A 72,089-nucleotide genomic window follows, 5' to 3' on the forward strand; every position below is an offset into this window, starting at 1 on the left:
CCCACCCTCAATCAGCCCCTCCACCCCAATCGGGGGTGGGTCCGGCTAGCCAACCACCCATGGCCCCTCCCCACAGCCAGCCCTGCCCCTGATTGGTCCCCATCAGGGCGGGCCAGCCAGACCCCACCCGTGCATGAAATTGTGCACCAGGCCTCTAGTTTTGTAATAAGAAAGGAAAGAGTCAAAGACAAAAAAAGAAAACATGTGACTAAACAAAATTTCAAAAAGATCTTGACATTTTGTTATTTTTTTGTTGTCTTCAGTATGATGTATTATTCGATTCAATATTTTAGTTCAGTGAGCTACGGCAAGTGATTGAATACATTTTGCAAAGTTTAACATGATAAATGCTTAAGAAACACTAGTGATTAGATTATTATGGCTTTCAATCATAGAAAGTTTCATATTACCTACTTCACCAAGTCACTGTGATTTTATGATGACTCAAACATGAGTAACGACAAAAGAAAACAGTGCTGATTGATGGTGACAGTACTATGAAACTCATTTGAGATTCCAAAGACTTCAAATTGAGAGTTCTACTCAAAATTCAGCCATCACACTCAATGGACTCTGTGAACCCATGAAATTATAATAAAATGCATACACACATTTAGATGAAACTGGTCCTGAATTACACATAAAGATCAATGAGTTATATAACTTTAATTCATCAAATAGAGACACCATTGCTCCTGAAGCGTGTCACTCTTCTGCTACTAAAATTACAATACAAAGGTAAATTACAATACAAAGGTAAAATATAGCATGTGCTTTTTCAGAATGATTCCTAGCTCTGGCTGTTTTGCTCAGTGGTTAGAGCATCAATCTGCAGCTGGAAGGGTTTCTGGTTTGATTCTGGCTCAAGGGCATATATCTTGGTTGCAGGTTCAATCCCTGGCCCTGGTCAGGGCTCGTGGGGGAGGCTTCCAATTTATGTGTCTCTTTCACATTGATGTTTCTCTCTCTCTCTTTCCCCCTCCCTTCCACTCTCTAAAAATCAATGGAAAAAATATCTTTGGGTGAGGATTAAAACAACAATAAAAAAAGAGAGAATTATTCCTAAATGTTAATTTTCTAGAGAAATAGAACCTTATAAAATAAAAATAAGTAAATTATATTCCATGATTTATATTGAAAAACAAGTTCCTGTGAATTTACTTAAAATTAACTTATTGGAAACAGTAAATCTCTTTAAAATAAAAAATTTAAATGGATTGCCTATTTATATTAAGATTGAGCAAAATATTACTAAATTTTTCCTGAAAAAAATCTTATGAAAACTGTAAAGATAAAACAAAATATCTAATCATTAGGTTTATACACATATAGAACTATAATAATAAATATAGTTTTAAAGCACAGAAATCATTTTGAGGAACTCAGGAACATAGAAGAGATTTTTCACTAGAATTCTGGTCTCCAAAGAATGACCTTGTGCAAGCCATTTAAGTCAAAAGAAAATCCTTGAGTAGCAGCAAAACCACAAATCATAATAATAAATACAATAAAGCATTTTCATAAAAATGTACAAACCTGATAATCTCTGCTGATAGGTTGGAAAATAATTACTTGCTTCCCTAAAGAAAGGCGGCTGTAAATTACTCAGGGGTTACTACAGCACTGATGAAAACATTTCCTTATTTTTGTATTTCTAGTTTAAATAATCCTATATAATAAAGAGGGAATATGCTAATTGACTGTCACACCCTCACAAGATGGCAGCACCCACAGCCACACAATGGTGGCACCCAGTCCCCACAGCCCCACTGTGCACCTGCTGCTGGAGTCCCCAGTCCTCTCAGCCTCACCGGCAGTGAATTTTCATGCGACCATTACCTTTTTAAAAAATCCTTACCCAAGGATATGATTATATCTTTTAGATCTTGTGTTCTCGGGGAGCAGGCCTAAGCCAGAAGGTGGGCATCCCCCAAGAGTCTCAGACTGTGAGAGGGCACAGGCTGGGCTGAGGGCCCCCCCCCATGTGCATGAATTTTCATGCACCGGGCCTCTAGTTTTCTATAAATGTTTTCGACAATCTGATTATTTTTCTGTAATTATGGATAGTCTTGTTATCCTTTAGTGTTCATATCCATATTTATTTTCTTTAAGAATATTCTTTATTCCAAAGTTCACTTTCCCTTCTTATTTGTTTAAATATCTTGGGAAGCCTTATAAGCTTGGATAAAATGTCCTATTTTAGAATAGTGAAAGAATTGATTGCTAGGGTTATAGAAACTTACTAGTAAACACATGCTCAAAACATACATTTTCTCCTCCTCCTCCTCCTCCTCCTCCTCCTCCTCCTCCTCCTCCTCCTCCTCCTCCAACTCGTCATCATCATCATCATCATCATCATCATTCTTCTTCCTCTTCTTCAACTGTGTCTATCATCTATCTATCTATCTATCTATCTATCTATCTATCTATCTATCATCTATCTATCTATCATCTATCTATCATCATTATCAAGCAACTATTAACCAGGCTGTTGCCAGTAATACTTCAATGCATAAGTACTATTCACCTAGAAGAGTTCATTGCTTAATTCTCATAAAGCATTATTTTTTATTTACCTGCCATATTCCAAATGATCTGGTAGACATTTTTCACATTTTCATTACCTCTCTTGTTGTTCAAATTATACAAGCCAATCAATCATCATTTCTATGGACATTATTTTCTGCTTTGTTTGTGATTTTTAACAAATATATCTTTATTAATTTTTGAGAGAGGGGAAGGGAAAGAGAGAGTGAGAGAGAGAAACATCAATGACAGAAACATTGATCAGCTGTCTCCTGCATGACACTAGTGGGGATCGATGCCCTGACCAGGAATCTAACCAGCAACTTTTTAGTGCATGGTATGATGCTTAACCAGCTGAGCCACATCAGACAGGGCATCTTTGTCATTATTTTCTGCAATGCTACTTGGTACTTTAGTCTGTGATTGCTTGTGATAATAATAAAAACCAATATTTGCTTAAAATTTACTCTATGCTCACAATGATTTATATATAATTTAGCATTTAATTTTTCAGTGCTGCTGTGAGGTAGATAATAGTTATTCTAATTTTATAGATAAGTCTGGTAAAACTCAAAGAGGGTGAGTTTTACCTATATTGCCTCTATTTTCTTATGTTCTTTTGGTACTGCTACTCAAATCATTTTATATTGAAAAAAAATTCTGTTGAAGAATTACAAGAAGCTATAATGTTATAGAAGCTGATTATGGCTCTATTAATTATTAATTAGGTGAATCTGAACAAGTAATAACTCTGTCTGGAATTCACTTCATATATTTGTACAGTGGGGATAATGACACATAATGAAATGTTTGATTTCAGAACTCATAATAAATATGCATGTAAAGCTTGGCAGATTCTAAAGCATCAATAATGTTAGGTACTGAGATTGTGATTGAGTTTGTTTATTTTCTAAAAAGTTAACAATTTGCAGGCAGATTGAGTCTGGTCACAATTATTAATTATTCCCTCACTATCCAAGTATTAGATTGTTCAGCTGTTAAGTATGTATGATAATATCACCTGTATGAGTATGATCATTTTGAGGGTTAATTTAGATAATGCATATACTAGAGTCCAGACATATAATGCTTATTTAATAACCATTATTTTCATTTTTGTTATTAGTTTGCTATTGTATTTCATCTTTTAGTACAGAAATTTACAACAATTTTTCTGACTCCTTTAATCCTGGAACTCCTATATGATTATATACATACAGTTATTATTTTCTACTCCCCTAACTTGCATAGAAACATATAGATTTTCTTCCTATTTGATCTGCCAGAATTTGGACCCACTGATTGGCTTTCTCATCTCAACTTTGCTTAGCCCACCTATATTATACTAGAGGCCTGGTGCACAAATTTGTGCACGGGTGGGGTCCCTCTGGGTGGCCTGCAGGGATCAGGCTGAAACCCACAGTCCAACGCTGCCTGCAGCTCTTACCTGCTGCTCCCGTTCATCCCGGCCCCACTGTGCCTGCCACGGGCTCGCGCCCGATCAGTCCCAATCCAGAAAGGCTCGCGCTGCCACAGCAGTGCTCACCAGCCATAAGCCCTGCCTGTGGCACCTTTCCAAGGCGAGTGGCCTGTGGTATCAGGCTGAAACCAGCTCTCCAACATCCCCTGAGGGGTCCCGGATTGTGAGAGGCGCAGGCCATGCTGAGGAACTCCACCGGTGCACGATCATGCCAGGGAGGGACAATGGGAGGGCTCCAGGGCATGTCTGGCCCATCTCACTCAGTCCTGATTGGCCAGACCCCAGCAGCAAGCTAACCTACCAGTCGGAGTATCTGCCCCACTTCATAGCGACTGGTTGACCAGTTGACTGTCTGCCCCCTGGTGGTCAGTGCACATCATAGCAAGCAGTTGAGCAGCCTTAGCATATCATTAACATATTACGCTTTGATTGGTTGTTTGGTTGTTCTGCCGCTTGGTCTATTTGCATATTACCCTTTTATTGTATAGGATACTTGTTTTACTTCCTCATACTCAAACTAGAGGCCCGGTGCACGAAATTTATGCATGGAGAGGGGTGTGTCCCTCAGCCCAGCTTGCACCCTCTCCAATCTGGGACCCCTTGAGGGATGTCCAACTGCCCATTTAGACCTGATTCTACCAGGATCAGGCCTAAATGGGCAGTCGGACATCCCTCTCACAATTCAGGACTGCTGGCTCCAAACTGCTCACCTGCCTGCCTTCCTGATTGCCCTTAACTGCTTCTGCCTGCCAGCCTGGTCACCCCCTAACCACTTCCCTGCCAGCCTGATTGATGCCTAACTGCTCCCCTGACAGTCTGATTGCCCCTAACTGCCCTCCCCTGCAGGCCTGGGTCCCTCCCAACTGCCCTTCCCTGCAGGCCTGGTTACCCACAACTTCCCTCCTCTGCTGGTGGGGTCACCCCTAACTGCCCTCCCCTGCAGGCTTAATCGCCCACAACTGCTCTCCCTTGCAGGCCTGGTCCCTCCCAACTGCCCTCCACTGGCCATCTTGTGGTGGCCATCTTGTGTCCACATGGGGGCAGCCATCTTGTGTCCACATGGGGACAGCTATCTTGTGTGTTGGAGTGACAGTCAATTTGCATATTACTCTTTTATTAGATAGGATAGAGGCCTGGTGTACAGGTGGGGGCTGGCTGGTTTGCCCTGAAGGGTGTCCCGGATCAGGGTGGGGGTTCCCTTGGAGCGTGGGGCGGCCTGGGTGAGGGGCCTGTGGTGGTTTCCAGGCCAGCCATGCCCCCTGGCGACCCAAGTGGAGGCCCTGGTATCTGGGATTTATTTATCTTCTATAATTGAAACTTTGTAGCCTTGAGCGAAGGCCAGGGCCAGCCAGAGCAGGCAGGAAGCTTGGCTTCCTCCATTGCCAGGGAAACCCAAGCCTCCTGCTTGCTCTATGGCTGCAGCCATCTTGGTTGGGTTAATTTGCATGTTTCTCTTTTATTAGTGTAGATGGGGTTCTTTTATTCGCTCCTCACCATCTAACTTATCAAGCCCCGCTAGGTTACAGATAACACAATTCAAGAATTGAAAGAAACCCCAAGAAGTGCCTCATTTTATATATGGGTTAACTGAACACTAAACAAAATACATGTCTTACAAAAACTCATACAATCAAAGTATTTTTTAAAATATATTTTTATTGATTTCCAAGAGGAAGGGAAAGGGAGAGAGATATAGAAACATCAATTATGAGAGAGAATCATTGATTGGCTGCCTCCTGCATGCCCCACAATGGGGATGGAGCCTGCAACCTGGGCATGTGCCCTTGACTGGAATCGAACCCAGGACACTTCAGTCCACAAGCCAACACTCTATCCACTGAGCCAAACCTACTAGGGCTAATCAATGTTTTTTTTATCTAGATAAAGTTATTGACAGCTCCTTTAGTAAAAAAAGATAATCTACACCATTGAATGTGTTTTAATATTTACATTAATAGAACATATTACTGAAAATGAATAAACAGTAAAAAAATGAAAAATATGTAAACTTTTTGGACAACTATTATTTGACTATTATATGCTGTATTGAGAAATTTACTGGTAAACTGCAATAAAAAAAATAATCCAGTAAACAAATTACTTTTGGGGCGGGGAGGGGTAACAAAATAAAGAACTTTACTTTTATAGTACATTTCAGATATGTCCTGATTTTAATATCGGTACTGTAATATGATTTTACTGTGTTCTATCATACCAAAGGGTTTTCAAAGGAAATAATGTGTAAAGAAATGACATTTTACTTCAGAGTGATAATTATCAGCTATATTCCATAACAGACAGAACACTACAAAGTAATAACAGCACCTATTATGATTCAAAAAAACTTCTATAGGAAGTTATTCATATTTCCAGATGATTGTACTGATGACAACAATAAAATAATAGCACTTAGTAATAATAGCATGTTTTATTTTTTATTTTCTCTTGAAAAATCCTAAGGTTATATATTTGAAAGTTTCTATTTGTGCAATCATGGAAGGCAAGTAAAATATCATTATTAACAATAAAAATAAATTGAATCCTCTTAACAGCAAGACAGTATGATTTTCAAAATAAGATGCTTTCTTTAAACATTTAGTCATAAATTTGCAATATGCTCTAGGAGAAAAACAAAATTGATGACAACAAAAACAGAAATTAGGACTCTAGCATATCAAAGATTCCCAAATTAAGAGAATCTCTTTCATGGTTCATTCTTCATTAATTCATTTAACACCAGGAGTTAAATAATAGTGAATATTCTTATGATTATCATTTATTAATTGTTCAAAGGATAAATAATTTTTTCTGAGGGTAAAAATACACAATGAATCAAAATATATTTTTAAAGCTAGAGGATATGGAAGACTCAAAATGAAAATGCGATTTCCTAAAAATGATCTAAAAGAAGTAGAAATTTTGAGAGAAAAATATTAGAGAGTATTTAGAAAGTTAATTAAAGATGTAGAGTTAACAATGTCATTAAAGTCAAATGTAAAGATATCTACATTCTAAGTAACAAAGTAAGTCTATATTATTTAAATTGTCCTAGAAAATAAATGCAATTATTTTCCAATCAATATATGCAATAAGCATAAATTTAATGTTGAAATCTGATCAATACAGTTGACCCTTGGACAATGAAGGGATCAGGGTTGCTAACTCTCTGTACAGTCGAAAATCTGCATATATGAGTCCCCAAACTTAACTAGTAATAGCCTACTGTTGACGGGAAGCCTTACTGGTAACAAAAGCAGTTGATTAATTCATATTTTATACGTTATATGTATTATATACTGTATTCTTATAATAAAAATAGAGAAAATATTATAAGAAAATCATAATAAAGAGAAAGAACATTTACAGTATTTATTGAAAAAAAAAAGTCTATATATAAGTATACCTGTGCATTTCAAGCCCAAGTTGTGCAGGGTCTACTGTAATACAAATAAAATTATAGAATAACTAGAGGTCCAGTGCATGAATTTGTGCACCAGTGGGGTCCCTCGGCCTGGCCTGTGGGATTGGGCCGAAACTGGCTCTCCGACATCCCCCGAGGGGTTTGGGATTGCAAGAGGGCAACAGGCCAGGCTAAGGGACCCCACCAGTACACTATCAGGGCCAGGGAGAGATGCAGGAGGTTGGCCAGCTGTGGAGGGGCTTCAGGAGGGCTCCAGGGCATATTCAGCCCGTCTCATTCAGTCCCAGCTAGCCAGACCCCAGCAGCAAGCTAACCTACTGGTCAGAGTATAAGCCCCCTGGTGGTCAGTGCACATCATAGCAAGCAGTTGATTGGCCTTAACATGTCATTAGCATATTACGCTTTGATTGGTTGAACGGATTACTGGACAACTGGGCACTTAGCATATTAAACTTTTATTATATAGGATTTTACTGTGATTGTTGTATTAATATTGTAAAAGCGAATTTAAGCATAAACTAAGAGAACACAGCAATGAATCAAATAAAAATACTTTACTACAAAAAATTTTCTAAGCATATGTGAATGATGTGTTTCTCTCACATCGATGTTTGTCTCTTTCTCTTTGTCTTCCCCTCTCTCTTCCATTCTCCCTAAAAATAAGTGGAAAAATATCCTTGGGTGAGGATCCACAAAAAAAAAAAAATCAATTAATATTAACAAAATAAAGGGGGAAAATGTCTCATATCACTAGATGCTAAAATATTTATGTAAGTCAACAACTATCCCTTATCTAAACTCTGTATAAAATAGAATAAAGCCATATATTTTGATAATGTCAGTTTTCAAATCTCAACAGCAACTATTTTACAAAAGTGGGAAATATAAATAATAAATTTGATTAACACCAGAACGTGAGAGGCCAAACTTCTCTCAGAATTATTATTTGACATTGTTTTGAAAGTTATAGTAGAAGAAGACAAGAAAATAAGAATTTGTTTTTTTAGAATAAGAAATTTTATACTCCCAGGAAAACCAAGATCCAGGAAAAAAAATAGATTTATAGCTAATCATCCTATATAATAAAAGGCTAATATGCAAATTGATTGAACAGCAGAACGACCAGTCACTGTGATGTGCACTGACCACCAGGGGGCAGACGCTCAATGCAGGAGTTGCCCCCTGGTGGTCAGTGCACTCCCACAGGGGGAGGGCTGCTTAGCCAGAAGCCAGGCTCATGGCTGGCAAGCACAGCGGTGGTGGCAGGAGCCTCTTTTGCCTCCGCGGCAGCGCTAAGGATGTCTGACTGACAACTTAGGCCCACTCCCTATGTTGTCAGTCAGAGTGGGCCTAAGCTGTCAGTTGGACATCCCCCAAGGGCTCCTGGAGTGCAAGAGGGTGCAGGCTGGGCTAAGGGACCCCCGTCCCGCCAAGTGCACTGATCTCATGCACCGGACCTCTAGTTATATATATAATAGCAACAAAACCTTTGAAAATATTTAGAAATAAATTAAGCAATAAAGTCCAGGAACTACTTAGTGAAATTACAAAATTCTATTAAAATTGATAAAAACAGCATTTAAATGTAATGACAGAAGAACATGTTTAAGACTATTGTCATGAAGAAGTCAGATGTAAAACATGTATATTATGATATATTGAGTGTGTAGACAATTGTCATGAAAATACCATGTGATTTTATATGACTTAGGTTATGTTTGAATTTAAAGAAAATAAAAATATTAAGGTTTATATAAAATAACAAATGGCCTAGAATTTTAAAAGATGAGCAATGATGGTAATTTGCCTTATCAGTTTTGAGTGACTTATAATAACCATTTGGTCAAGTCAACAAAATATTAATACAAGAATGCCCAAAATCTTTTTGGGAAAGTGTTCAGATCCTCTGTCCATTTTTTTGATTGGGTTGTTTGTTTTGTGTTGAGTTTCATGAGTTCTTTATATATTTTGGAAATTAAACCTTTGTGGAAATTACTGTCTGCAAATATCATCATCGTGTATCTAGTTGGCTACCTCTTTGTTTTATTGTCAGTTTCTTTTGCTGTGCAGAGCTTTTTAGTTTGATATAGTCCCACTCATTTATTTTTGCCTTTACTTCCCTTGCCTTTGGGGTCAAGATCATAAAATGTTCTCTACTACCAAGGTCCATAAGTTTGGTACCTATGTTTTCTTCTATAGAACTTATTGTTTCTGGTCCTATATTTAGCTGTTTGATCCATTTTAAGTCAACTTTTGTACATGGGACAAACTGTAATCCAGTTTCATTCTTTTGAATGTGGCTTTCCAATTTTCCCAGCACCATTTATTGAAGAGTCTATCTTTACTCCACTGTGTGTTTCTGGCTCCTTTGTTGAAAATTATCTCCCCTATAAATGCAATTTTATATCTGGGCTCTCTCTTCTGTCCCACTCATCTGTGTGTCTATTTCTCTGCCAATCCCACGCTCTTTTGATTATTGTAGTTCTGTAGTATAATTTTAAGTGTGATACCTCCAGCTTTGTTCTTTTTTTCTCAGAATTGCTGTGGTTATCTAGGGTCTTTTGTGATTCCAAACAAATCTGATGATTTCTTGTTCTATTTCTTTAAAACCTGACATTGGGATTTTGATGGGAATTGCATTAAATTTGTATATTCCTTGGTATAAAATATAGCCATTTTAACTATGTCAATTCTTCCAATCCATGAACATATGATATTTTCCCATTTTGTTGTGTCTTTTGCAATCTATCTTAATGATGCTTTATAATTTTTAGCATATAGGTCTTTCATGTTCTTTGTCAATTTTATTCCTAGGTATTGTGTTGTTGCAATTGCAAAAGGAAATGTGTGTGTGTGTGTGTGTGTTTCATTTCTTTTACTGAAGTTTCATTGTTAATATACAGGAGGTAGTACAGCCAATAGATATATGAAAAGATGTTCAACCACCCTAGCAATTAGAGAAATGCAAATCAAAACAATGAGATGCCACCTTACATCTGTTAGAATGGCTATTACCAACAAGACATGTAATAACAAGCATTGGGGATGTTATGGAGGAAATGGGACTCTCATTCACTGCTGGTGGGAATGTAGACTGGTACTACCACTGTGGAAAGCAGTCTGGCAATTCCTCAAAAAATTAAGAATAGAGCTACTATATGACCCAGCACTCCCTCTCCTAGGAATATACCCTCCCCAAAAATCAAAATCATGTATTCACAAAGATATATTTACTCCTATGTTTATTGCAGCATTATTCATGGTGGCCAAGACATGGAAACAACCAAAGTGTCTGACAGAGATCTGGATAAAGAAGTTGTGGTACATGTATATAATGGAGTAGTACTGAGCTGTGAAAAAGGATGAAATCGCACCATTTGTAACAACATGGATGGACCTTGAGAATACTATGCTAAGTGAAATGAGTGAGTCAGAGAAACCTAAGAACCATATGATTTCACACATATGTGGGCTATAAAACTGAAACTCATCGACAGACGGAAAAAGTAGAGGGTAAAGGGGCCTAATATACGGTGACAGCAGAACATTTGACTTTGGATGTGCTCTATGCAGATAACATAGAAACTCAAACCTGAAACATATATGATCACATTAACCAATGTCACCCCAATAAGTGTAATTTTAAAAAAAGAATACACAAAAACATGATGAAAACAACATCTGAGAGCAACTCCAAAACTGATTTTATCCTAACTGGAACTACAATATATTTGTTTTGTTTTTATTTTATGGCCTCACTTCCCCCTATGCCTTCACTTCCTTTTTTTGAGGTGGATAGTCTATTCCATTCTTTATATTCATTCCTTGCATACATTTTCTTTTTTATTTATTTATTTATTTATTTATTTATTTATTTATTTATTTATTTAAATATATTTTATTGATTTTTTACAGAGAGAAAGGAAGAGGGATAGATAGTCAGAAACATCGATGAGAGAGAAACATCGATCAGTTGCCTCCTGCACACCTCCTACTGGGGATGTGCCCGCAACCAAGTCACATGCCCTTGACCGGAATCGAACCTGGGACCCTCCAGTCCGCAGGCCGACGCTCTATCCACTGAGCAAAACCGGTTTTGGCTCCTTGCATACATTTTCAACTTCTTGTTCTTCTTTCATATTTGCTAATAATCCCTAGATATTTCACTAGATAATCACAGCTTTCCAATCCACAAGTAAAGCATGATTTCTCTAACTCTAAATTCATTATCATTAACCTCAAAGGAATCCTTTTGCAGTCAGTGTACATTTCCTTAATCCAGGGTGTCTCAACCTTGGTAATTTGGTCAGATATTTCTTTGTTGGGGGAGGAGGGCTGGCCTTTGCTTTAGAGGCTGTTTAGCAGCATCCCTGATGTCTACCAACTAGATGTCAGTTAGGGAATTACTTTATAGAAATTATATCAAACTATGTAAATATGTAAGTTGTATGTCACCCTTTCCATGAACTATCCAGGACAGGGCATATGAATAAGGTAGAAAAAAATCTTTCTACCATAGTCTCTCTGAATTGGTACACTTCAGACCACACGTCTCTTGTATGAGTTTTCTACCAGCTAAAATAACAGTGTAATTACATACTAAAATGAATAAAATCGGGGCTAGAAATGAAATAAATTGTCCCTAGAACTACTGTTATATTTGTTATTATAAATTTTACTCAGACACAAACTCTGAGGCTCACAGAATAAGTGATATGCCCAAGACCAAATAATTTTCAAAAAGTGAAGGCAAGATTTGACTACCTGTTTTTTCTGCTACATTACTCCACTTAAAGATCCCCTCCCAGCATCTTTTAACTCTTAGTATAGTAAGCCCTGTTTCAGACATACTAGGCTACATTATGCTGCAATGTGACACAGCTCTAAATTTAGTGACTTACAAAGAAGGTAATTCTCATCCTCTCGACTTGTCTACAGTGATCTGGCTATCAGTTTACTCTTCACTGTGTTTTTCCAGGACCCGGGTCGATGGAGCAGCTCTCTTAAGAGCATTTTCTTATCGCCAAGGCAGAGCAGAAAGAAAACATATCAACCATGAACTGGCTCTTCAGGTTTCTGTTCAGAAGTGACAAATGTCACATTTCACTGCCAGAGCAAGGTATCTAGTGATGCCTGAGATGAATGATTGGTATGTATTATCATCTCACAGAAAGTGGTGCTGAATATTTTAATATTTTGAACAGCATAGTCTGCCAGGGAATCACTACAGAAATTACATCCTCAGAAAATATGCACTGGAAGAAACCATACAATAATAGAGAGTGATTGAATCCATGAATATCACAGAGTGAAACTGAAGAAGACTTTCGGGATGATAATTACAGACTGTAATCAGAAGGAGCAAGTCTGATAGTTTGGGGACAATTCTGTGACTAGGAAACGGGAACAATGTTAAAATGCTAAGAACTTCCCGGACAGGCTTTAAAAATGTGAAGTAAATAACAAAATAAAATAATTTAATGATGTAAATAAATGGTTGACAGTAGGAGAAAGATTGCAAAGCAATATAATGGTCATACTGTAAAGGTCTGTAGACCTGACATTTAAGAGAGAACACAAAGAAACAGCTGTTATCCATTAACAAATGCATCAAAACGATCGATATTTACCCTTAAGGCCTGTCCTTTCTATATCTGAAAATGAAACCTTCCCTACTCCCCTGCAGTTTAGACACAAAGGAAAGTCACTGAACTCAAGTTTCCCTGAATGTTTCCCTTTTCCAAATGCGGTTTTCTATTGCTAATCATTCAGAGTGCCTGCCAGACCACTTGGACTCTGAATCCGAGGGACAACACAGATGTCTGTGTGCCATAGAGAAGCTTTCAGGTAAAATAACGTCTCAAGCAAAAAAAGTAGAATTGACATCTAACATGCTGATAAAAATAGCAGGCTTTTTATTCATCAAATAAATACAATTTGAAGCAAGCAGCCTTTTAAAAATATGTATCTATTTTTTCTTGAATGGGTCACCACATATCATGACAGAAAATTGTACACCTCCTTTCGAGATGATTTTGTACTTTGTCCCTTCCGTATACCAAAGATGTATCTTTCTAAATTTAGAAGGCCTCGTATATTTTACAAAGGATGTGTCATATTGTGTGTTTTCGTCTTCCCCTTTATGATCCTTGAAAACCCTGTTGTTATTGTTTCAATTGCAATTAACAGAACTTAGCAGCAAGCAAAAAAATCACATTTGCACATCACTGTTGATTACATTAAAAAGACAGCATATTCATTTCACCCCTGTTAGCACATGTGTAGAGTTCCTATGCACCAGGTGGGCATAATTAGATTGGATTGTGTTTTGGCTGACAAATTATTTCCTATCCACTGCATAATGTCTCTGCAGCATCCTCACAGAAATAAATAGTAATATTATTGAGAAGGTTCTGGAAAATATTTGATAGGCAACTATGGTTTGGTTTATACAAATATAGCTTTAAAACTCCAACATTCTAGGGCCATGTAATTAAGGAGAGCAAAAATTGTCTTGATGTGAAAATTTTCTAAAAACAGCCATTAAAATAAAATAAAAAGATAAATTTAATCTTGATAATTGATTTAGTGAATTGTTCTCTTTCATTGGAAGGTTTGCAAATCATTTCAACAGCAGAGCAGTTAGTAACAGAGCTGATATAAATAATAATTGATTTTATATTAACGCAGCCAACTGGCCCATTTATTTTATTTGTAATGCAAGCAAGAATCATTTGTTTCAATAATTCCTCATACAAGTAAGAAGATGAGAAGACATAGAAAGGAATTCTTACTTTTTAAAAAATAAAAAAGCAAACACCAATACCTCTGAAAGTCAATAGAAATAAAATTTGAAAATATAAGTGAATCGTTACTGTTTATACAAGTAGAGAATAAGATAAAATGCAGCATATATTTCACAGTCAATATTTGAGCATTTTGAGAGACATAAATGGAAATGGTTTTCATAGACAGCTGGTAACAAGTGGCTCTCGATAACCACTGTTGAAACTTAAATTTCAATGAAACTTTGAACTGGTTATAAAAGTCCCCCTGTGCAGAAATGTTGACATGTTTCATAAATGTAAATATCATGTTATAATTCTATCAATCATGTTGAAAAATCAATATTTTCTTTTTTTGTTGTTGCTTTTGCTTGTGATCTTTTTTATTGTTTAAAGTATTACAAATAGTAGTACATATGTCTCCTTTTTCCCCCATTGACCTCCCCTGGCCTTCCCCACCCCCTGGCACATGTCCCCCCCCCCCCCCCCCCCGTCCCCAGTGTCTGTATCCATTGGTTATGTTTATATGCATGCATACAAATCCTTTGGTTGATCTCTTAACCCCTTCCAACCCTCCCCTGCCTTCCTGCTAAAGTTTGATAGTCTGTTCGATGCTTCTTTGTCTATATTTTTGTTCATCAGTTTATGATGTTTTTTTTTTAATATATTTTATTGATTTTTTACAGAGAGGAAGAGAGAGGGATAGAGAGTTAGAAACATCGATGAGAGAGAGACATCGATCAGCTGCCTCCTGCACGCCCCCTACTGGGGATGTGCCCGCAACCCAGGTACATGCCCTTGACCGGAATCGAACCTGGGACCCTTCAGTCCGCAGGCCGACGCTCTATCCACTGAGCCAAACCGGTTAGGGCTATGATGTTTTTTATATTTCACAAATGAGTGAGATCATGTGGTATTTATCTTTCTCTGACTGGCTTATTTCACTTAGCATAATGCTCTCCAAATCAATATTTTCTTGGTTATACTTTTTGTGCCATTTAAAAGTACAAATATGCATTGCACCTAGTTTTATGTGAGATAAATGAATTTATGGACCATACTAATAGCAGATTAAATAAAGTAAAAATGCAATATTATCAGTTAGAAAGTTACTATGTATATTACTAAAGTGCCCAGATAAGAAGTATTTCAGATAGATATATTTTATAATCAGTCACCAAGTTAATAAATATGTTTAATGATATTAATCATAATTTTTAAGAAAATAAAGACATTGTGGAAAAATAACATAATTAAAAAGCAAGCATGAGAGGTTATTCCAGAAATAATGAAAAGTAATCTTAAAAAGTAATTATTATGGCAAGTTACTGGAAAAACTGATTTATAAGTCTAAATCAAATAATTTTTAGAGTGCTGAAGACATTTTAATAATCATGGATTTTGTAATAATAACTTATATATTACATTGTTTCTAAAGCTATCAAATAATTTTATAATTATAGAAAGATCAATGAAAATGGATACTGGTCTTCATTTGAGTTTCCTCCAAATAAGCCCTAAGAAAATGGCTTTTGAGAAAGTAATTTAATTGGTCGATGATGCCAACAAGCAAAAGTGAGGAATTAGACATGTGAGACAAGACCGGAGAGAAGTTAACAAAGGCTGTATTGATGTGGGAGTTATTGCTATGGGTGAATGACCTCAATTCTGCTGAGATGGGCTGAGAACGAGCATTGTAATCTCATACTTGAAGACGCTAGTGATACTAACTTTCCTCTGTCTCCCACCATCCTCCTCCACTGGTCCAGGATGTCACTCCACTGAGGTGAGCTAAGCTCCACTGGAGACAAAGCTGCTGCTGCAGCTAAACTCCCAGAGGCTAAAGGACTGTGGTTGTGTGTATGTGTGGCGGGTGTGGGGATTGAGCAGGGGGGAGGGGTAGACATCCACACATCTGCTACCATATCTGTAGAAGGGATTCATAAGAACAATTTGAAGTTTTTTGTTATTATATATAATTTAGTGTTGTTCATGAAAAATCAAAAGGGAGAAAACTGGTTTCCTGTATTTCATGAAAGTATATTTTAGTACATACAGTATATAACAAAATTAACTACTATTTAGTACATGTTAACTAAATTTTTACACAATTTTAATCTAGCATTAAATACATCTAATTTGTTTCAAAAGCTTATGAAATTGACTTCCCTACTATTTCTCAGTATTTTTTTTCCTCTCAATTCGGACCTCATCATTTTTCAATTAGAATATGATGGTCCCTCTTTTGCATGTTTCCCTGCATCCAGTCTTCCTTTTTGTAATATCATTGTCCTTCATGCTCTCAGGCACTTAAAAAACGTTAACTAGAAGAATGCAGCACTCCACTTTTAGCAAGCTATGGTTCTTCAGTGCTTTCAAGATGGCGTCAAATAGGTAACCCTTTCTTATCTGATCCATACCTACTTTTTCTATGTATTCCCTTATCACTTTCTTTTCACATTTCTAATTCTAGCAATAAGAAATTAGTAACTACTGAACCTTAATTTGTTTTGCCTTCAGGCTCTATAAAATGACTACATCTCTGCCCATTCCTATGAAGTCTTCTCATGTAATAATGTTAATTTTTTTGTGTGTGACAGTATCTTTGTTGTTGTTGTTAAGAGAAAATGAAGAGTAATAAGAACTCATTAACATGAAAAGCAGCATGGGTAAATGGGGTTCTTTCTGTCTCAGTTTTGGTTGAGGGATGAAGACATCCACAAGTATGATAAGTGGACAAGCCTTGGGAACAGACTGTTGAAAAGCCTCAGCCACCGGGCAGACATAAACAGGTTGAGATTGTGAGACTGGCAGATGATTATTGAGAAATATTTATTTGGAGAGATCTGCTGGTCTTCTATAAATCTCATACTCCTTTCAAATAGGAGGGTTTCTGGATTCCTTCACCTCACTTCCAGCCAAATGAGAACAGCATTAATGTACCATTTAGGAAGTCAAGTTGGAGGGTCACAATGAGTAGGTGTCTGATTCCAACCCAGGACATTGAGAAAATAAGAGATGACCTGCTAGTGGACTGGGAGGAAGGCAGAGAAGAGCTGTTGCAAAGTTTTCTGATTGCATTTTGGCAAAGGATATGCAGGGAGTAGTCCCAGCCTGAGAGAATTACGAACCCCAATAAAAAGATTATCTAAGGTGGGTCAGAATTTGATGGGGAGTGATAGAGATCAATGAATCACTCATACGTAGTGAAATGCAGCTAAGAAATCTTCAGCAACTGACAGCTCTTAGACATTAAACTATTGTCAGAAGAGATATTTAAATACTTCTGGGTATGAGATTACAGAAGGATGTGGAAATAATGCTTGCTAAAAGTAATTTTTATGCTTCTCTTATATCTCCTTTCTTTCCAAAGACCAATCCCAATGTAGTCAGAAAGCATACCTCACAAGCTGACAGAGGAGACCAGGTGGAAATGAAAGGCTAACCACATCCCTGTCCATGACCACAGATGGCCCACTAGGGACAGGCTAACACTGTGGCATGGAAGTGGACATTCTAATCCTACCTAATAAAAGAGTAATATGCAAATTAACCACCACTCCACTACACCCACAAGCCACACCAACAAGCCATGCCCACAAGCCAATCAGGAGCGAGTATGCAAATTAACCCAACCAAGATGGCTGCAGCCACAGAGAGAGCAGGAGGGAGGCTTTGGTTTCCCTGGCAATGGAGGAAGCCAAGCTTTCTGCACACCCTGGCCAACCCAGGTCTCTGCTTAAGGCTACAAAATTTCAATAATAGAAGATAAATAAATCCCAACAGAAATGGCAGCTGCCAAGGAGCGAGCAGAAGGCTTGGCTCCGCTCCAGGCTACAAAGTTTCAATTGTAGAAGATAATAAATCCCAGATACCAGGGCCTCAGCTTGGGTCACTGGGGGGTGTGGCTGGCTGCAAACTACCACAGGCCCCTCACCTAGGCTGCCCCACACCCCAAGGGAACCCCCACCCTGATCCGGGACACCCTTCAGGGCAAACCAGCTGGCCCCCACCCATGCACCAGGCCTCTATCCTATCTAATAAAAGAGTAATATGCAGATTGACCATCACTCTAACACACAAGATAGCTGCCCCCATGTGGTTAAAGATCCTGCTCCCATGTGAACACAAGATGGCTGTGACAAGATGGCCAGCAAGGGAGGGCAGTTTGGAGGGACCAGGCTGGCAGAGGAGGGAAGTTGGGGGCAAACAGGCTGGCAGGGGAGCAGTTAGACATCAATCAGGCTGGTAGGGGAGTGGTTAGGGGGTGATCAGGCTGGCAGGCAGAAGCGGTTAGGAGCAATCAGGAAGGCATGCAGGTAAGCAGTTGGGAGCCAGCAGTCCTGGATTGTGAGAGGGATGTCCGACTGCCCGTTTAGACCCGATCCCCAAGCGCTGACTTCTGGGTGGTCTGTTTTTGGTCGCAGGCTCGGCCCCTTCCCAAGCCCCAGGCTTTAGACTTGGGAAGCACTCCCCCCCTCCCCTCTCCCCACCCTCCCCTCCCGATCACAGGCTTGGCCCCTCTGATGGCCGGCTGGGAGTGACCTGGGTGCCAAGGAGGTTCCTGGGACCCAGGTATGTATGCAAATTAACTTCCATCTTTGCTAGGTTAATTTGCATACTCACTCTGATTGGCTGTGGGTGTAGCGGAGGTACGGTCAATTTACATTTTTCTCTATTATTAAGTAAGATAGATGTGAGTTGCCAGTTCAGATTTTCTGATTTTGAATCCTGCTCCTTGTTTTGTCAAATGTGTGGGTATTAGGAACTTATGAACTTTATAAGCCTCAATTTCACTATATCTTAAGTGGAGATAAGCTAGCACCTATTCCATTATGAGATCTGGATGATTGAATTACTCAGTATAGTAATTGCCCAGTACAGTAAGTTCTCAATGTTGCTATCATTATCAATGGTCTACTTGTTTTATAAACTAAAGTTACAGCCTTTATTTTACACATTTCTTTGAACTCCTACAATTTTTTTCATCTCCTCCAAATCAGCAATTTGCAATATTATATATCCATAAATGTTCAATGTCAAAAAATTACAGCAGCAGCGAAATGAGTAAAGTGGTGATTTCCTAGATATCTTAGAAGTCCAATGATATAAATGAGCACACTATTTTCATACTTGTCATTTGTTTCAGGACTCTGTCCTTGTTGATCATCTGTACAAGGATGTGGCTAATACCCAATACTTCAATTTCAACTTTCTTAAAGAAAAATGCACGTGAAAAACACCTATACAAAGCTAGAGAGTTAAGGATGTAATAATGTGACTGTCTGATCAATTCCTTCAATGTTGCTGAAACTAGGCCTCATTCTTAGGTTTTATTCCCAGTGGATATCTATGGAGTCTTGACAAAAGACCTGATATGCAAGGCACACCAAACATGCATATGTGCACTGGACTCTACTATTTTCTCCAATGTGGGGTGGTAAATAAGGTCATAAAGCTTTGTCTCTGGTATGAGCTTTGTAAGTAGGGAATGAGTGGGTCATGAGATGTCTTCTGTTTTCTGTTCTCAGAATTTATGTTTTAAGGCCTAAGTGTAAATATTATAGGGATTAATGTAATAAAAGTAATGTAAGTTGCAGAGTTTAAAATCTGAATTGCGAAAAACTAGAAGCTAGAGGAGGATAAAATGGCAGCAGAATAGACGGACGTGTCCCAAGCCTTGTCATGGAGCAGATAGAATGAGCAGCTGAAACGAATAACATCCACCTCGAATCGGTGAAGGAGACTCAGGTAGTGAGACAACTTGCAGCCAGGAAGGGCAGAGGACCCCTGGAGAAAGGTAAAATCAAGGATCTGGGCAGGAGAGATCTTCCAGACCTCTGAGCCCAGAGGGTCAGAGGAAAACCACATGGCACCAAGCCACGTCCCTTGGGACAGGCACAGTGTCTGTGGAAAGGAGGTCCTCAGGACTGCTGGTGGCAGGGGATTCTGGATCTGGGTCCATAGTCACGAAAGACTGAGCCCAGAGGGAGTAGCCTGAAGGGCTGCTCAGACCGCGCAGTGCTGGCAGGAGAGAGCTCACAGAGGCGCAGTCTTTCCCCTCTCTGTGGCCTGTGCTTTTCTTCACTGAACCTAGTTCATAGGACCTTTCAGATACAGACACTCACCCGTGGCTGAGGTGCAGGAGAAGGTGCGGACTTGTGGAGTCTGGGGAGAGTCTGGGGAGAGGAGAGGGTTCAGGAGAAGTGGCAAAGAGTCTGGAACTGAGTCATACCTGAGCCCAGGACCTGGGCAGCCATTTTCTCCTGAAGAGATAGCCCCTCCCTTCAGTCTCCAGGCTACCAATACAGCCACATCCAGAATACAGCCTGAATGGTACAAAGGACTGAAAAATCTGAATAGTCCCTGAGAGTCCACAGGGACTGGCTTAAAGAGAAGCCTTCAGTCCCAGCAACAGGAAACTGAGAAACCGCAGACAGTACAAAAGACTGGGATCTTAAGCCAGCCAAAGAAACAACACTTCACTTTTTCATTTTCATTTTACTTTATTATTATTTTGTTATCTCTTTTTCTTCTTCTTTTTTCTTTCTTTTCCTTTTTTGTTTGTTGCTTTATTTTCTATTTCTTTTCACATTATTTTTCCATTTTATTTTATTTGCTATTTTTTATTTTTTATACTACTTTTTAAATCAATTTTTTTGTAAATTTATTATTATTATTATTTACTTCTTGTTCTCTTTCTTCTTATCCACTCATCCCCTTTCTATTTCCTCTATACTGAAGTGAGGTCCTCCCCATATTCATCCAATTCTTAACCGTATTTTCTGTATATAACCTCAGCCTCTACAGATTCTGCCTACACCCTCTTTGCTGGGTGTTTGCATTTTTTGGTTTATCTGTTTGTTCTGAGGTGTTTTCTCCATATATATATATACATATATATATATATATATATGTATTAGGGGTCCAGTGCACAAAATCCATGCACTGGGGAGGGGTCCCTCAGCCCAGCCTGCTCCCTCTCACATACTGGTAGCCCTCAGGGGATGGTACACTGATGGCTTAGGCCTGCTCCCCATTGGGAGTGGACCTAAGCCGCAGTCTGGCCTCCCTTTGCGGGAGGCGATCGGGCTGATCAGGGGAAGGCACCAGCCCCATCACCCCGCTGCTGCAGCCACTGCCAGTCACCACAGCGGTCAAGGTATTTTCATCAACATGGACTCCAATCCCTTCACCATGAAAAAATGACAACTTTTTTTAAGCATTTTCAGGATGTCTTTCATAAGATCTGACATTTCTTTCTTTATTTTTCTTTTTATCCTCAACTGAGGATGTTTCCATTGATTTTTTCCCCTTCCCTCTGATCCCAGGCTCAGCCCTTGCTCAAGCCTAAAGCCTCCACCCCAGGCTTTAGGCTTGGGAAGGCGTTCGCCCCCAGCACCTCCGATCGCAGGCTCAGCCCCCTCCCAAGCCTAAAGCCTCCATCCTATGGCTGGATGGGAGTGACCTGGTTGCCAAGTAGGTTCCCGGGACCCAGGTATGTATGAAAATGAACTTCCATATTTGTTGGGTTAATTTGCATACTCACTCTGATTGGCTGTGGGCATAGTTAGCATAGGTACAGTCAATTTACATGTTTCTCTATTATTAGGTAAGATATATATATATATATACTAGAGGCCCATTGCAGGAAGATTCCTGCAAGAATAGGGCCTCCTCAGGCCTATTCCTTCAAGAATAGGGCTTTCTCCAGCCTGAGTGAAGCAGAGAAGGGAACGAAGCTCGCTGCTCCCTTCTTAGCTGCTTCGCTCCCTCCCGTCTCCACTGCCTCGCTCCCTCCCTTTTCTGCTGCCTCGCTCCCGTCTCCACAGCTTCGCTCCCTTCTGCAGCGCTTGGCTTCCTTCCACGCTGTCTTCAGTCTTTGCTTGGCACCTGCGTATGCAAATTAACCCCCATCTTAGTTGGGTTAATTTGCATACTCGCTCCTGATTGGCTGGTGGGCATAGTGGAGAGATGGTCAATTTGCATGTTTCTCTTTTTTTAGTGTAGACATACTGAGTGGCCAGATTATTATGATCTCTGAATGCATAATAATCTGGCCACTCAGTGTGTGTGTGTGTGTGTGTATCTATTAGAGGCCCTGTGCATGATTTTCTGCATGGGTGGGGTCTGGCCAGCCTGGCCGGGGGAGGGGACATGGGCAGTTGGCCGGCCTGCCTGCTGTTTGAACTCCTGGTCGAGGGGACAAATTGCATATTAGCCTTTTATTATGTAGGACTAGAGGCCTGGTGCACGAAAATTGTGCACGCAGGTGTGTGTCCCTCAGCCCAGCCTGCACCCACTCCAATCTGGGACCCCTCAAGGGATGTCCAACTGCCTGTTTAAGCCCAATCCCAGTAGGATAAGGCCTAAATGGGCAGTCGGACATCCCTCTCACAATCCAGGACTGCTGGTTCCCAAATGCTCACCTGCCTGCCTTCCTGATTGCCCCTAACCACTTCTGCCTGCCAGCCTGATCACCCCCTAACCACTCCCCTGGCAGCCTGATTGATGCCTAACTGCTCCCCTGCCAGCCTGATTGCCCCTAACTGCCCTCCTCTGCAGGCCTGGTCCCCACAAAATGCTCTCCCCTGCAGGCCTGGGTCCCCCCCAACTGCCCTTCTCTGCAGGCCCTGTCGCCCCCAACTTCCCTCCTCTGCCGGCGTGGTCACCCCTAACTGCCCACCCCTGCAGGCTTGATCGCCCCCAACTGCCCTACCTTTCGGGCCTGGTCCCTCCCAACTGCCCTACCCTGCTGGCCATCTTGTGGAAGCCATCTTGTGTCCACATGGGGGCAGCCATCTTGTGTGTTGGAGTGATGGTCAATTTGCATATTACTCTTTTATTAGATAGGATAGAGGCCTGGTGCATGGGTGGGGGCCAGCTGGTTTGCCCTGAAGGGTGTCCCGGATCAGGTTGCAGGTTCCCTTGGGGCGTGGGGCGGCCTGGGCGTGGGGCCTGTGGTGGTTTGCAGGCCAGCCACGCCCCCCGGTGACCCATGGCCGGCCAGGAGGCTTGGCTTCCTCCATCGCCGGGGGCAACCCAAGCTGCCTGCTCTCTCCAGCTCTGTGGCTGCTGCCATTTTTGTTGGGATTTATTTATCTCCTATAATTGAAACTTTGTAGCCTTGAGCAGAGGCCAGGGCCAGCCAGAGCAGGTAGGAAGCTTGGCTTCCTCCATTGCTGGGGAACACCAAGCCTCCTGCTCACTCCATGGCAGCAGCCATCTTGGTTGGGTTAATTTGCATACTCACTCCTGATTGGCTGGTGGGCATGGCTGGTGGGCATAGTGGAGGTACGGTCAATTTGCATGTTTCTCTTTTATTTGTGTAGATATACACTGAGTGGCCAGATTATTATACATTCAGAGATCATAATAATCTGGCCACGCAGTGTATATTCTCCTTTTTCTTCCTTTTTTTTTTCTCTCTTATCTTTTTTCTCTCTTCAATATCATTTGTGCTCTCTTTTCTCTCCCCTAATTCTCTTTTCTCAGGTGGTCACTTATATTGGGGTTATCAGTGTCATGAGTACATTCGTGTATTGTTCCCTTTGTGTCGTGTATTGTTGAAGTGAATTTTATCCTGTTTGGCCAATGTGCTAGAGATCAAGCCACAGAACCAGACACGTGGGGAGGAAACTCCCTCCACGAATGGGTCAATAACACCCCAGACCCAACTACAGAGGCAGGAAGAAGGTAGCAGTGAGGGAGTGATCTTGAGTGAGGGAGCAAAAGAGGAGTGTGTTGTTGGGTGGGGTGTGTGTTTGTGTGTGTGTGTGTGTGTGTGTGTGTGTGTGTGTGTATGTGAGTGAGTGAGGCACAGTTAGATCCTACAGGACCTTCAGGGGTAGGCTAACCAGGCTCGCCTAACTAGGCAGACTCTGCTACTGTTCAAACAGTACTGGGAGGCCAGCTCTTCCTCAGAGGCCTTGCATTTTTGAAGGGGAGAGCTGCTGTTACTGGGATCCCAGCCTCACCTCCATGTATGGTGCCCTCAGATAACACCTAGGACTCTACAGCCACCAGGGCCTGCTACCTTGGCTGTGGTCCCATGGTCACCAAGTCTCCAGCCACCCAGGGTGCAGGCTCCTGTGAGTTCCAAAGCATTCTTCCTTCTGACCGGCCCAATGCTTTAGCCCAGGGCACTAAGACCGTGCAAGCAGCAGACACATGATCAGTCCGTGCGCCTGTCCAAGGGGGAGCAGCCCCATGAGCAACCCACCCCAGGCCAAAGAGTAGCAGCCCACGTGGCCTGCCCCTGTCAAAGGAGCAGCAGCTGTGTGAGTGGCCCTCTCCCCTGTTTGAGTAGCAGCAACTACGCAAGCAGCCGGCCCCCACCCGAGAAGCAGCAGCCGCACGAGCAGCCCACCCACGACTGAGGAGCAGCAGCTGCACGCAGCCCGCACCCTGCACCCATCCAAGGAGCAGAAGCTGTGTGAGCAACCTGCCCCCATCCAAGGAGCAGTAGCTGTGTGAGCAGCCCACCCCAATCCGAGGAGCAGCAGCTCCAGAGCAGCCTGCCCACGTCCAAGGAGCAGCAGCCATGTGAGCAGCAGCCTGCCCCCTTCCGAGGAGCAGCAGCCGTGTGCAGCCCGCCCTCATCCAAGGAGCAACAGCCTCATGATCAGCCCACCCCCATCTGAGGAGCAGCAGCTGTGCAAGCAGCCTCCCCCCATCAGCCAAAGGAGCCACCACTGCTGCGAACAACACCCACCAGAGGAGCAGCGGCCAACTGAGAAGCAGCTGCTGCAGTGACTGCCTGAGTTGCAACTGCCATCCTAGGAGCCACTGCCACCCAAGGAGCAGCCCCTGCATGACTCGACATCTAGATCCATCATTGAGATAAATAATGGGTAGAGAAAGAAACCTCCAAAGGAAAGAAAAAGAGGAATCGCTAGAAAATCAGCTAAGTGGAACAGAGGCATGCAATATGCCAAAGAGAATTCAGAATAAGGGTCATACAGTTCATAAACTGGATGGATAAAAAAAATCAACAACTTATGTAAGAATTAAGAAGAAATGAAGAATGATATAGCTGCAATAAAATACACCATGGAAAGTTTCAATGGTAGAGTACGAGAAGTGGAGGACTGAATTAGCGAATTAGAAGACAAGGAAGCAAAACACACCCAAACTGAACTGCAATTGGAGAAAAAAAATTAAAAGACAGGAGGAGAGCCGAAGGGAGTTATGGGACCACATGAAACGAAGCAACATATGAATAATAGGGGTTCCAGAACAACAGGAAGAGGAACAAGGGTTAGAAAACCTATTTCAAGAAATAATGTCAGAAAACTTCCCAGATGTGGGGAAGAAAAAAGTCACATAAACACAGAGAGTCCCAAAGAAGATGAACCCAAAAAGACCCACACCAAGACACATCATAATTACAACAGCAAATGTTCAGGACAAAGAGAGAATCTTAAAGGCTGCAAGAGAGAGACAGAAAGTTACATACAAGGGATCTCCCATTAGATTATCAAATGATTTCTCAAAAGAAACATATCAGGCCAGAAAAGAATGGAAGGAAATTTACAAAGTGATGCAAAGCAAGGGACTGAATCCAAGAGTACTCTATCCAGCAAGGCTATCATTTAAAATTGAAGGGAAATAAGGAGCTTCACAGACAAAAAAAAGGCTAAGGGAGTTTATCACTACCAAGCCAGAAATACAAGAAAAGCTAAAGGGAATACTATAAAAAGAAGAAATAAAAAGGTAAGAAGGAACACAGGCACAAAAAAATAAAAATGGCTACAAACAAGTACCTATCAATAATAACTTTAAACATAAATGGACTAAATGCTCCAATCAAAAGACATTGAGTGGCTGAATGGATAAAAAAAAAAATGACCCATATATATGCTGTCTACAAGAGACCCACCTCAGAATACGGGACACACACAGACTGAAAGTGAAGGGATGGAAAAATATCTTTCAGGCAAATGGAAATGAAATAAAAGCTGGGGTAGCAATACTTATATCAGACAAAATAGACCTCAAAGTGAAGGCCATAACAAGAGATAAGGAAGGCCACTTCATAATACAAGAGGCTATAACCCTGAAAAACATATATGCACCCAATGCAGGAGCACCCAAATACATATAAAAAACTCCTGGAAGATATTAAGGGAGAGATTGACAACCATACAATCGTAGTAGGGGACTTTAATATACCACTGACATCACTGGATAAATCCTCTAAACAAAAAACCAGCAAAGAAACAGAAATTCTAAATGACTCACTAGAGCAGATGGACTTAATTGACATCTTCACCCCACAGCCATGGAATATATGTTCTTCTCAAGTGCACATGGGACAGTTTCAAAAATAGACTATATATTAGGTCACAGGCAAAGTATCCCCAAATACAAGAAGATTGAAATCATATCAAGCATCTTCTCAGACCACAATGGCATAATATTAGAAAGAAACTACAATAAAAATAATACAAAAAATTCAAACACTTGGAAGCTGAATAGCATGCTGTTAAACAATGATTGGGTTACCAATGAGATCAAAGAAGAAATTAAAAACATCCTGGAAACTAATGACAATAAAAATACAACAATCCAAAATCTATGAGGCACAATGAAAGCATTCCTGAGAGGTAAGTTTATAGCTCTACAGGCCTACCTCAAAAAAACAAGAAATAATGGTAGTAAATCATCTAACTCTGCAACTTAAAGAATTAGAAAGAGAGCAACAAGAAAAACCCACAGTGAGCAGAAGGAAGGAGATAATAAAGATCAGAACAGAGATGAATGACATAGAGACCAAAAAAAAAAAAAAAAATACAAAAGAACAAAGAAAGCAAGAGCTGGTTCTTCGAAAGGATAAACAAGATTGATGAACCTCTAGCCAGGCTCACCAAGAAGCAAAGAGAGAGGACCCAAATAAACAAAATCAGAAATGAAAGAGGTGAAATAACAATAGACCCCACCGAAATACAAAGGATTATTAAAAAATACTATGAACAACTCTATTCCAACAAAATAGACAACATAGAGGAAATGGACATATTCATAGAAAAATACAACCTTCCAAAACTCAATCAGGAAAAATCTAAAAATCTCAATAGGCCTATAACTATGGAAGAAATTAAAGCAGTCATCAAAAAACTTCCAGCAAACAAAAGCACAGGGCCAGACAGCTTCACAGGGGAGTTTTACCAAACATTCAAGGAAGAACTAAAACCTATCCTCCTCAGACTATTCCTGAAAATTCAAGAGGAAGGAACACTTCCAAGCTCCTTCTATGAAGCCAGCATCACCCTAATACCAAAACCAGATAAAGACAACACAATGAAAGAGAATTACAGGCCAGTATCCCTCATGAACATAGATGCCAAAATCCTCAACAAAATTCTAGGAAATAGGATCCAGCAGTACATCAGAAAGATCATACACCATGACCAAGTAGGATTGATCCCGGGGATGCAAGGATAGTACAATATCCGCAAATCAATAAACGTGATACATCACATAAATAAATTGAGAGAGAAAAATCACATAGTCATATCAATTGATGCAGAAAAAGCATTTGACAAAATCCAACACCCTTTCTTGATAAAAAAAACTCTCAGCAAGAATGAAAATAGAAGGATCATACCTCAACATAATAAAAGCCATATATAACAAACCCACAGCTAACATCACACTCAATGGGCAAAAACTAAAACCATTTCCCCTAAGAACAGGAACAAGACAGGGATGCCCGCTCTCACCACTCCTGTTCAACATAGTACTGGAAGTATGAGCCATTGCGATCAGACAAAAGAAAAAATAAAAGGCATCTGAATTGGAAAAGAAGTAAAACTGTCCTTATTCACAGATGACAGGATACTGTACATAGAAAACCCTAAAGACTCCATCAAAAATTATTAGTCTTAATAAACGAATTTGGCAATGTAGCAGGATACAAAATTAATGCCAAGAAATCTATGGCATTTCTATAACACCAATTGTGAACTTACAGAAAGAGAGACTAAAAAAGCAATACTATTTACCATCGCACCAAAAAAAAAATAAGATAACTAGGAATAAACTTAACTAAGGAGGTAAAAGACCTATATGTGGAAAACTACAGGACACTGAAAAAAGAGATAGAGGCCAAAAGTGTTCAGGGTGGTGGATTACATGAGTCCCCAGATATTCAGCATAGTTGATTACAGTGTTGGGCTCAGGTGTTCAGTGGGGCGGATAACATGGGAGGCCTTTAATCAAATAGGGGATTAAATACCTTCTTGGCCTCCTGCTTCTTCAGGAAAGCAGGGGCCTGAGCCACCTGCTTCCTCTTAGCCTTCTTTCCCTTTGGCATCTTGGGTGGTGGGAAGGAAAGGGGATTGTGCAAAATATGTATGCAACCTCCTAGATTTGGTTTTTAAATAATCCGATGAAATTGTTTTTGTGCTTCAAATTGTTTTGTATTAGCTGACTTTAAACTGTATGGGACTCACACTTATCTCTTAGCCTAGCAGCAGTCTCTAATTCACTTTTGTGCCTGTTAGATGTGCAGAATGCATCATTTCTGGCAGTGGACATAAGCATCTGGCTGTAAGGCTATTGAATCTGATAAATCAAAGGTGCACTTAACTTTTTGGGAATGTCTTTAGATGGAAAGCATATGAATAAGTAGCTATTAACTTTAATGGCGAGATAGAATCATCTCATTGCTTTAAAGTATATATGAATGCATATATTACATATATTAATGCATATATTACATAAATATGTAGATACATTTTGTTAATCTAAAGTAAAAAAGCATGTTATTTAAGTAAATAATATATATTTTAATACTACTAAATGCTTAGTTTTATAATAATATAAATTTCTCAAAAGTCTCATTGCACAAATATGGTCCAAGAAGACAGTTATTTCTCAGCGTTTGCAATTCTATGGATACTAGAGAATAAACAAAATGTTTCCTATGTGACTGCAAGAGGCAGTGAATAAAAACAAGTAAATAAGATCACTTCTTGGTATTTAAAAGAATCAGAAATGTGAGGATTTTTAAATTACTAAGTACAACATATATTAAATAAACATATAATGTTATTTATGTTAACGTTAGGATATTGGTGCCTTCAGTGAATGAGATTCTAATAGGTCTTAAATTGATAATTTGAAGTTTTCTTTAAGGATAATATGTGCTGTTAAAAATTATTGTGTATCATGAATAGTTTTATATGAAAAACGGTTTAAGTTGAAATAGCTTTTTATAAAATAATTATTATGTAATTAGCATTTTAGCCACTGTTAGAATTATTAGGAAGTAACATACAGATAAATATATGAAAACAGTATAATCAAAATTTATTCATGAGAAATACTATACTTTTAAACTAGGTTAACTAGAGGAATACTATATTATTAAGCTAGATTGTATTTTGAAAAAAAAGTTTTCTCTAATATGATTTATGTGCTTGCAAGTGGTTTTTATATATTTTTATTTATTTCAGAGAGGAAGGAAGAGGGAAAAAGAGATAGAAACATCAATGATGAGAGAGAATCATTGATCGGCTGCCTCCTGCACACCCCACACTAGGGATCAAGCCCGCATGTGCAGTTGACCAGAATCAAACCCGGGACCCTTCAGCCCACAGGCTGACGCTCTATCCACTAAGCCAAACCGGCTAGGGCCAAGTGGTTTTTGACTTTCAGAAAATAATATATTTTTAAGTGTTAATTGTAATTCATTATTTTTCTGAGTAAAATTATAATAATATTCAATAATGTCATAATCTAATTTATAATGGCCAGTAACTTTTTACCTATATTCATTAAAATTTACTTTGAAATGTACACTTTCTTGTCAAACTTTGGGAATGTCCACATATGGGGATAGCATATTTTTGTTAAAGTATAACTTGCCACTCTTCTTATACTTCAAAAATTAAGTTAAAATATCCCTACATGAAAGATATAATTCCTTAAGACTATTACATTAAAATTGCTATTCTGGAGGAAATCTATTTTTCACCACTCAATTAAATAAGAAAAATACTTGCTACATATCTTCAACGTTTGATAATATGAAAAAAGAAATTATGAAATTGAGGGCATTGACCTTTGAGCTTCACTAATCTTCTCATAGAGCAGAAAATATAAAGAGCATATTCTCTGCTGCACATGGATGTGTAGGTAACAGATTATGTCTGAGATTCTGGGTTTGGGTTGAGTATTTAAAATTGTTTTTGGCTCTCTAAAAGAAATCATCATTGACAAACTTTGTTTTTATTTATTTTTTTATTTATTTTTTAAATTTTCTTTATTGATTAAGGTATCACATATTTGTCCTCATCCCCCCATTCCCATCCCAACCCTTCCCCACGCATGCCCCCACCCCCCTGTTGTCCATGACCACTGGTTAGGCTTATATGCATGCATACAAGTCCTTTGGTTGATCTCTCCCCCTTACCCCCACCCTCCCCTACCTTCCCTTTGAGGTTTGACAGTCTGATCGATGCTTCCCTGTCTCTGGGTCTGTTTTTGTTCATCAGTTTATGTTGTTCATTATTTCCCCTAGATGAGTGAGATCATGTGATACTAGAAATACACTTACAAAGCCCAAAATGAGACAAGCAATAATGATTATGCTGAGAGGCAAATGAATCAGTCTGTAGTGAGTTTCTTTCTGGGGCAACAGTTCTTTTGAGTCCCAATTTCAATGTCAAACAGTTCCTTATGTGTACATGTCAGCAATGATATTTCAGTTCTGGATGGTGGACAAATGGTGGTAATGCAGCTCCGACCCTCTCTGGTTTGGTCCTGGGCAACCTGCCGCAACACACAGCTGCTGACTGATCACCCTGGAATCAACCTCACTGAACACCTGGGAACCACTGTATCCACCAACCTGACCACCTGGAGCCCCCTGTAATCAACCTTGCTGAGCACTGGGGCCTCTCAGTAGTCGACCAGGCTGAACACCTGGGGTCTCCCCAGTAATCCATCATGCTGATCACCTGGGGTCTCCCCAATGACCCACCACCTTGAGCCCTAGGACCATCCAGTAATCCACCACGCTGAACACCTGGGACCCCCTGTAATTGACCACATTAAACACCAGGGAACCCCTGTAATCCATTACCCTGACCACCTGGGGCCCGCTGCATTCAACCTTGCTGAACACCTAGGCCTGGTCTGCAATACACCAGGCAGAACACCTGGTCTTCCCTTTAATCCACCATGCTGAATACCTGGGTCCACCCAGTAATCAACTATGCTGAACATCTAGGACCAAACCTTAATCAACTTCACTGAACACCTGGGAACTCCTGTAATCAACCACCTTGTCCACTGGGGTGCCCTCTTGTAATAAAACTTGCTAACCACCTGGGGCCCCTCTGTAATCCACCACACTGAAATTTGGTGCCTCCCCAGACACCCACCATCTTGAATACCTGAGGCCTCCCCTGTAATCCACCACCCTGATCACCTGCCTCGCCTCCCTGTAATCAACCTCGATGAACACCTATGTGTGGCCCCTCGGTAATTAATCATGCTGAACAACTGGAGCTTCCTCTCTAATCCACCATCCTAAACACCTGAGGCCTCCCTAGTAATCCACAACCCTGATCACCAGGGACTCCCCTGTAATATACCACGCTGAACACTTGGGACCACACTTTAATCAACCTCCATGAACACCTGGGAATCCCTGTAATCCACGACCCTGACCACCTGGGGCCCCCTGAACCAACCTCACTGAAGACCTGGGGCCCCTACATAATCCACCATGCTGAACACCTTTACCTCCCCTGTAATCCACCATGCTGAACACCTGACCCCACCCTGTAATCTGACACCCTGACCACCTGGGACCCCCTGTAATCAACCTCACTGAACAGCCAGGGCCCCTGGCTAATCCATCATGCTAAACACCTGTTCCTCCCCTGTAATACACCACACTGAACACCTGGGTCCACCCAGTAATCAATGTTGTTGAACACCTGGGGCCTTTCAGTAATCAACTATGCTGAACACCTAGGACCAAACCTTAATCAACCTCGCTGAACACCTGGGAACTGCTGTGTCCACCACCCTGACCACCTAGTGCCACCTTAAATCAACCTCGCTGAACACCTGGGGCCCCTCTGTAATCCATACACTGAACATTTGGTGCCTCCCCAGACATCCACCACCTTGAACACCTGGGACCACCCAGGAATCCACCATCTTGAACTCCTGGGGCCTCCCCTGTAATCCACCACCCTGATCACCAGGGCCTCCCCTGTAATACACCACACTGAAGGCTTGGGACCACCCTTTAATCAACCTCACTGAACCCCTGTTTACCCCTCTATCCAACACCCTGACCACCTGAGGCCCCCTGTAATCAACTTCACTGAACACCTGTGGCCCCTTGGTAATCAATCATGCTGAACACCTGGGAACCCCTGTAATCAACCTCCCTGATCACCTGGGTACTACCATCTAATCCACCACACTGAACACCTGAGGCCTCACTACTAATCAACCACCTTGAACACCTGGGCCTTCGCCTGTTATCAACCATTCTGAAAACCTGGGGACCCCTATAATCCACCACCCTGAACACCTTGGCTCTACCCTCTAATCCACCATGCTGAAAACTTCGGTTTATCATTTAATCCACCTCCCTGAATATCTGGGCCTCCCCTGTAATCCTCCAGGATGATAATTTGGGACCTCCCCAGTAATCCACCACCTTCAACACCTGGTGCCCCCCTGTAATACAGCACGCTGAACTCCTGGGACCACCCTTTAATCAACTACGGTGAACACCTGGGAACCCCTGTAATCCACCACCCTGAACACCTTGGCTCTCCCCTCTAATCCACCATGCTAAAAACCTTGGGCCTCTCATTTAATCCACCAGGCTGAACACCTGGGCCTCCCCTGTAATCCACCACCTTGACCACTTGGGCCCCACCTGTACTCAACCTCACTGAACACCTGTGCCTCCTTGGTAATCAATCATGCTGATCACCTGGGATCTCCTATAATCCACCACCCTGATCACTTGGGCCCCCCTGTAATCAACCTCACTGAACACCTGTGGCCCCTGGGTAATCAATCATGCTGAACAACTGGGGCCTCCCCTCTAATACACCAAGCTGAACACCAGAGGACCCCTGTAATCCACCACCCTGAACACCTGGGCTCTCCCCTCTAATCCACCATGCTGAAAACCTTGGGCCTCCCATTTAATCCACCACGCTGAATACCTGGGACCACCCTTTAATCAACCTCGCTGAACACCTGAGGACCCTTAGTAATTCACCATGTTGAACACCTGGGCCTCCCCTTTAATCCACCATGCTGTACACCTGGGGCCTCCCCTGAAATCCACCACCCTGGCCCACTGGAGGCCCCTGTAATCAAGCTAGATGAACACCTGGGGCCACTCTGTAATTCACCATCCTGAACATCTGGGGCCTCTCCTGTAACCCATCAAGCTGGAAACCTGGGACCTCCCCTGTAATCCACCATGCTGAACACCTGGAAACCCCCCTGTAATTCACTAAACTGAATACCTGGGACATGTAATCCTCCACGCTGAACACCTTGAGCCTCCCCTATAATCCACTAACCTGAACTTCTGGGCTTTACCTCTAATCCACCATGCTGAAAACTTGGGGTCTCCCATGTAATCCACCAGGCTGAAAACCTGGCCCCACCCTGTAATCCACCACCTTGAACACTTGCAGCCTCCCCTCTAATCCACCAACTGAACGCCTGGAGCCCCACTGTTATCCACCACCCTGACCACCTGGGACTCACCTATCATCAACCTTGGAGAGGACATCCAGCCCAAAAGGGACCTCATTCCTTTGTCAAGCGCCCCCACCACATTAGGCTGCAACAGCAAAGGACTATTCTCTATGAGCATCTTAAAGTTCCTCCTGCCATTAACCAGTTCACCCAGGCCTTGGACCACCAGCTGGCTACTTTCTGCTGAAGCTGGCACACAAGTACAGACCTGAGACAAAGCAAGAGAAGAAGCAGAGGTAATGTTGGCCCGGGCTGGGAAAAAAGCTGCCGGCAAAAAGGATGTCCCACCAAGAGGCCACCTATCCTTCGAGTAGGGGTGAACACGGTCACCACCCTGGTTGGGAGCAAGAAGGCCCAGCTGTTGGTGATAGCCCATGACGTGGACCCAGGGAGCTGGGAGTTTCCCTGCCTGTCCTTTGCTGGGAGATGGGGGTTCCAATCGCCAGGCTGGGCATCTTGTCCACAGGAAGACCTGAACCACTATCGCCTTCAGACAGGTTAACTCGGAAGACAAGGGAGCTCTGGCTAAGCTAGTGGAGGCTATTCCGGACCAACTACAAGGACAGATATGACGAGATCCACCGCCACTGGGGAGGCAACGTCCTGGGTCCAAAATCAGTGGCTCACATTGCCAAGCTGGAAAAGGCCAAGGCTAAGGAACTGGCCACTGAGGTGGGCTAAGCGTGCACTGTTGAGTTTTCTGTACATAAAAGTAATAAATATTCTTCTTCAACCAGTAAAACAAAACAAAAAACACCCCAAATCTATATTATGCAAGAAGCATTTGCTTATTTTCATATGACTCTGAAAGGGTATCTCTAATAAAAATCATCTTTAATAAATGAATGTTTTGTTGTGACATACCTGTGCATGTCTTGAATGTTCTGAAACTCAGATTTTACTCATATTCATGATAAAATAATGCAATGAAAATGTCATGGTTGATTAAAAAAATAATTTATAATAAAACAAATCCACCAATATTTAGCAGACACAATTTAGAAAAAAAAACTTAAATATATTTTGCCTTACTTTTAAGCGAAAAAAGTCTTCCATCATAGGAGTTATGACTCACAATGTTAATAGTAATAAAGATTATTATTTTACTGACTTTATTTTTAGTAGAAAAATGCCTCTGAGAAAGCATTTCCTCCCCTGGATCTTGACCTAATTGGACAATTTGATGTGAGCTCATATTTGTGGTCTGATAGGGCTTTCAAGGGAGCCAATATGTGTTTTTCACCACAATATTGCAGCAGCACAGCTTTTTTTCTGGAACTTTTGTACCTTTTCTGCTGTAAATATTAAGTTAAGTTTGGCTCTTTGGGACAAAACCTTTCTTCTGTGACTGTTATTGTTGCTGATAGTGGAAAGATTGCCAGCAGAATCTGTTGTAAAGGAAGTAGAAAAATATTTTTCCTAGAAATGATTGCATTTTATTTCATAATGCACTAAACAAAGTTTAACTAACACTAGAGAATTGCAGGTAGCTTACTATAGAAGAAATAGAAAAATCCTTTCTATCACAAATGAAAACTTCTAAAAATCATTACTGTGAGTCTAAAATAGAGATGCCGGCTGATAAGGGAAACCAATACTTCTAAAGTTGCTCTGGTTTGTATGTGAGTGTGTCTGATGAAAGCAGAACAAATATCCATCTGAGAAAATCCCATCTTCAGTATAATCCTTTAGAATATTCAAGGTACCAGAAAAACTGCAAAGCTGCTATTCAAGATAAGACAGGAATGAGCTTTCTGTGCTCACATTTCATTCCCAATAGGATCTGGGTCCCTGGGGCTCAGATGTAGACCTGGCCTCTGCCAAAGATGAGATGTGCAAACGCTTTGCATTCATTCAGATCTTTTGTGAATAATGAAAGGAGCAATGGGAACTTTTGATATGGAAAAAAAAAAAGAGGGTGTTCTCCATGTTAGACAATTGTGCATTATATTTCAAATCTTTTTTCTTATTATTATTAATTTTGTCATATTAAATGTTCTGGGATGAGACTTTCAGAGTTTCAGACTTGCTTTTTTTAAAAGTACAATTTAATAGAATCCAATTTAAAGGACAATAAAATAAAATAATTCTTAGATGAAAAGTGCTTTTTTATAATATATGAATATAACTAGTAATTTTTGTAAAAATAATGGCAGAAGGTCCCAATTAATTTATTTTAAATAAAGATGTAAGAGGTTATGAAACAACTTTGGAGAAATACAATAACAAATTTCAAATAATTGTTAAGAGTTTCATGAAAGAAACTTGTCCTGACCGATAAATGTATGCAAAATGTTCCCTACATTGTGTGAATGTTTTGATATTTCTACTACAATAGATGTACCATGGTTTAGGGCACCTCTGCACAAAAGTCCAAAAGATTGACTGACATGCATCAAAGGTAGAAGTGCTTTAGTTTCACTATTTAGTACATAGATAAAGGTGTTCTGGAGTTTTTCATAGGGATATTTAACATCATTGTATTGTTTGGTAATTATCTAGTAAGAGTTAAATTTGAATTTCAAATATATTTCAAAGTAGTTGGATACTTTTTTTGTTAAATAGTTTGGACTGCTTCCTTCATGAATCTCTTTCCTTAGAATGGGCTCTTTCCTCTCCCTAAGGTGAGTGTGTTAATTCATTCACTTTCCATCTTTGAAGTTAGCTTCTGTTCAGGAGCACACAAATGGAGCAATTCATATGGCTTTAGATAAAATAAATATACCAAACTCAGGTATCTTATTAAATGCTCTAGAAAGGTTAAAAAATGTGTGACATGAAAATGTGTTTCCCTTGGTTAAAGATTGATCCTGCATTTTTATTTGTGCAGAAAAATGTTAAAGGTATATGGGATTAGACTGCCTGGTTGCTAGCTGAAATAGACTATTTAGGGATTCTACACTTATTGGAAATAAATTAACTACCCTAAAAATCATTTTCAGCATTTGAAAGTGTGAATAATAATGGTGTGTACCTTAAAGTGATGCTATAAAAATAAGCAAAATAATCCAAAGGAATATGCATAGTGCCTTCAACATTCTAGATATATCAATACATTATTAACATTAATAACATTATCCCACTGTCTTGATTATTATTTTTACTTATTCATTATTATATTTTCACCATAACAGTAATACATTAGAGTTCTATTATAGAATTATTTTAGTTAGAATTACTCCATTCACAATTTATAGCATTCAGTGAAAAATCACCCTATGATCATATCTGAAAATATGTTCCTGTATCTGAGACTTTTATGGCACAAAAACGTGGATTATGCTATTCTGTCTGCTCTTGCCTACAATCAAAAGATGGAGAGTAAAGGTTAGAATCTTTAAAGAGCTAGGAAATATTGGAATATCAACTGCACATCACTAATTAGAGTCTATCAGATAGTCTGTACCACATATAGATTTAAAATTTCAATATTTTTCTAGCTAAGAGGTTACTAAGAAATTTGTGACATTAAATTGATGTAGTAAGAGAAGAATAAAAATGAATTATCTACTATCCCATCTAATAAATCAGGGAAAGAACAACAAATTAAATCCAAATAAGTGAGTGTCAACAAATGAGCAAATAAGAAAAACAAACTCTTAGACACAGACAACAGTATGGTGGTTACCAGCGGGAAGGGGGTGTGGATAGTAAAAACTAAAGGGATTCAGCCCTAGCAGGTTTGGCTCAGTAGATAGAGTGTCGCCCTAAGGACTGAAAGGTCCCAGGTTTGATTCTGGTCAAGGGCACATGCCTAGGTTGTGGCTCAATCCCCAATAGGGGGGGCCCAGGAGGCAGCCAATCAATGATTCACTTTCATCAATGAGGTTTCTCTCTCTCCCTTTCTCTTCCTCTCTGAAATCAATAAAAATATATTTTTAAAAAAGTAAAGGGGGTCAAATATATGGTGATGGAAGATATGACTTTGGGTGGTAAACACACAATGCAATATACAGGTGATATAACATAGAAATATTGAAACCTGTGTAATCTTATTAATCAGTTTCACCCCAATAACATTTTTAAAAGAGCTGTCATAGTGGACACAGCTAGGCTTTTGTGCTATCCTGTTTAACATAAACATTTTCACAGATCATTAAAGTCAAACAAGGCCACTCTATAGCCATGAAGGGTCAAGAAAAATATTAGGTTATTTCACAAACAATGCAAAAACATAGACCAATTCATGGTTATGGTGGAAATCACAAAATTGAATAAATATTCTTGTGTGCTGGTTAATATGAATGGCAGCTGCTACTTTTCCACTCACAGTTTAGCCTTGCTTCATTCCTCATGGATATTCTGTCATCTTCATCCTCAAGTTGCTAAAAACCCTGTTACTCATTGTCACAGAAAGGCTATTGTTATGTTTAGAGGGATCTATAATTGTCTGCATACAGGATAATGTGCCATAAAAAGTATCTTGTAGGGTTTCATTATTCCAAAATAAAACTATACCTTGGAAGATACTTTTTAGTGTGTTGTGATACCTCTAAATAGAATTATGTTCTTTTCTTGTAAGACAGGACACTACCTGGTGTTTAAGATGCTCTTACACCCATTTCTGCTTAAATATACTGATATTCATCTTTTTGACACGGATTCTCCAGTTTAAATATAGCTCTAATAACATTTGGTCCTTACCAAGTTGCCAAGAATAATATGAAGAATAATTAAATAAAAGATGTGCTTTTCTTGCCTGAGAGTCACTACAATACTGTAATATTTGGAATCGCTGGGGTTTGAGAGCTAGGGAGAAGAGCTCTTAGGGGCAGTCATTTTAAATGATTTATCTCTCTGTGTCCATTTGTGATTTTGATACAACCTGGACAGCAGGATGGATATTATAAAACATTAAAGCATCTGGAAGTAGACCAAACTGTAACGGAAGGAAATTGCCTATTCTTATGGAGCGGATTTTATGCTACTTTTTTTTTAATATAAGTAAAGCACTCAAGAGACAATGGCATGGCCCTAAAATATTTTAAAAGTATAGATTAATCTATAAAATGCCACTTCTGGATGAAAAATCCTAGGCCAAAGAAAAGTACATGTTAGGATTCCACTTTTAAGCTCTAATAGAAAAAGAGAGACTTTTAAAATAATGGGCACAAATAAAACTGTGCTATTAAGTACTCATCCTCTTAAGCTTGAAACACATATCAACCTTCCTCAGGAAGAGAAAAAGGCCATTTTAACCAAGGATGAGTCATTCACTCAACACGACTCCACTGCGAGGGGCCTGGGGACATAAAACAATATCCATCTTCCCTGAAGATTTGTGTTTACTACAGGGGATGTGCATTCTTTTCATAACCAAGGAGAGGAAAAACAGGCATTATTGTTAACAGACTAAATAAAAGAATCCACTTTGGAATTCTAATTATTTTCAGATAAAAGTAACTGTTTTCTGACATTGGATCAATTAGCATGTATGAGTACGTATTTTCCACACACTATGGACAAAAAATAGAGTTAGCTGCATATTTTTGCTTTTGTCCATACATTTAAAATGTTTGAAATACTGAATGGGAGTGTGTGTGTGTGTGTGAGCGCGTGCACACCCGTGCATGCATACACACAGAAATCTGAACTATCAAAATTTTAATATCTCAATTTAAAGGCTGTGGCAACCTCTAATCACTTCAGCTGTGTTATGTTATTCTTTTGCTTTTCCTGACAGCTTTCCTCTCACATTGTCGCTAGCTTTAATTAAGTTTTCTCCTTTGACCTGAATGAAAACAAAAAAAATTGCAGTCTCAGTAAATTTTCTCAGTGTGCACACAGTTTGATCAGTTACTGCCTAGTATCTATTAATAAAGGTTTCACTGCTCTTGATTATTTTTATTGTTCCTGATTAGTAATTAGTAGGTCAAAAATATGGATTAAATGCTCTTGTGCAATGATTCCTAAACCTCTTGGGACTGTAATAATTTCCTGAAATACCTATTAAAAATGCAGGCTTGGTGTTTTCAGGGTATACAATGAAATAGACACTACAGGGGCAAAGCGTGGTAATATGTATTTTAACCATGATTCTCAGCTTTACCTAGGGCTTTGATAGAAATTCAGATTCTCAGAGCCCCACTCCAACCCACTAACTCAAAACCTGAATATTAAAAAGATATCAAGGTAAACCATACACCCCTTAAATTTTAAGAAATAGTCCCTATCACATCCTCTCACTAATGTTAGAAGAATGAAACATTTTAATGTTTTCCATGTGGAAGTACCTTTATTCTCAGTTTACAAATCAGAAAATTAAGAGCCAGACATATGATGTTGATAATGAAATGGGTCTTGATATTTAGTTTCCTACTCCCATCATCTTCAAAGATTTTTTGTGTGTTTTACAAAGCTCTCTGTCTAGACTCTAATGTTCACAGACATCCACGATATGGTATTGATCACCATTTTCATGTCTATTATTTCCTGACTCTTATGTGCTCATTTTTCATGCACTGATTCCCTTAAGTAACATATTGAACTCCATGTGATAGCCAATTTAGATCCCTCATCATTCAAAACTGTATTACACATATCAGGATTTGATTATTAAGGTCTTAGCAACAGAGGAACACAACCCATTAACACAACCCAATGAAATCCTTAAAACCATTTGAAGTATTATTCCATTATAATTTGTCCAGTGCAGTCTCTAACCATTGAGCAAGAACAGATTCCTATCTCTCTGAGTCTCCTTTGTCAACACTTATATGACTTTTCTATTGCTACTGTAACAAATAACCACAAACTATGTGGCTTAAAACAACACAAATTTTTTCTCACTGTATGAGAAGTCAAAAGTGTAAGCTCATGGGCCAACAGGGATATGTTTTTGTTCTTGTTGTTCTTCTTGTGTGTGTGTCTGCGTGTGTGTGTGTGTGTGTGTGTGTGTGTGTGTGTGTGTGGTTTCTGGAGGCTTCAGAGAATATGATGTTTCTTCAAAAAATTAAGAATAGAGCTACCATATGATCTAGAAACCCCTGTTCTGGGTATCTACTCCAAAAATTTGAAGACACTTATTCATAAAAGTATATGTACCCCTAGATTCACTGCAGTATTATCTTCAATAGCCAAGATATGGAAACAACCTAAGTGTCCTTGGACAGACAATTGAATAAAGAAGATGTGACATAGCCTGGCCGGTGAGGCTCAGTGGTTGAATGTCAACCTATGAACCAGGAGGTCATGGTTTGATTCCTGGTCAGGGCACATGCCCAGGGTTGTAGGCTCAGTCCTCAGTATGCGGCATGCAGGAGGCAGCCAATCAATGACTCTCTCTCATCATTGATGTTTCTATCTCCCTCCCCCTCTCCCTTCATCTCTGAAGTCAATAAAAATACATTTTATTTAAAAAATTTTAAAAATAGAAACAGGTACTCAAGGTCGAAGTGACACAAATATTTTTATGTTTAATATTTTAAATATTCCTATAAAGTATATTTTCACTCACAATTAATTTTCTTTTGCTGTCAAGCTTCATCAAGAAGCTGAGCACGCCACTTTAGTTCTGAAATCTTCTTAAATTTCTATTCCATTCAAGAATCAATTCAAAAACAGTAGTCGCCTTTTTATTTTAATTTCATAATTAGATTTTTCATGTTTGTTGTCAGTTTAGAACACTAAACTCTGGAATGTAACACATTTAAATACAAAATTTAAATATAGGATTCAAATATATTACCTTTCCAAACTCTATAGTAAACCTTTATTTTTATTTGAAGTAGTCCTGCCCTAACCATTCATCTTATTTTAATGCTTCCTTACTTAATACTGTATATTTATTTCTGCTTCACACCCATTTTCTTTCTAATATTTCATGTTATCAAGACCACTCTTAAAAAATATTTTTATTGATTTAAGAGAGGAAGGAAGAGGGAGAGAGAGATAGAAACATCAATGATGAGAGAGAATCATTGATCACCTCCCTCCCACATTCCCACTGGGTATTGAGCCTGCAACCCAGGCATGTGCCCTTGACTGGAATTGAACTGGGGACCCTTCAGTCTGCAGGCCGACTCTCTATCCATTGAGCCAAATCGGCTACGGCAGTGGTCGGCAAACTCATTCGTCAACAGAGCCAACTATCTACAGTACAATGATTGAAATTTCTTTTGAGAGCCAAATTTTTTAGACTTAAACTTCTTCTAAACTTCTTCAAAATAGACTCGCCCAGGCCATGGTATTTTGTGGAAGAGCCACACTCAAAGGGCCAAAGAGCCACATGTGGCTCGCGAGCCGCAGTTTGCTGACCACGGGTAGAGCAAGACCACTCTTAAATTAAATGATCCTATATAATAAAGAGCTAATATGCTAATTAGACCGAACAGCAGGGCAACCTTCTGGATGACCTTCCAGATGAAGCCGGAGCTGCGAGGGCAAGGCAGCCAGGGCTGCAAGGGCTGAGCCCCTTGCATGAATGTCATGCATCGGGCCTCTAGTGCCATTATAAAATCTGAAATGAGACTGAAGACAAACAGTGCTTTTATGTTCCTTAAACATTGTCACTGTGCATAATAGCATAAATTATAGCCACATAAAGAGCACACATAAAGAGCACACTTCTTTGGCAGAATGCTTAATTCAACAATGCACAAGTGATGTAAACTTCCAATAGCAATGTTCTTTGATAGAAGATTCAAATACAAGTTCAGACATTACTTTGGACAGCCTAGAATTCAGTTATTCAGTGATAATTAGTTCCTCTTGACTTGTAGAAAGTTATCCCCAGGAAAATTAGATTACATAATAAGTTACCCAGGATACATAACTCTTCAGTTAAGCTCAAAAACATATTTTACACTTTGCTGATGAAAACATTTATTTTTCATTCGTTGATAAGTGGACCTATGGTAATAAATTCATGGCCTTAATCTTTGCATTTTGTGATTATTAATATTTTTATTTTTCATATTATTTAATAGTATCTCCATTGAAATGTTGAAAAATGATTTGACATATAGCGGTATGGCCACTAATAAAATTGTTAATAAAATTATAATTTAGACAGAATATATACAAATGATAACATATTACTGGATTTATTACAATGTACAGATATTTTACATTATTTTACACTCATATTTCTTTCCCTCCTGCCTTCTGTTAGGTGCATGTCTCATAAAGCATGAAATTGACAGTTGGACAATGAGCTGCAATACATTATTCTTGTTGTTTTCTCCCTCATAGAGAGCAAATCTTGAACGGAAACATTTATTTTCAGTTGGGTACCTTCTCTACTGGTTTAAAAAGCACACACACAAAACAGCTCTCATTGAGTTTTTACATCCAATGTAAAAATCACTGGGCTTAAATGGCATTTAAAAAATCATGATTCTTTTCATAGAATGAAGTTTATGAAAAGGGGAAATGTTGGCTCATGGAAAAGAGATGAATGAATACAATGAACTGTAGGAGGGATTTATGACATATTATTTAGCATCGTAGACAGCCTAATAAATCACTGCCACAGTCAATGTGAAAAATACATTAGATGTCATTTGTTTTTCATCAGCCTATCTGGGTTCTTTTCAGATGTCATTTTCAAGATTTATATATTAGTTTTATTTTATAGTACAAAAGTTCTATTACTGATTACAAAGGAACTCTTAAACATGATAATGCTTTTTTAAAAATTTTGGGACTGCTCATGTGCATACTGTGAATCCCAGAAAGAAAAAAACAAACAAACAATGCAAGTCAACACAAAGCCCTCTGTAGCTGAATATCATAAAGTGACACTTTCTCATTAAATAGCACTGGCAGATCAAGCTCAAACATTCCATTACAATCTATAGAGACCTTTGTTCATTTTACATTATGCATAGTTTTCTAGGTTCTGCCCAGCTGTGTCTGCCTCAGTGTTGAATGCAATTATAAACTCCTAATGGTTTCATTCTGTCAACATGGTATTATGCTATGTGTAACAATCTATATCAAATTATGTTAAAATTGGTTTTGATGATGGAGATAATTAAAAAGAAGACCACAACTCAGGTACATTATAGTTTAAAATTATTCCAGCTGGGAAAATTTCCTGTTATCCTAACTACAATCCAAAATATCTAAAAGCTTTCTTGATGAATGGCTATAAAAAGCTCAAATGTTTGGGCCAAATTGACTGGAAAGAATATAGTTCAAAGAAACAGATATAAATAAGTACTTTCTTATATTTTGCTATATTAAACAATTAATATTTTACTAACTCCTTACTTGTTCCATTCATTTCAAAAGCAGAGGATTTTCACTAAATCAACTGGATAAAAGAAAATGTTCTAAACCCAAGTTTTTTATTCATTCCTATTAATATTGAGTTTAATACACTGTGGATTTAAATATTTTAGAGCATCCATTGCAGGGTTAATAATATTAAACTTGTTTTATTATTTACTGTCATGTAAACTTCAGATAAGCCAAAGTCAAACTTATTTAAAATTGAGGAAGTTTCATGTACTGTATACATTACTAAAGTAATGACAATGTTGGAGTATGTTAAAGAGTTTTAAGATGCATGTATAAAAGCCTATACTAAGTAAGGCGTTATTTTTTTCCCTTGGGTAATGAAAGAGGTATTTAGAATTTGAATCTTGCCCATTCAAATTAATTTAAAATGTGGATCAGGTCCTCTGGGTGCATTTACATTAACACAAAAAATTACATTTAAAAACGTTGTGTCCTCTTCTACCAAGTTAAATCAATGTGCTTGCATTTTCCCCGAAGGCCAACATCAATGCAAGAATGTAATTTTAGGAGTGAAGAACCTCTATAAACAATATTCTGCTTCCAATTTCAGGAAGGTGAAATCAAAAGATTGAATATGGTAACCTTGCGAGCATCTTAATTACTTTTATGTAAAAGAAGTTACCATTTCTGTACCATTTGATTATATAATCCATAAAGCTAAATACATGAAATAGAACATAGTCCCAAATCTGTGCACAAGTACTTATGATGAAATATAAATATTGTATTTGTACGTATGTCCATATACAAACACATATATATTTGTATTTACCAAATGTCTGAGCACATGGCCTGTCATTTCTATGTGCATTTTTCTAAAAGAGTCCTATACTATAGTCCAGTAGGAAAGACACACCTGAGAGATTAAACATGAATCCTGTCACAATTGTCATAACAATATTGAATCATTTTCTTAGAAAATCTAGACCTGTTTGGTAACTAAATAGGTACAATCATTTAGAGCTTGGAATCTAACAGTTACTGTGGGCCAAAATTCTAAGAGAATCCTCAAAGAGCACAGGATAGCGTAGTTGGGTTTTAAATTAAAAACAGCAGTTTGAATGAGAGCAGTTCTGCCAACCATTCTGCTGTGCGAGTGTAGGCATTGGATGGAGTAGGCAACGGGAGACACGATCCCACTCTAGTCAATGTTGTCAGTCACTTTCATTCCCACCTCTTGAGTTGTTTTACATATATTTAACTGTTTTCTTAATCAAAATTTCAACTTACATGTTAGTTATCCAATGTAAAGACGAAGAAAACAAATCTCAGAAAGTGTAAGTAACTTGCACATGAAGACGCATGTATTGATAGGCCTGTAATTGAAAGCCAACTCTGTTGTAATTTGCAAGTCTGTTCTGTGTTTGTAGTTACTCATATATATCTAGGCGTACGTAAGTCATTGCCTAAGTCATTTCACTCACACATATGTTGACATCTTTGTTATAAAAGTGATAAAAGCATAACATGATAGAGCTAAAAAGCTTTTAAGATCATATAACTGGTACCTGCTTTTTTATAGAGGAGACTAAGGCCAAATAAAGACAAAGGATATTTTTAAGACAAAATGGCTTTTAACAACAGATGCAGACCTAGAAGGCAGGTCAGCCAATAAAAGTTCCATTCATAGCAAAAATGACCATTTTCAATGACCATTTTTATGTGTATATTCAAATAATTTAGTGTAAAAGTAATTCAATCAACTATATCCTACATGTAGAGGAGGAAAAAAATTTTTCCTCTATCCTACTAGGTTCTCCTGGCTGGCCTGATAATCAAACTGACATGAGACAAATTAACAGCAAAAGAAACAATTTAACTACTTATACGTGGAAGTGGAGAGACACAGAGACAATAAAACCCAAGGGCAAAGGAGGCAGTGGAGACTTAAGTGCCATTTTGAGCTGAGGAATGGGATAGGGATCTGGGGCTTCTAAGGGAAGAGGGTAATTCACAGGATGATAAGAAGAACAGATGTTTTGTAATTAGATATTTGTCCTTCTATACAGGTATATCATTCAGATAAAAAGTTATTTATTTTTCTGGACAGGCCCACTAGCTAAATTCTTTAGGTAATAAGTGAAGGGATAAGTGTTTTTCTTGAATCTGCTGGGTCTTGATTGCCTTTAGCTTCATGCCCCTGTGGCATATTTTGGGGAGACTGGTTCTGAACCTCTTCATATGCCTTAGCAGGTAATTTTTGTTTAAATATTAGTTCACATGCCATAGACAGATTTGATTTTTATCCTCCCTCATTAGGTCTGACATTCCTTCTATTAGATTTATAGCTTTAGTTCTCATAGCAAATGTAGAGATAATGTATTCAAAATAAAATTGGAAACTTTTTTAAGGAAAGGGAGAAAATATGTTCACTTTGATACTTAATTTTATGGAATTCTTGAGGTTACTTTCTCAGTGAATTATTAAAAACATACCAAAGAACTGGATCTTAGGGGTTTAAGATCCAGTCCAACATTGGACTTGGTAGGTAGTTAAAGGTTAAGCAATGGACAGAATATGGAGAACATTCCAGGAAAGGTTCAGTGAAGACAGGACTCTGGCTTCCTACATGAGGATGGGGAATTTCAAGAAGTTGTAGGCAGTTGCTGGGTCACTGCGTGGAAGGGCAGCTAGAAAGAGGGTTGGTAGTGTGCCACCTGGCGCACATGATGGGGATAAAGTATTACTGTATTTATACTCCTATTGTTGAATAAGAAACAGATGGTGTGGGAGGATGTTTGGGGATGTTGCCATTTCATAATTGCTGGACATAGATGATAGACAATGCATTTGGAGAGCCTGGGTGTTTTCTCAGGATGCAGGCAGTTGTAACACCTTGAGGAAGCACAGTAGCACACAGGGCCCTGGCATTTGTACACAAAGATCAAGCCTTGCATAACTCCATGGAGTGCTTTTCCATAATGACCAAGAATTATGCAACTCTGGCCTCTCTGGGAGTTGACATACAAAAGAGAGCACAGAGTCAGTTTGATTTATAAGCCATCTACATTATTCTGGAATCAGAAAAATAAAGCTGAGTAAATATCATGCAGATATTTTCTACTGTACCATTATCTTATCTAATAAAGAGGGAATATGCTAATTGACACTCATGCCATCACAAAGATGGCATCACCCACAGCCAATAAAAAGGGAATATGCTAATTGACTGTCCCACCCTCAAAGATGGCGGGACCCACAGCCAATAAGGAGGAAATATGCTAATTGACTGCCACATCCTCAAAATGGCGGCGCCCACAGCCACAAGATGGCAGCGCCCAGTTCCCCCAGCCCTGCTGGCACACCTGCCTCCAGAGTCCCCCAGTCCCCTCAGCCCCCGAACTGCCCAGGGCCAGCCCAAGGCATAAGCAAGCCTCAGATGGCGGCTGCCCAGCTGCCCAGGACCACCAGAGGCTCAGGTAACCAGGGCTAGCCAAGGCTTGCGCTGCTAACAGTGGCAGCAGCAGAGGTGTGATGGGGCGTTGCCTTCCCCTGATAGCCAGGTTGCCTCCCGCTCCTGAGGGCTCCCAGACGGTGAGAGAGGGTAGGCTGGGCTGAGGGACCTGCTCTTCAGTGCATGAATTTTCATGCAGTGGGCCTCTAGTCCTATATAATAAAAAGCTAATATGCAAATTGACCGAATGGCTGAATTACCGGTCACTATGACGCACACTGACCACCAGGGGCAGACACTCAATGCAGGAGCTGCCCCCTGGTGGTCAGTGTGCTCCCACAGGGAGAGCACCACTCAGCCAGAAGCCAGGATCATGGCTGATGAGCACAGCAGTAGTGGTGAGAGCCTCTCTCGCCTCCGTGGCAATGCTAAGGATGTCCGACTGACAGCTTAGGCCTACTCCCCCGAGGGATCCTGGACCGTGAGAGGGTGCAGGCTGGACTGAGGGACCTCCCCCCTGCCCCAAGTGAATGAATTTCATGTACCAGGCCTCTAGTAAACATATAAACAACATAGTCATGTGCAACTAAACGATGGGGATACCTTCTGAAAAATATTTCATTAAGCAATTATGTCCTTGTGAGAACATCGTAGAATGTACTTAGCACTGTGTGTGAATGGTCTAGCCCAGTGGTTGGCAAACTCATTAGTCAACAGAGCCAAATATCAACAGTACAATGATTGAAATTTCTTTTGAGAGCCAAATTTTTTAAACTTAAACTTCTTCTAACACCACTTCTTCAAAATAGATTCGCCCAGGCCATGGTATTTTGTGGAAGAGCCACACTCAAGGGGCCAAAGAGCCACATGTGGCTCGCGAGCCGCGGTTTGCCGACCACGGGTCTAGCCTATTGCTCCTAGGCTACAAACCTGCATAGCATGTTACTGTACAAAATGACAAAAGTTTACATCAAGCATAAGAGAAAATGATGCAATCAGGAGATGTGGTAAGCATGAGATATATGAATCTGCTGCAGACATAACACTGTACAGTAAACTTTTTTTAATCAGTCCAAAGAATGTACTCTAAAATACATTCTAAATACACTAAAATATACCACAGTAAATACATAAACCAGCAACATAGTTGTTTATTATTACCAAATAGTATGCACTGTATGTAATTGTATGCACTATACTTTTTTAAAAAATATATTTTTATTGACTTCAGAGAGGAAGGGAAGGGGATAGAAACATCAATGGTGAGACAGAATCATTGATTGGCTGCCTCCTGCACAACGCTACTGGGGAGTGAGCCCACAACCCAGGCATATGCCCTTGACTGGAATCGAATCTGGGACCCTTCAGTCCATAGGCTAACGCGCTATCCACTGAGCCAAACCAGCTAAGGCATATGCACTATACTTTTATAGCACACCAGCATCACTACAAAAACATGAGTAATACATTGTACTATGAAGTTACAACCGCTAAGACAACACCAGGCAAGAGGAATTTTTCAACTCCATTATAATCTACTAGAGGCCTGGTGCACGAAATTCGTGCACAGGGTGTGTGTGTGTGTGTGTGTGTGTGTGTGTGTGTGTGTCCCTCAGCCCAGCCTGCATCCGCTCCAATCTGGGACCCCTCGAGGGATGTCCAACTGTCTGTTTAGGTCTGATCCGGGTGGGATCGGGCCTAAACAGGCAGTTGGACATCCCTCTCACAATCCAGGACTGCTGGCTCCCAACTGCTTGCCTGCCTGCCTGCGTGTCTGATTGCCCCTAACCACTTCTGCCTGCCAGCCTGATCACTCCCTAACCACTCCCCTGCCAGCCTGATTGAGGCCTAACTGCTCCCCTGCTGGCCCAATTGCCCCTAACTGCCCTCCCCTGCCAGCCTGGTCACCCCTAACTGCCCTCCCCTACCAGCCTGGTTGCCCCTAACTTTCCTCTCCTGCAGGCCTGGTTGCCCCCAACTGCCCTCCCCTGCAAGCCTGGTCCTCCCCCAACTGCCCTCTCCTGGAGGCCTGGGTCCCCCTCAACTGTCCTACCCTGGAGGCCTGGTCACCTCCAACTGCCCTCCTCTGCTGGCCCGGTCACCTCTAACTGCCCTCTCCTGCCAGCCTGGTTGCCCCTAACTGCTCTCCCCTGCTGGCCTAGTCCTCCCCAACTGCCCTCCCCTACAGGCTTGGTTGCCCCCAACTGCCCTCCCCTGCAGGCCCAGTCTCCCCCAACTGCCCCCCCCCCCTGCAGGCCTGATTGCCCCCAACTGCCCTCCCTTGCAAGCCTGGTCCCTCCCAACTGCCCTCCCCTGCTGGCCTGATTGCCCACAACTGCCCTCCCCTGCTGGACATCTTGTGGTGGCCATCTTGTGTCCACATGGGGGCAGCCAACTTTGACCACATGGGTCGGCCATCTTGTGTGTTGGAGTGACGGTCAATTTGCATATTGCTCTTTTATTAGATAGGATGAGATCACTGTCAAATATGCAGTCAGTCTATCACTGACCAAGACATTATGCAGCACATGACTGTAATATAATTATTACGTTTAATGATGTTATTTTGCTTCAGTCACTATAACAAGTACTAGTAGAAGGAACATGTACATTTTAATATTACTAATATGAATTATATCAATAATATTCTATGCACAGTAGAAGCTAAAGTATAAATACAGCCTTCAGTGATTTTGATAATAGAAAAAAAAAACAAAAAACTAATGAAAAGCTTGAGAGTTGGTCACTATTAAGAGACATAAATATAATCTCCTGTGTCATTCTGTGTTCCTGATAAGTAACTTAGGCTTCAAACAACCAGACACCAATATTACTAAAATTAAATGTCTTATTTTTTATATTTTTAGAGACAAAACTCAGTTTTGAATTGTTACAAACATATGGGTCTTTTTCTACAATCATATTTAATGTATACTGTATAATAATATTTCCTCTTTTTTATCTTAATTCTACTCAACTAAATTGATTAGCCCAAATAGCTGCAATAGTTCTATTTGCTTACATTTGGAAAACACTTCTCTTCAACACCACTTATGCTATGTATGAATGTCTTTTTAGAAACCCAAAAGGAAATGAAAATTATTATTCACACACTTTTAAAAAATTATTCAATAGCAAAAAGAGCATTTATGTTTATTTCACTTTGATATTTACAATAATGCTTTGATAGCGCACAAGTGAAAGGGCTTTTATTCTAGGAGAGGAACCTGGGATTTATGCATGCATAAGATCAGAGATTAGCGATTAATTAGAATTTGAAGGAAATAAATTGTTCTTGGTTCTAGGTGTGTAAGTAGTGGTAAGGGGATATGAAATGTCTTTTTTAATATATCACAGTTTGAACCATATACTTATGTTTTCAACATCCACTCCTCCTTCTCTTGCCTTCATAACATTACAAAAATGCTGGACAAGCAATCACCTATGACTCAGAAGCAGCAACCCCAGTTCCAGAGGTAGAGTCAGATATGAGTTGTTCACCATGGTATTGCCATTTTGCTAGTATTTGGCTGAGGAACCAAGGTTTAACTCAAACACAGTATATGATGTCTTTTAAAGATAGTGTTTGCTTCAAGAGCTACACATAACCTAAGTTGACTCTGATTCAATAGTAGGGAATACTTCTATTGCACCAGTATGTGAGGTCCTCACTCTCTTTTATGTTCTCTTTATAAACAAAGAAAAATATAGTCTATTCTATTATCAACAACTATGTTATGATGACAAGATGGCCTGACCTTAGCATTTGGCTGTCATTGTGAACAGCAGAAAGGAGAGGAAGCAAGAAATCAGAGTTCGTGACCACACACTGAGTCACTGGCTTCCAATTTAAGACAGATAAAAATATACTTATTACTTAATTCAAGGTGAATTAGATTTTCTGTTCCTTGCATTTGGTATGACACTACCCATATAAAGCATTAAGGCTGCTTTGTGGAGAAAGTAGGATGATGAAAGGATATTGTTTCACAGGACTTCAGAGAGCAACCACTTTTATGGAAAACCATGTCAATGGTGACCCTGGAGGTGTGCACTGAGGGGAACGATTTAACTATTGCTTATTGTATCAGCAAACCATTGGTTGTAATACTTTTCATATGTTAATAATATAAGGTCTTCAGAAACATTTCACATATATTATGCCACAGATTGCATTTGAAGACAAATTAAATGTGTTATGGTTGGCAAATTACCAAACATACATAAAATTATCTCCATTGGTATTTCCTGCTTCTGTAAAAAAACAAACAAACAAAAACATTCCAAACTTAGTTTTAAAAAATCCAAATTTTTATATTATAGTTCTGTAGGTCAGAAGTCAATAATGAATCTCAAGGGGCTAAATTCAAGATGTAGGCAAGGCTGATTCCTTCTGGAGGTCTTGGGGGAGAATATGTTTCTTGACTCTTTCAGTTTAGAGACTTTCGCCTTCCTTAACCCATGGTAACATCACTCTAACAACCCCCACTTCTGTAGGCATATTGTCTTGTATTTCATTGAGCCTCTTTGCCTTCCTGTTATAAGATCACTTGTATTAACATTTGAGACCCACTCCATCTCAAGATCTCAACTTAGTAGCATTTGCAAAGTTCCTTTTGTCATATCACCTAATATATCTAAGATTCTAAGGACTACAATACGGACATCTTTGAAGGGCCATAATTCAGACTACCACAATTGCATTATGGTATTTTTAGTTAGTGACATAGCTACTTTGTTTTATTTCCTAGTGATCAGCAATTTGAAGGCGATAGCATCGTTGTGAAATAAAGCACATGTTTATCACACCAGAATGATCACTGCTGGTTCTTTGGCTGTTATCTTATTTTGTGTCCTTTTTAGAAAAAAAATCTTTATTATTGAAAGTATTACATATGTCCCCTTTATTCCCCCACTGACTTCTTCTAGCTCGCCCCCAGCCCCTACCCCAGGCCTTCACCACCCTATTGTCTGTGTCCATGGGTTATATGTATATGCATTCATGTTCTTTGGTTGATCTATTCCCACCCACCCACCATCATTGATGTTTCTATCTATCCCTCTCACTTCTCCCCTCTCGAAAGATCAATAAAAACATGTTTAAAGCAAACTTTGGAGTGTACAAAGTAGAAAATGCCTGTCCCTACAAAAGAAGCCAGTCAAGAGTGGATTATCTTCTTATATTAAAATAATACACTTGTAAGATCTGTTTTTTTTTTATTTGAACAGTCCAATTTCTTATATCTTACAGATTTTTTACTTACAAGTTAATTGCCTTCACACAATTTTTTTTTTTTAGTTTGAAGTCCAATTAAGGTAGTTTGTTAACATTTGTTTTCTTGTTTTTCACTTTCACTTTGATTTCTACTTCACCTAGTTGCCCTTAAGTGCATGTATGTACCTGACATAAGTCTTTATTTTTCCCTTTTTCTTATTTACTTTGATGCTGTACTAGAATTTCAGAGTTTGGGAATCAATGCAGTCCAAATAAATTTTAAAGTATATAAATATTTTTATATACTAGAAATATGTCTCATTAAATAAATGGAGAATCCTAAATTCATAGCAGTAAAAGGAAGTGTACCCCTGCCTGTCTCTGAAGGCCCTGCATCCGTGCACTAGGACATAGCCAATCCCCACTCCACCAGACCTATTTGAAAAACCTAATTTAGTTGTGAACAACCAAGTGTGATGTTTGGTTTACTATTTATTTGTTTTTTAATGTTTTAAGTTTGTGAATAAATACCTTGATAAAACCTAAAATGCAAATATTTCTTAGTTTTCCATCTCTCTATAACCTTTCCTTACTTACAGAAGTGAGTTACTGGAGTGTTAAAAATGCTTTGATGGATATCTCAATAAAATTAAAACTAGCATAAAAGTAGACCAAGTGGTAAAAGGAATATTGAATTTCTGTTTATTGCACGTTTAACAATATGAAAGGTAGTAAAATGTAATTTTATGTTAGGTAATAATAAAAAATGTGTTCTATAACACCACATATTTATGAAATGCTTTCTGTTCCTTTGCTTAATTTCTGAATATGAGAACCAATAACACATTTTCTTCATTAGTTCTCTATTTCCTAGTGAAAGTGACATTTATTCATCCTTGAAGTATTAGCAATTTCCTGTTGCCAAATTATTACTTGTAACCAAGAACACATATGTACATAATATATTGTGATCACTAAATAAAGAGCTGAGATTAAATCAGATTCTAGAAAATGTCATTGATATTAATAAAGAAATAGTCATATGTTAATAAAGGCTGTTGTTTAGATGTACAGGTAAGGACAGGCTCATGAGATTATCCACAAATCTAAAGGAGGTAATAATTTTATTTAAACTTTAAGATTGAAATTTTCTTATATAATTTGTTGTATATGTGCTTTCCTTTTAGATATTACTATGTGGTACTTTCTTTATGGCTGAAGGGTAAAATCATATTTTTCACACTTTCTTAAGTGTTTAGTTTTCCTCCAGTTAAAATGAACCATATAAAAAAAACATTATTATTGTGGTGCACCACAATTTTAACAGCTAACATATGGAAAATATTCTCAGTTAAATATCAGTTAGCAGTTGTTGAAATTATTGATCTCTCTTTTAACCTTGTCAAAACAATTTGGAGTTAGAATGTGGAAACAGGCTTATAAAAAAAAGATTTTGATCTCACCATAAAGTCTGTGCAGCACATATTCCTAAATTAGAAGTGTGTACTGTGAATGATTGTCTTAGATTTATAATAATTATGATTAGTGATATTATAAAGAAAAAATTCATTTTTTCATTCTATATGTATGTAATTTTTTTCTAATTTCTATACATTTCGTGCCATATTCCAAATAGCTTTAGTTTTAAGCAATTGAAAACATTTGTATTTTATATATTATTTTTCTGTTTGTCAATTTTAATAATAGACTACATTTCTCAGGTGAGAGAGTCAGTATTAAATGAAACACAAACATAACTATTTGTCTTTCCATAGCTAGCCCAGAGACCTTAACATAAGACCATATTTAAAACATATTTAAAAAAACATAAGACCATACTTTATTTTTTATAATTATTTTCTTTATTGATTAAGGCAGTGGTCGGGAAACTCATTAGTCAAGGTATTACATGTGTCCTTAATTTCTCATTGCCCTCCCTCACCCCCCACTCATGCCCTCACTCCCCTGGTGTCTGTGTCTATTCGTTAGGCTTATATGCATGCATACAAGTCCTTTGGTTGATCTCTCCCCTTACCCCCACCTGCCCCTACCTTCCCTCTGAGGTTTGATGTTCTGATAGATGCTTCTCTGTCTCTGGATCTGTTTTCATTCATCAGTTTATGTTGTTCATTATATTCCACAAATATGTGAGCTCATGTGATATTTATCGTTCTCTGACTGGCTTATTTCGCTTAGCATAATGCTCTCCAGTTCCATCCATGCTGTTGCAAATGGTAAGAACTCCTTCTTTTTTACCACAGCATAGTATTCCATTGTGTAGATGTACCACAGATTTTCAATCCACTCATCTGCTGATGGGCACTTAAGCTGTTTCCAAATCTTAGCTATGGTAAATTGTGCTGCTATGACTGTACTTTAGAAATAGCTCATTACCTTGTGACTCATCAGCAGCTTCTAAAATTGCTGCCAAGTGAAAGGTTCAATACTCCACGTGAATGTCCAGAATTTCTCTGAGCAGTAGCTGAGGCAGTCCAGACATATTGTATTATTAAACCAAGTGGTGCCTTCCTCCTCTATATTAAACAAACACATAATCTATTTTCAAGCAATTTCTTAAAATCAATTTATGCTGAAAGGTAATTATTGATTTACACATTATTAAAGCTGTGAATAAGTTGGAAGATCATTTCATTTGACTCTGAAACCAGTTTCAGGGTAACTAAGCTGTACCCTGTGAGAACAAATTTACTAATCACAGTGTTTACATACAAAATTTACTAATTACAGTGTTTAACACTGGAGTTTAAAAAAGTAAAAACCCAGACCCACTGTATCCCATATACTCAGGTCAGCTCTTTTACATCTGTCTGCCTGTTTATCTACCATCTACCGATCACCTCTCCTCTATCATCCTTCTCTCCCTTCTTCCTCTCTTCCCCTCCAGCTCTTATTCTCACTCTCACTCTTTCCTTCCTTTTTTCTTCTATCTCCATGGTGCGTACACGACACATTTCTTAACATTTAAATAAATAAAATCCTTATTATAAGGATGTTTTTCCTGTAATATTTAAAACTTAAAGACCTTTTATAAAGTGTTACTGTCTTTTATTATGCATTATTTATCTTAGTGTGATGTCAACTATTTCATAAGGATTATGAATAAATTCTGCCTATTTAGTGAATATGACTTTTTATATAAAGTTAACATTTAGAAGAATATTGCTTCAAAATCCATCAAAATAAATATTCAATTGGATTAACTCAAATGAATTCTCATGCCTCCCTCTTTCTTAAATTAACCAAAGAATCTTAGCTGAACACTGTACTTTGGCTAAAAGCATCTTGACATTTTTGTTACTAGTGCAGAGGACATCAAATAAACTCAATTTGAGACTACAGTGAAGCGGAGGAGAAAAGAAAGAGACGAACAGAACAGAGCATCTGCAGTGACCAGCAACAATAAATTCAAATTGCTTATTAATATGAAGTTGAATATAAGGAAAACCTAATATTGGAAACTCATAACAAGCCTTATTCATAAAAGATACTGTCTACTGTGATTGCTTTAGGTGTGATGGCCTGTCAAAGTGGATTAGTATCTGATTTGAAGCCAAATGGGAAAAGTGTGACATTATTTCAATATTGTGATAGTATTTCAGATCAGTTTATTATTTTTCTTTATATATTTTGGCATGAGGAAACTTATGAATGCTAAACACCTTAAGTACTACTATGTCAAATAGATGGTGGCATTTACTTTATTTCATCTCCAAAGACACACTAAGGGTCTTTCTCAGATTTAAATGTGGCAAGTTGAGTTTTGCAAGAGTGATAAACTGATTTTAAGAGTATTTCAAATGTTCAGTAGAGAGTAATGGCCTCAATGAAATGTTCACACCATTTTGAATTTTTTTTATAACCCAGTGCTTCAAATATAAGCAAACTGATACACTAGACTTACAGAATATCTGAGATAAATTAGATGTCAAGTGTATATACTTGTGCACTTGTATATTATGGGCTTCGAAAGGAAGCCTTGGCTATGGCTGTATTTTGAATTACATAAGCCAGTAGTAAGTGCTTTTCAATTTGTTCTGACATGAGAGTTTTAATAAGCTCAAAATGCCATTGACATAGATTATCTGATTCTATTATCACTTGCCTCTTTAAATCTGTTCTTTGCTAAACAAATGGCTTTCTCCTCTAAACTTATGCACTGTTTTATCCCTAGAAAAGCTTGCCAGTTATTAAAAATTATTTTACCTTCCTCTGCAACCTTTTACATGAAGTTGCTGCAAAGCTTCCTCTGTTTCATGTTAGTCAAAGCCACTTTCTTTTTATTTGTTATGAGTTATAACTAAATAAAAGATTATTGATACATTCATTGTCTTAGGTGGAAAAAAACATTAGACATTAAAGCATAACTTTCTGGGACATATTTGAGTATTCAAAAAAGTTTCTAGAAGCTGGTTAGCCCAATTTATTCAAGTGGGCATAGTGATATTACATTGCCATGCCCTTTGCTCACTTGGATATAAAAAATAAACAAATCAGAAATTTTACTTAAACTGCCATGCTTATGAATATTATGCCCCTGGATAATTTATTCTGATCTGTGTGAAACCTTTTTTAAAATATATTTTTATTGATTTCAGAGAGGAAGGGAGAGGGAGAGAGAGATAGAAGCATCAATGATGAGAGAGAATTATTGATCAGCTGCCTCCTGCACACCCCCTATTGGGTATTGAGCCCACCACCCAGGCATGAGCCCTAACTGGGAATTAAACCGTCACCTCCTGGTTCATAGGTCGATGCTCAACCACTGAGCCATGCCAGCTGGGCTGTGTGAAACCTTTAAAGACTGTGGCAAATATGTAGCAGAAAACAAAATGATAGGGTATTTCTCATTTCAAAGCCAGGGAAAAAGATGCACTCAAAGAACGAAAACCTTTGTAATATGTATTTTTAAAAGATAAACTGCTATTAGGGTCCACTATGCCAATAAAACACTGCTTGCTAAACATTTAACCAGTGGTTTTAGTGAATTCAGAGAGAGATTCTTAACAGTATGATCAATCAGGCCAATTACAGGGTTGAGGTGGGGTAAACTATACTATTATTTGCATGATAGACTCTATTTCATCACTCATACTGCTTCAATCCTGCACCTGCTTATGCAGCTGCAGGAAAATAAAAACAGCAAAAAGCAGAGTTTTAGAAATATTATAGTGAATTACAGTGACAGGACAGGGTTAAAAACAGCAAGAATTTAGTTTATGAAGTGTATTACACCTACCAGTTATTATTCTATGTTTGCTTCTGCTCAGCATCCCTTTGTGATAGCAAGTACAAAACAGGTGTCCCATAATAGGATAAAATGGAGTCATTGCAAAAACTGAGTCCAGAAAAGCATCATAAGCCCATCTCCATGCATATGATCAGAACAAATGAGACTACAGAAGCAACAATAATGCAATCCTCAAACTGGTGTGAGTTTTCTCTCAGATAGAGCTTTTATTCCCAATCAAAGGCCCTGGTGACCTGTTACTTAAAATATTTCAAACTAGCAGCCTTTAAAAATATCCGACATTGAAAATGGGGGTTACACATACATTCAGTGTAAAAATCTGTTATCACAGATAATAATTCCTACTCATAGTTCATAATAATTTTTAGTTGTATTACCTTAAAAAAATTACAAGGCTAAAAAAAGTTATTACACTTCTCATAATAATAGACTAAGGTTTTAATTTGTGTATTTTATATAAGACATGTATATATCTTTTTAGATAGATATTATATATTTATTATTATTATAACAGTTAAATAAGAATTGGATAATATCCTAATGGTAAAATATTTAAAATATAATAATGAAATATTTTAAATATAATTTGTTTTATTTCAAATTTAAAGTAGTATTTTATCTACTAGTATATACTTATATATGAATAACAGTGGTATTTTGAAAGCATATATTTTAGAATCATTACTATTCTTAAAAATTGTACCATGTACATGAATTATTTGTTCATATTATTCAGGAAATAGTAATTAAAATAAGAATAAAATGAAGGCAGTTATTTTTTTTATAAATTTAGATAAACAAAAGGTTCTTTAGAAATTTTTAGAACTATTCAAAATTATCCCAATTTAAAACGAATCAGAGAGAAATAATGAGAATCTTCCTCTGGTATTTTTACATTTCATTCTAAATCTTAACCTTGTACAATGTTCATTATCCTTTTTTTTTTTTCTTTATTGATTAAGGTATTACATATGTGCCATTATCTTTTAAATATTTTTACGTTTTTAATATATAGTTTTTCATTTAAAATGAGTTTTAAATGAAAATTTTGCATATAAAAGTTTCATTTAAAAATGAGTTTAATATCTTCTGGTGAGGATTTAAAAAAAGTGAGTTTGATTAAATTAGTTGGCTGATTTTGAATAAACACCACAGTATTTTATTTACAGTAAATAGTAATCTAGACTTAATGCTTTCCATAACTTTCACATTTATGAGTGAAAATATAGATATATAAATATATGAATAGATGGATAGATGAATAGATATTCTGTACTATGGATAGCAAACAATTATTATTAGAGAAAAATAACCTGACTGTACTGTTTAAAATAAAGCATTTCTGCAAGATAGAAATTATAATTGCTTTGCTGAACTTAAGCTGCACTTTATTCTCTGAATAAATTAGGCCATTATTATTCTATGTTCAAATTCCTAAGGGTACCTTGCCTTTGGTTTGTAACTATTTAATTCAGATCAGTTAGTGAGCACCTTTGGTTAATGTCATGATATTTCTATCACAGAATTCAAACTCTCCTGAAAGAAGTGTGTCAAGTTGCTACCCTTTAGTGAAGGTGCATTCCATTAAAGATTCTTTGATTTTGGAGAGTCTTTAGAACGTGTTTCAAGAGCAGCTGGTGTGAAGAAACACACTATAAGGTACAATTGATCAGAGAATCTCTTTCTAACATGTGCTATTTTTGTACATTTATCCTTTTTAATAAGTCCTTCATAATTTTTCTTTTTTTTCACTTCAGTCGTCCTGTTCCAATCCATTTACTTGCACTTTCCTATCCAATATATTTACCAGTCACATTTTTATTATTCTCCAATGTGAATCCTACAAAGAAAAGCTATTTCAGTTGAGTAGAGCTCACAGTATTCATTATAGCCAATCAATTGTGTGAGGCATGGTAATGAATAATCAGAATATGTGAAAAATGATCAAAATAGAAAAGAGTAATAAATATAAATGAGACAGGGCTAATCATTCCCTGAATATTATCAGTATAATAGTCTTGATTTCATATGAAATGAAAATTATAAAACATTTGTAAATTTGTTTTATCTTGAAGACAAATATCAGGTCATATAGGATTTTCTTGTGGATACAGAAAACAGAAAACACTAAGGAAAGATGGTCCATGTCAAGTTTAAGTCATACATTTAAAATGTTTGCAATCATAAGGATTTCTATCCTCCAGAGTTTCAGAAATCACATTTAGAAGTTTGCAAGCTGATATGCTTGAGAGTTTTTTTTTTTTTTTTTGTGTGTGTGTGTGTGTTTTTATTTATTTATTTTTTTTAGTTTACTAAATTTATAAGCAAGAATCCCAGTGAGAACAAAAGCATTATTATTCATAAGTTCATTTTGTTAACCTTGATATGTCAACATCAAGTATACAGCTGGAAACATTTTAGGTAAATCAAAAACGAAAACAGAGGAAGTAAGTAAAATGCATAAGAGGGAAGAAATGCTAAGAAAAATGTGCTTCTCTGGAGGCTTGAGGTAAAAGATTAGATTATGGTTTGCCAGAATCAAGGGCAGGTAGGAATGGCACACAATGATCATGATTTATGGGAAGTATTTTGGAAGGTAAAAAATCAATATATATTCTAAAAGTTCTAGTTTGTTCAGGTTTATCTGAACTGCTCTCTCTCCTCTCAGATCACGTTGGCTTAAATGTGATAGTGATTTAAGTATACACACACATACACCCACACGCACAACACACATACGATACCAGAACACTTTCTTTTAATTAAAATAAATATTTATGCATAAACTTAGCTTCAAGGCTTAAATATAAAAATATAGTTGGCTTTTAGCAATTCATTAAAGTGTCTAGCTGAAATCTTCTTATCTGCTTTCATGTTTTTGTTTTACTCCTATAGTTTTCTGGTGCTCTGCTCCAAATAAGACAGATCTTATGTTTATATTTCCTTGTGGAAGTGTCTGTTTTTTCTTAGATTTTAGGGAAGTTGGTTGCTTTCCAGTCTCAGCTGTCTTATGTGTTCAAGATTTCTTAGATTATCTGACTTTTTCCTATTTTTAATGTGGGGATTGTGATACTCTCTGGCTTTTAACTTTGTAAGTAGAAGCCAGAAGTGCCAACTCCTTTTAATTAGGCCAGAATAAACTTGATACTGAAAACCAAAACAAAACATTAAACAGAAAAGAAATCACATTTGCAACTGTGTTATAAACACAGATGCAAAATTACTACACACAATTCTTGCAAATGGAATCCAGCAAAAAGGAAGAAAAATGTCGTTTTTAATGACAAAAAAAAAAAAAACACAGGAAAATATATTTTGGCATAAATTCCAACTAAAGGTTAAAGTAAGTAAATAAATTTGAATCTCACTTATTATGATGATTCTATATTAGAAACATATGACTTCTCCCTAATCTGATTTATGTAGGCTATATGTGTGTGTGTAAATTGACAAATACATTTCTAAATTATTTATGAAAATTTGAAAAGTCATGAATAAACAAGACAATCCTGAAGAAGAGAAAAAAGTTAGATATTTTAAAATAATGGCTATCAAGATCTATTATAAAGCTATGATAATTAAGACAGCATGGCATTAGTGTGGAATTAGAAATTCTCTAACTTCTATTACAGAAATAGACAAATGATAGTCCAAAAAGAGATCTCATATATATGGTCACCAGGTTTGTGACACTATGGTGAAAGGGGGTAGGATGAACGTTTTTTTTTTTTTTTTTTTTTTTTTTTAAATATATTTTATTGATTTTTTACAGAGAGGAAGGAAGAGGGATAGATAGTCAGAAACATCGATGAGAGAGAAACATCAATCAGCTGCCTCCTGCACACCTCCTACTGGGGATGTGCCCGCAACCAAGTTACATGCCCTTGACCGGAATCGAACCTGGGACCCCTCAGTCCGCAGGCTGACGCTCTGTCCACTGAGCCAAACCGGTTTTGGCAGGATGAACGTTTTAATGACAGAGTTTTGTCGATTAAATCTTCACTTGAAAAATATATATTAACCTCTATTTCAATACACATTAAAAGATTCAGATAGATTGTATATGTTCATATGAAAGGATTTTGGTAAAACTATAAAGCTTTGATAAGAAAACTTATGAGACTATCATCATGGCCTAACAATGGAAATTTTTACACATAAAAATGATTGAATTATTACAATCTGATTAAATTGGCTATGTTAAAATGAATAATTAATTTGTTCATTTTAACAGATATCCCTGAAATTAAGAGGAGTCCATACAATGCATATTTCTGAAAACGGACTAAAACCCAAAATATGTAAAAAACTTCTATATGCCAATTGGAAAAAAACACACAAAACAGACACCTAAAAGAGGACCAATCCAAATTGATAATCAGGCCAAATACATAAATATATCATATTAGGGGATACCAACTGAATGATAGGAATGAGAGAAGGTGCTCAGTATTATTACTATTAATAATAATAAAGTAAACGTGCATTATAACCACAATGCACCACTACAACCAAAGCAGAATACCTAAAATGGGGAAAAAATAGATGCTATGAAGTATAGACAAGAATGTGGAATAATCAGAAATGTCATTTTCTTATAGTAGGTATGACATTGGTGTACACACTTTGGGAAATAAATTCTCAATACTTATTAAAGGTAAACGTGTGCATTCCTGTGATGAAGAAATTCTAATTCTAGATGTGACCACAGGCAAAGCGGCGTTGTACCTGCGACAGACCATGAAGGGGTGACAGCTGGTAGTTTGCTGACCAAAGACCTCCTGCATCAGGGCTGACTCTTATCAGCATCTATCAAAATATTCAACAGAAATGCATGCACACACACAAACTAGTAAAAGAATATAACAGGACTCTCTATTGTAGGTCAGAATTGTAAATGAGCAAAATGTTCGTCAACAGAGGAATGCTATAAATATGTTCTCACATAGTGTTGAGATAGACTCCAGACACTCAAAGTGAATTATGCAAGATTAGAAACAGAAAAAAAACACCTAATTTTGTCATGAAGAAATTGACATTGAGGAAGCTGGTTACTGAAAGTAGGTAAAAGAGCTTTTTATTTCCATTCTGATAATGTCTTATCAGTTGATTTGGGGGCTGGTTAATGTTACATGCAATATAATCTTCTTTAAAATTCAGTATCAGTTTTTTCTGAATATTCTTGATTCCTGGATAGTGGTTTTTTTTTTTTGAGGACCATAATGGGTCTAAATATTCATGTATATATTTATATGAGTAATATATATTAAGAATATATAATGTATACATGTGTATATATGTTAGAGAATGTATGCACATTCACATGCATACAGACACAACATGCACCCATGGCTTAAAGGCAAATAAATGTATTTTGCAAGCTACCTCACTCACTGAAACAAATATATACATATTTTTGTGCCCCAGAATTGTTCTTCATATGACACCTTATACTAGGAGTGAAATAAAAAAAAAATCCTTGGTGATCAAATTTAGCAGAATAATACAAAGCTTTGAATAAATAATTCAATTTCAAGTGGTGCATTAAAATGCATGTACAGTGTGATTTTTTGTGAGGTGAAAGAAGAGGAATGTCTGAAATAATGGAATATGACTAATCCAAAGCATTCTCCCTCAATGGTGTCTTTTTAAGGCTATTGCAGGATGAAAATTATAATGTTATTATATGGCTGAAGGAGAAATGATTTTAATTTTTATTTCTGTTTTCTGGTTCTGTGGAGGAAAGATGTACAAGGAGAATATTTGGTAGATTCATACTTTATAATAGTCAAAGGTTTAAAGTGATGTGTGTGATAGAGTTAATTCTCTCTCTAGGTCTATCATGAATTTGTCTAAATTGTTTGTAATAGAATCAAAAGGCACTTACCAATCATCCACATAAATAATATAAATCATAAATTCTATGTTAGGGAATTATGTATCACAGACAAGCACTGACTATAATGTATGCATTACATTATCCCATCCTCTCCGTTACCCTGTCAGCTTACATGAACAAGATGCTTTAGTCTAAAGTTTCACAGTGTGACTTCCTTACTGCAATTGCTACAGACACCCAGCTGTTCAAAGCTCTTCAATTATTTATTTATCCTTTGCTTATCTATATCTCAGCAGAATAATGGCTTGCTACCACACATCTTTTCTAAGTTTGATCACAGAGCTCATAATATAACTTTTTGAGGGATCTGGACAGTTTAATTGAAAGGAGTGAAATTTTGCAATTCAATCAAAACATGTGACTACTTCTTTCAGGAAGTTTTATTAAAATATATCAAATTGAATTTATTGGGGTGACACTGGTTCACAAATCATACAGGTTTCAGGTGCACAACTCAACAAAACACCATCCACATACTGATTAAGAGCACACTGCCCCAAGCAGTTTCTTTCTGTCCCCACCCCCCACCCCCTTTGCCCACCTCCACCTAGCCTCCACCCCCATTTTCCCCTGGCTATCACCACACTGTTATCTGCGTCTATGTTTATATATATATATGGGTTCTTTTTTACTTAATCCCTTCACCTTCTTTCCCCACCCTCCAACAGCTGTCAGTCTGTCCCATGTATTCATGTCTCTGTTTCAATTTTGTTCATCAGTTTATTTTGTTCATTAGATACCACATATATGTGAGATCATATAGCATTTGTCTTTCTCTGACTGTTTATTTTACTTAGCATAATAATCTCCAGGGCAATCCATGCTGTCACAAAAGGTAATATTTCCTGCTCTTTTATGGCTGAGTAGTATTCCATTGTGTAAATGTACCACAGCTTTTTTATCCACTCATTTACTGATGGGTACTTGGGCTGTTTCCAGATCTTAGCTATTATAAATAAGGCTGCAATAAACATAGGGGTGCATATATTTTTTCTTTAAAGTATATTTTTATTGATTTCAGAGAGGATGGGAGAGGGAGAGAGATAGGAATATCAATGATGGGAGAGAATCATTGATTGGCTGCCTCCTGCATACTCCATGCTTGGGATCAAGCCCGCAACCTAGGCATGTGCCCTGACTAGGTATCAAAAGCTTTATGATTTGTTCTTACTGAAGTAGATAGCCTACATTCTCTGTTTTCTCCCTATTTGCCAAGACAATGTGCTTTTTCTCATTTTTAGGATCTTTGCAGTTGATATTTCTTTTTTTCGTAGATTGTTGTCCCAACACATCGCCTGAAATTCAGGATTGTTATGTTCTTACACCCAGTGGTATTGAATGTTCCTAAGTCATGACTTATGGACAAACTATTTTAATCCTGTATCTATGTATTATTTTTCCTATAGTCTTTGAACACATTAATTTGTGCACTTACAAATGATGAGATATGATACCTACTTTAAAAGCACTGAATTGGAGTCTAGATTTACACACTTGCCATGTCAATTAAATTAGCCAAACAGTACGTTAGGGATAGTAAAAAGTAATCATGGGGTTTATGAGAAGTTAGAAATAAGGTGCATTAAGAAAAGTAAGAACAGAATTGGGCAGTTAGTATGAACCATGTTGTAGGTATTAAAATTATTGAATGAATATGTATAATATGATATATAAGGTTTAAGGCTAAAATATATGCAAAATCAATTTTCAGTAAAGGTGAAAACTACATTCAGAATTTATCTTTGTGATATTTGATATCTAACTATTACAAATAAATTACAGAAAATATAGTTAGAGAAAATATTTACATGAAAAATATTCTATTTTTCTGTTTCAAGATTCTCTTTATAACTGGGGAAATTGTATAATCTTCTATAAATCAGCTTAATTTCTGTTTATATGTATACAAGTTGATAAAAAGACAGTATATAGTAGTAGCATGTTTTAGAAGGATATGAGAAAAAAATTATAGGTCTTCTTCAGTCCAGATATTACACTGAAAGGCTAATATGTTTTAATTTTCATGTCAAATTCAGCATCGACAAGAAATTGATGATTAGTGTTGTTTTAGTCAGTGATAAATATCATTCTTATATTTAAAATTAAAAATACTTTAAGATTTAAATATTTTAATCTATCTTCATGAAAATACATAGCTATTGCAAATTTTAAGTTAAAATTGTCTATTTAATTCATTTTGACTTGGGAAATAATAATGCAATTGGATTTACACAATTTCTCGTCATGAATCTTCAAGAATGAAAGCAAGCAGATAGAATTTGTAAAGTTGTGAATCACCTCTAAGTTGGTTTCAAAAATAAATAGCAATTATTTCAAAATATGCCTTTTGTTACTTTTCTTCAAAAGTTCACACTTACAAATATTTTTTAATCTCCAAAAACACAATCATGTTATCTCCAGTATTCCCCCTATAAATACTTCATTAGAATTTTCCACTGGTTGACCTCTATCAATTTCATATTTAATATATAGTGGGTGAAATCAACTTCTCATTTACTCACAGACTTTTTATAAGTAGTACACATTTATCACATACATTTTTTATAGTTATTGTGCTGCATTTCCTTTTATATCCCAAGATCCTCAGTCAGATTTTTTTTTTATTTGTGTTGCTATTAAATGCACATTTTCTTAAACTTGGATTCTGATTTCTTGAAATTGGTAGCTTACAATATAGCAAAATATACTTTTTTATGCTACTTTAGGTATTTTTCTAATTAAAATTTATCAATATATTTTGCTGTTTTGTGAGTTTCTAATGAAAACCTGTATTTTGTTTAGATACAGCTTTTTTAATAATAATAAGTAGCCTATAGATACTAAACAAATCCTGAGGGTGAATGATACTTCATTATCTAGTTCTCTAATCTTGACCTGCTTATTTCTGTTGTCTATTAAATGCATTTTGATATTTCTTTTAAATTTTCTTTTAAAATTGCTTTAATCTTTCCCTATTTTTGGCTCTGTTGAATCAAAGAAAGCATTTAAAATTTTTTTCTCAACAACTCTACTGGATATACATATAAAGGCAAGTTATGATAAAACTAAAAAGCAGTTATTTAGTAATGGTCAGAAAATCTTGACAGGTAAAATATTATGTCCTACCCACTGCATATTTTTTAAATTGAAATTATAGATTCACATGCATTTATAAGAAATAATGCAGAGGTTCAAGATATACAAATCAATAAATGTGATACATCACATTAATAGAATGAAATATAAAATCATATGATCATTACAATAGATGCAGAAAAAAAGCATTTTACAAAATGCAGTTTTTTTATGATAAAAACTCTCAACAAAATGGGTATAAAAGAAATACACTGCCGTACAACCCAGGCCATACCAGCACTCCTATTAAACATAGTAATCATGGATGTTCTAGCCAGACCTTTACACAAGAAAAAGGAATGGGAAAGGCAGAAGTACAACTGTCTCTGTGTGTAAAAGCCATGGTCTTATATAGAACTCTCAAAATTCTTGAGGTAGGTACTCAAGCTATTGATTTGAGAGTTTTCATCATTTCTAATTTAAGCATTTAGTGCTCTAAATTTCCTTTCCAACACTGCTTTAAATACAATCAACACATCTGGATGTGTGTATTTTTTTATAGTTCAATTATATCTGAAACTATTTTGGGAAATATGAAGGTGAATTAAACTATTTTCAAGTAGCATGTAAAAATATTTATTTTGAGTAATTGCTAACTATGTACAGTCACAGATCCATGAATCAACAGTAAAGCCTGAAAAATTAGTGAGATTCAGGCAAACTGGAAACAGGTAGTCAACAAAAATGAAAGGGCCTTTTCATATGCCCATTCCTTTTCTTTAAAAAAATATTTTTTATTGTTTTTAGAGAGAGAGGAAGAGAGAAGGAAATAGAAATAGAAACATCAGTTGTATGCCTCTTGCACGCCTCCTACTGGGGACTGAGCTCGCAGCAACCCCGGCATGTGCCCTGACACGGAATTAACCAGCCACCTCTTGGTGCATAGGACTATGCTCAACCAACTAAGCCATACTAGCTGGGCTCCTATGTTCATTCTTTTTTAAATATATTTTATTGATATTCTACAGAGAGGAAGGGAGAGGGACAGAGAGTTAGAAACATCGATGAGAGAGAAACATCGATTAGCTGCCTCCTGCACACCTCCCACTGGGGATGTGCCTGCAACCAAGGTACATGCCCTTGACCGGAATCGAACCCGGGACCTTTCAGTCCACAGGCTGACGCTCTATCCACTGAGCCAAACCGGTTTTGGCCCTATGTTCATTCTTAATGAGAGCTGATGATAGTGAAGGCAAGAAGGCTCAGGGCATATGAAAAATAGGCCTCTGCTAGATTCTCCTCTTATTATTCACACTAGAGGCCTGGTGCACAAAATTTGAGCACTCGGGGTTGGGTGGGGGGTCTCTCAGCCCAGCCTGCACCCTCTCGCAGTCCAGGAGCCCTGTGGGGAGCAGGCCTAAGCTGGCAGTCAAACATATTTAGCACTGCTTGCTGCTCCTTACTGTTCGGTTCGCTGCTCCTTAGAGCTGCCAGAGAGGCAGGAGAGGCTCCCGCCACAGCCGTTGTGCTCGCCAGCCATGAGCCCAGCTTCTGGCTGAGTGGCGCTCCCCCTGTGGGAGGGCACTGACCCCCAGGGGGCAGCTCCTGTGTTGAGCATCTGCCCCCTGGTGGACAGTGCACGTCATGGTGACCGGTCATTCTGCTGCTCGGTCAATTTGCATATCAGCCTTTTATTATATAGGATTGTTTTGTTTAAATATATCATTTTTTTAAACTTAGCATTATTTTAACAATTTAAATGACAGACGTGCACAATTATAAGAGCTTGTCTAAAATAGTTCTGACAGCAACAGAGATTGAAATGTGGATATACCATCAAAAGTGTAAAAGTCTTATTCTAGACCCAATTTGTTGTGTTCTATGCTTAAAGCAACTTAAGTGCCTTCATCATTAACATAAATATCCTGGAAATATGTTTTAATTAATTTGGTATTTAACTGATCTATATTATTTAATTTTACTTTTGTTTAATTATTGTAAATAGAAAGGGAACAGTTTGTGTTATTTTGAAATACTTTCTTTAAAATGCTATCAGAAATTAATGGCTAGTACCTAGCATGTGCAACAACATAACTTAATAATTTCTCCTATTTACTGAGAACACTGTGACAATGATAACAAAACAACATTTTCCCATCATAATATCTATTAATCTGCATACATGTAATCTACCTACTCTCTTGTTACTATGCATGAATTGTTCATCAATGTCATCTCATTTCTAATTCTCAGGGGCATACTTTATCACTTATTCTCTCTTCCTCCTACAAAATCAATTTTCTCTCTGTCCTAAATCATCACCATCAGTGTAAAAACTTGCCATAATATCTGCCATTTTAAAACGAACAAAAAATTATTTTAAACATTCTATCAGTATCTCATCTTTTTCCAGCTGCAGCCTCATTTCTCCACTAGCCTTATTAACCCACTGTCTCTCATTCAATTTTTTCAGTACATTTGAGGAAAGTATTAATCTTCATGATTTCAATGAAACATGCTTCTACTTTAGCAAATACAATACTAAATTATCAGGTCCTATCTACATCAACCTATCAACCCACATTTTATATTGATCCTTGATTATTTCTTAAAACACTTTCTGCAATTGTCTTTTTTTTAAAATACATTTTATTGATTTTTTTACAGAGAGGAAGGGAGAGGGATAGAGAGTTAGAAACATTGATGAGAGAGAAACATCAATCAGTTGCCTCCAGCACACCCCCCACTGGGGATGTGCCTGCAATGAAGGTACATGCCCTTGACTGGAATCGAACCTGGGACCCTTGAGTCCGCAGGCCGACACTCTATTCACTGAGCCAAACCGGTTAGGGCTGCAATTGTCTTCTTAAAAACCACTCTGCTATTATTTTATCATCAGTTTCTTCACCTTTCAACATTCATTTATGCAAGTTTCAATCTTTACATATTTGTTCTGCTCCATATAAGTTCACTTACATGTTTCATTCAGTTGCATGTCTTTAAAATGATTTATCTACATGTGACTATCACAAAATACTCCTAACCACCTGAGACTTCTACATTAGTTAACATCCTATAAAATAAAAGACTAATATGCAAATCAACTGAACAGCAAAATGACTGGTTGCTATGACACTCACTGACCACCAGGGGCAGATGCTCAATGCAGGAGCTGCTCCCTGGTGGTCAGTATGCCCCCACAGGGGGAGCACCGCTCAGCCAGAAGCCAGGCTCACGGCTGGTGAGTGAAGCGGTGGTAGTGTATGGTAAGGAGCGAAGGGTCCTGGACTATGAGAGCCCCAGACTGTGAGAGGGATGTCTGACTGACTGCCGGCTAAGGCCCGATTAGGCCTAAGCCGACAGGCAGACAGCCCCTGAAGGGTCCGGGACTGGGAGAGGGCACAGGCCAGGCTGAGGGAATCTGGTGCACTGGGCCTCTAGTATATTTATAATCAAACACCAACAATTGCTAACCCTCTCCACATGGGTTTCAAAATATATCTCTAACACCACAAATCCCGAATCAAACCTGTGATTTCCACACAAGCCCCACACCTTAAAATTATCTTAACATAGCCCAGAATTGTTCCTATCTCAATAAATGTAAACCTCATCCTTCATGTTGCTCTATAAAAAAATCATGGAGTCAATCTTGTCTTTTCTTATTCTCTCACACTGCATAGCATCCATTTTTGATTATTTGCTTAGTGTAGCCTTCAATATATATCAAGATAACTGGCCAGTTCTCACCTATGACAATAAGTCAATTTTACTACTGGTCTTTGACAGCATTATCCATGACTGGATATCTTCAATAGCCTCTTTACCTGCTTCCATTTTATAGTCTATATGCTAAATGCAGCTCTCAAAGTGATATTTTAAATACATAAGTTAAATTGTTCCCCTGGTTGAAGTCTCCAATTTGTGAATCTCACTCAAAGGAAAATCAAACCCTTTAATATGGGTTACAAGTTCCTAAATTATCTGACCCACTGTCCTCGGACTTTGTCTATTAATACTCTCTATGCTGCTCATCCCATTCTAGCCATACATAGCTCCTTGTTTTTCTTAAATCCATTAAGAACATTTTTGCCCCTTAGCATACACATTTACTGCTTCCTAAGATTGATCATTTGTAGATACGTCTTACAGTCACTCATTTATATCCTTCATGTCTGTGTTAATATGCCGCCTTATCCTAAAAGCCTTCTCTGCTTTCCTTATATAAAATAGCAACCTATCTTCTCTCCACCCCCCACCTCCAGTGCAGCCCAGTGTCCTTGACTTAAAGGGAATTTTTTATTTGCTCCATGAAGGCAAAGATTTGTCTGTTTTGTGCCCTGCTGTATCCCCAGGGTGTGGAAGAATACCCGGCACATGATATGCAGGCAATAATTGTGAATCCAATTAATATTTGAATGAATACATATGTAGCTGTGAATAAATAGCATTGGATTTTGTCCTTTTAAAGTTTTTACAGGAATATATTTATTGAGTTTAAAATATTTTCATAAGATATTAGGGGGCACAGGAGTATACTTATATTTCTTAGAAAGTAACACCTATCATGAGCCAGTCATTCCATTCCTAGGTATTTAACTAAAAGAAAAATAAGCATATATTTATATGTTTAAACTATAAAGAATATATCCCTCAAAAATATAATACCTTGCAGAACTAATTTGAAGGTGATGAAGAGGCAATCCCACATGAGGAACTGATTCCAGATCTCGGCAGGGATTTAGTGGACACCACAGAGCAGCCAGATGTTATAAGATAAGGACATACGCTCCTAGAAACATGGCAGGTAGAGAAATGCCTAGCATACATTTTGCTTTGCAATTTTGTGATGGGTATATTAGAAAAAGATTAATACAACGTGTTAACAGAGCAGAATCTCTCCCAAAAATCCCTACTCGGAACTTCAGCTTAGACCAAAGCCAGGAGTGCCCTTGACATGAAATTGGCCTTTTATACATGGTGATGGTCTTTTCACACTCAAGATAAGAACATTATTAAAAT

General features: G+C 38.0%; 1 pseudogene across 1 annotated transcript; it reads left to right on the top strand.

Annotated features, from left to right (window-relative positions):
* Positions 1–26,801: 26,801 nt before the first annotated feature.
* Positions 26,802–34,651, top strand: LOC308251641 (large ribosomal subunit protein eL8-like; annotated as a pseudogene). Its single transcript has 2 exons — positions 26,802–26,820; positions 33,941–34,651. The product of its transcript is annotated as a large ribosomal subunit protein eL8-like (transcript).
* The last annotated feature ends 37,438 nt before the right edge of the window (positions 34,652–72,089 follow it).

Source organism: Plecotus auritus, assembly GCF_963455305.1.
Source record: "Plecotus auritus genome assembly, chromosome: 6".
Classification (NCBI taxonomy): domain Eukaryota; kingdom Metazoa; phylum Chordata; class Mammalia; order Chiroptera; family Vespertilionidae; genus Plecotus; species Plecotus auritus.